The sequence below is a fragment of the Crotalus tigris genome, unplaced genomic scaffold (genome assembly GCF_016545835.1).
Source record: "Crotalus tigris isolate CLP2741 ecotype Arizona unplaced genomic scaffold, ASM1654583v1 scf7180000018016.4438896, whole genome shotgun sequence".
Lineage (NCBI taxonomy): Eukaryota > Metazoa > Chordata > Lepidosauria > Squamata > Viperidae > Crotalus > Crotalus tigris.
This window is the reverse complement of record NW_024096778.1, coordinates 4,320,859-4,392,947: the sequence shown is the minus strand read 5'-3', so window position 1 is coordinate 4,392,947 and position 72,089 is coordinate 4,320,859. Positions and strand designations below refer to the sequence as shown.

General features: G+C 39.1%; 2 protein-coding genes and 2 pseudogenes across 2 annotated transcripts; 3 read left to right on the top strand and 1 right to left on the bottom strand.

Annotated features, from left to right (window-relative positions):
- Window positions 1–29,473: 29,473 nt before the first annotated feature.
- Window positions 29,474–30,277, top strand: LOC120309424 (mas-related G-protein coupled receptor member H-like; the record flags this gene model as incomplete). The annotated part of the gene is made up of 1 exon (XM_039346607.1): window positions 29,474–30,277. A coding segment is annotated over one exon (804 nt), but the record flags the coding sequence as incomplete, so codon positions are not given.
- A 3,755-nt stretch (window positions 30,278–34,032) lies between these two features.
- On the bottom strand, window positions 34,033–41,991 carry LOC120309422 (annotated as a pseudogene).
- Window positions 41,992–47,046: 5,055 nt separating this feature from the next.
- LOC120309421 (mas-related G-protein coupled receptor member H-like) lies at window positions 47,047–47,925 on the top strand. Its single transcript, XM_039346606.1, has one exon. The coding sequence runs from the start codon at window positions 47,047–47,049 to the stop codon at window positions 47,923–47,925; it is 879 nt and encodes a 292-aa protein (XP_039202540.1).
- A 5,798-nt stretch (window positions 47,926–53,723) lies between these two features.
- Window positions 53,724–54,717, top strand: LOC120309420 (annotated as a pseudogene).
- The last annotated feature ends 17,372 nt before the right edge of the window (window positions 54,718–72,089 follow it).

The following is a 72,089-nucleotide window of genomic DNA, read 5'->3' as shown; positions in this document are numbered from 1 at the left end:
CAGTTTCCAACCATTATTTCTCGTCCTTCCCTCTGGAGCTCTGGTGAAAAACCTGACCCCCTCTATCTTGTGGCAGCCTCTCAGATATTGGAACACTGCTATCCTGTCTCCCCTATTTCTTTTTCTCTTTAGACTAGCCAACCCAAGTCCCGTAGCTGTTCTTCTTGATCATCTTAGTTGCTCTTCTCTCAATTTTTTTCCAAACTCTCAAGATCTTTTTGTGATATAGTGACCAAAATTGGCTGCAGTATTCTAGATGTGGTCTTACTAGGGCAGTGATGGCGAACCTTTTAGAGACTGAGTGCCCAAACTGCAACCCCAAACCCACTTATGCATTGCGAGTGCCGGGTGGGTATGGCCTATTGGCTGGGTGTGGCCAATTGAGTAGGCGTGGCCCATTGAGTGGGCATGGCTGCGGTGGTAACGGTAGACTGGGTGGGAATAAAAAGTTCAGTCAATCTACTTTGCAAGACTTTTTTTTCCCGCAAGAAGTTGAAATTGACCAATTGAAACTTTCTTTTCTTTTCTTTCTTTTTTTTTTTTTTTTTGCACATGGCGGCAGCAGCCTAAAGTGAAAAGGTTTTATAAAACCCAGCTGAAGGCCTAGGACTGGGGCAATGGCACACGTGCCCACAGAGAAGGCTCTGAGTGCCGCCTCTGGCACCCGTGCCACAGGTTCACCACCACTGTACTAGGGCTTTGTAAAGTGGTAATAATACTTTGTGTGATCTTGATACTATGCCTCTGTTTATAAACCAGAGGAATGGGGAAAATTGTTCTCCAGACCATATTTCTTTTCAGAAGCTATAATTAGATAGACCATTAGCCAATTAATGGAGGAGACCCAAGAGGAAAACTTCACTGACAGTTGGATTTCTCAGCTGATAAATGGGACTTTGACCACTGAGGAAGGGATCCAGCTGATCACAGTCATTCAACTGTGCAGTCTGTTCTTTTATTTTGATACTATTTTCCCTTTAAGGTTTATTTCCCCTCTTTGGTCATTAGAAATATAAGGATGGGGATGGTGAAGTTTAACCTCTCTCCCTGGGGATGCCTTTCTGGCCATGCTCCTTCAGAGCATGTAGCAAAGGGCTTGAGTTCAAATCCTGTTGTCAGAATCCTTCCACTGCCTTCCCATGGCCTGGTATAACAACACCCAGGGAATCATCAGAAGGTGCAAAGCCTCTGGAGCAATCATGGTTTAGCAATTCCTAAGCTGTGTGGTGTTGGGTCCCGTATCCCCTTCTTCCGAATTGTTTCTGACACAGAAGTTGGTGCAGAGGAAAGATCACCTGGTGTCGTTTGTTCTTTCTCCATTCTGTGACTATTATGTACAACTTCATACTAGTTTTCTTTATAATATTTTATTAAGTTTTTTCAGGATAGGGAAAGACAAGGATCGTTATGGGTGGTGGGAATCGGGATAGGGTTCAGGGAAGAGTTTGGGGTAGGGATGGATACAACAATAGGGTTACCCCCAATAACATTTCACGCTTTAGCAAGCAAACTATCTTCTGGATATAGGTATTCAAGCGGGCTAATATAATTTTCAGTAACTGTAGTCAACAAGAATAACAGAAATTATAAAACATATCAATTCATCAAAAGAAAAAAAAATCAATCATCTTAATAAATTTCAGTTTTGTTATCTCACTTTGCTAGCCATTGATAAATTTTTTCCCATGTTTTATAATAGACTGAGTCTTCTTTCTCTTGAATCTTTAAGATTAATCTATCCATTTCTGCAGATTCTAAGGTTTTCCTAATTATAACCTCGTCGGATGGTATATCTTCATTTTTCCAGTATTGGGCAAATACTATTCTCGCAGCTCTCAATATATGTAATATTAAATACTCATTCTCTTTTCCATAATTAGATCCTAATATTCCTAGCAGAAACAATTCTGGCTTAAATTCTATATGTATTTTAGTCATCTTTTCCAGCCATATATGAATTTTAACTTGTTAATTATGGTTTAATGCTGGAACAGAGGCCACTTCCCCTTGAGAAGAAAGAATCCTTTATTGTACTTCATTTCTATAACAAGAAATATAGCTATGCACTCATAAGAGATAACCAGCATTAAAGACAGCAGAAGTTTTACATTTACAGAGAGTTTGAAATTGTGTTTATAAACCTTTTTCAGATTTCAGGAGCTTCGTCTTCCCTGAAGACTCTTTGAAAAATGACCTTGATGCTCTCCCTAGAGCGAGCTTTTTTCTTTCTCCCAACCAGAAAATAGATCACTGGGTTAACGCTGCTGTTTAGAGGAGCACACAATTGGAGTAGAAATAGAATGAAATACTATTAATCAAATGCCACTTCTGAATAAAATAAAAAATGAATGCGTAGATATATAATGGGAGTGTAAGAATAAGAAAACAGAGAAGAGTAATTAAGATCATCACTAAGATTCTTTGACGTTTGAGCTCTTTTGATTTAAGACATATTTTGATGAATAGGATCACAGTAGAGGTTGTGATCAACGGAAGGCAAAGCACAGCAGTCACGTCCAAGTGGAGATCATAGGGGATATAAAAAAAAAAAAAAAATTATCAAGATTGAGGCTAATTCCAGTCAGGAGGAAAGATAAGATCCAGAGGAAGGTGCAGACAGCAGGGGACAAATATTTTGGCCGGGAACAGCGATGCCAGATTGGGAAAAGGACAGACACACATCAGTCAATGCTAATGGCTGTCAGAAGAAACAGACCATTGATATATGTAACATTGTAGAGAGACATGAAGATTTGCTGGGAAATTCCTGGCTGTATAAAACCTATAAAAATGTCAATAAAATATATAGTCATAAAGATGAGACACCCAAAGTCGGCAATAGCTAAATTAAGAATCAATACTGTGAAAGGGTTTCTCTTAATTTGGAAGCCAAGCAGCCAGATAACAATTCCATTTAAAGGGGCTCCAATACAGCAGATGATCAATGCGATAAACACCATGATATTTTTAAAATAGTTGGATATTATTTGGTCTTTACGGAAAATTCTGCTATAATCATAGTCCAAATAATCTGCTGTAGCATTCATGTTTGCTAGGCTGAAATTCATCAAGAGATGCTTTTTTAATGCTTCAGTAATCTCTTCCTTTAGAGTGGAAATCTCTGTTTGAAAAAAAAGAAGAGCAGATTAGATTAAATAATTCATTGTCACATCTTCATATCTAAACACTTTTTAAATTAAATTTTTATTGAGTAAACATTTAAAAACAGGTTGAACACAGTGTGACTTTTCTGGCTGTTATTTTGCCGTACATTCTATACCAGTGGTTCTCAACCTGTGGGTCGGGACCCCATTTGGGGTCGAATTACCATTTCACCGGGGTCGCAAAACCACACTGTCCGCCATTTTTTCCCTTTTCCCTAGCTGTCCTACTCCCTCTTATTGGTGGCCACACCCACTTGGGGGTCACCACAACATGGGGAACTGTATTATGGGGTCACGGCATTAGAAAGGTTGAGAACCACTATTCTATACCATATACCATATATCTCCCTAGTCATTGATTTTTTACACCATTTACATATTGCATTTTATACTATTTACATATTTATATATTTACATACATATTTACATCTATTTACAACATAACTTCCATTTCCATTCTTATTTCATATTCTTTCTGATCTCTAACTTACGCTGACTTTGAGGCTGGAAATCTACACTTTCTCTCTTCTAGACAAGCTTTCTTTGTTCTGACTTTTTCTCCTCAAGTCTAAGCAATAGTACAACTTATCCCAAACTTCATAATACTCTGTTTCATCCTTGTCTTTAATTTCTAGAGTTACTCTATCCATCTCTGCACATATCAAAAAAAAAAAAAAATTAATTAGTTCACTCTCCACCGGGGAATTTCCATTTTTCCAGTTCTGGGCATAGACCAACTTTGCTGCTATTATGATATGCAACACTAGATATGTCTCTCCATTGTTAAACTTCCCATCTATCATTCCCAGTAAAAATGATTCTGGTCTGAGATCTATCTTCAGTCCCAACATTTCCTCCAACAAAGTCTTTATTAGCCGCCAAAATTCTTTGGCTTTGGAACAAGCCAACCACATGTGATAATAAGTCCCTAACACTTTCTTGCACTTTCAATACTGTGGTGACATACAGGTGAAACTTGAAAAATTAGAAAATCATGCAAAAGTTCATTTATTTCAATAATGCAACTCAAAAGGTGAAACTAATATATGAGATAGACTCACTACATGCAAAGCAAGATAGTTCAAGCCGTGATGCGTCATCATTGAGATGATTATGGCTTACAGCTCATGAAAACCCCAAATCCACAATCTCAGAAAATTAGAATATTGTGTAAAGGTTCAATATTCTAGATTCAAAGTGTCCCACTCTAATAAGCTAATTAAGCCATAAAATCTGCAAAGGGTTCCTGTGCTTGATTGGCCAGCAAACTCGCCTGACCTGAACCCCATAGAGAATCTATGGGCATTGCCAAGAGAAATAAGAGAGATGAGACCGAACAATGCAGAAGAGCTGAAGGCTGCTATTGAAGCATCCAGGTCTTCCATAACACCTCAGCAGGGACACAGGATGATAGCTTCCATGCCACACCACATTGAGGCAGTAATTGCTGCAAAAGGGCCCAAACCAAGTAGTGAGTACATATTACATGCTTATACTTTTCAGATGTCCGATATTGTTCTATGTACAATCCTTGTATTATTGATTGCCATGTAATATTCTAATTTTCTGAGATTGTATTTTTCTCATCTTTGCCAGTCTAGTTGGGGAGAAGTACCACCTGTAAAACATTTTGTACAGATTCTCTTTATATGAGGTAGCCAAGGTTAACTTTCTATTTCTTTCCCATAACATTTGCCATTTGTCTAAATCGAATTTTTTTCTGAAATTTTGGGCCTATGTTATCATCACTTCTTTTACCTGCCAGTGTTATCATCACTTCTTTTACCTGCCAGTGTTATCATCACTTCTTTTACCTGTGTGCTTCTGCTGTTTACAGAAGCACACAGATTGAAGTAAAACTCTAATTGAATACTACCAATCAAATACCACTTCTGAATAAAATGAATAATGAACACATAGATATATAATGGGAATGTAAGAATAAGAAAACAGAGAAGAGTAATTAAGATCATCACTAAGATTCTTCGTTGTTTGAGCTGTTTTGATTTAATATACATTTTGATGAACAGGATCACAGTAGAGGTTGTGATCAACGGAAGGCAAAGCACAGCAGTCACAATCAAGTGGAGATTCTTGGTGGTATAAGAAAGAATTAAAATATTCAGATTGCTGCTAATTCCAGACAGGAGGAAAGAGAGGATCCAGAGGATGGCACAGACAGCAGGGGACAAATATTTTGGCCGGGAACAGCGATGCCAGATTGGGAAAAGGACAGACACGCATCGGTCTATACTGATGGCTGTCAGAAGAAACAGACCGTTGATATATATTACACTGAAGAGATAATAGAAGATTTGCTGGGGAATTCCTGACTGTATAAAACCTATAAAAATGTCAATAAAATATATAGTCATAAAGATGAGATGTCCAAAGTCGGCAATAGCTAAATTAAGAATCAATACTGTGAAAGGGTTTCTCTTAATTTGGAAGGCAAGCAGCCAGGTAACAATTCCATTTAATGGGGCTCCAATACAGCAGATGATCAATACAACCTCTTCATGGGAAATTCTGCTATAATTATAGTCCAAATAATCTGCTGTAGCATTCATGTTTGCCAGGCTGAAATTCATCAAGAGATGCTTTTGTAATGCTTCAATAATCTCTTCCTTTAGAGTGGAAATTTCTGTTTTGAAAAAAAGAAGATTGGATTAAATAATTCATCAATAATTGTCATATCTTCATATCTAAACACTTTTGTGTACAGGATGGGCCAAGCTTTTGACTTCTGCTAATGATAATAGCAATAGGTGCCTTACTGCAATTCCAAAATAACTGAAACACCACTTCAATGACATTGGCACTGACAAACTTGCAATCTCTCAATTGCAAAAAGCAGCTTGACTCAGAACAAGTTTTTCTTACAATGTCTAAAATTTGACATACCCCCGGGAGAACCCGCAAATGTGTTGTTGGACAATTCACAGGATTAAATATCTGAGTAGCAGGTGATCATAAGCAGACAAATATTCTTGCATTGGTCTAAGATCTACTAAATGTCTTACAAGACAATCACTAAAACCACTTCACAGGGACAGCCACTTGTCTGAAATGGTATAGAGTCTTCTGCTTGAGCAGGGGGTTAGACTAGAAGACCTCCAAGATCCCACCCTGCTCTATTCTGATTGACTCTGCAGTCCTGGATTTATGGAATTTGTGCAAAATTTCTAAATAGTTTGATGTGAAAAATCAAGAGCAGAAAATACTAGTTAAGCAGACAAATATTCTTGCATTGGTCTAAGATCTACCAAATGTCTTACCTTTCTGAAACAATTGGTCCAAGTTCTTCAGATCTGAAGAGAAGAAGATTACTATATCATGTAATTGACTGCTACAGGGACTGACAATGGCCAAAGCAGAATAAGATGTGGAGAAAATATGACAAGTTTTAAGTCTTGTTTGACATACGTCAAGGAGAACCTGTAAAATGTGTTGTTGAACAATTTACAGGATTAAATGTTGGACTATCAGACAGTTGTAAGCAGATCTTTCGAAGAAAATATACTTTCTGTTCTGGAACGATGAAGCAGATCTTGCTAAAAGTCTCACACAACCAGATATATTCTGTGTCTTGTCTAATCAGTGTGAACATCTAGTGATAAGAAGATTTGGTTCCTGCCTTTGCAGGATATTCACCAGCCATAGAAGGAGGGGACCGCCCAAAATGTAGGCAGCTCTTACAAAAAGGAAAAATCTAGTTTATTTCAATTGGATTGGTCTTCTCATCTGAGAAGATTTATCAGGGACCTCTGCTCCTAAATCTCTGATCTTCCTCCTAAAGGTTGAAAAAAGGTCTAAAACCAGAAAAAAAATCAGTTGAGACTTATGGGATTATCAGGATATAAATATGGAATATTTTCATATGAAATATCAAATAGGGAAATACATAGCTACTAAAAATGTTGGTTATATTTGCATTAAGTGTTCAAAATTATGACACATCGGAGAGTAATGGAACAAGCTCTTCAAAGTTGGAGAGGGGAAGATTATTGTCCTGATAATGAAGGTTGAATTGATTGGCAATGGCAGACCTGTAGAAAAAAATGTAATATAGTTTTATTTAGATGAAGTTCAGACAGTTCATTGACATGAAGGAAAGTCCACTCCCGGTCCACCAGAAGTCGCATGGATGTGCTTCCAGAGGGCCATTCTGGGCCTGGGAATTCTCTGTGACCCAGAATGGTCCACCAGAAGTGCATGGATGCACTTCCGGCAGTCCGTCTGAGCCTTGTGAAAAAGGGGTAAGGCATCAGTCAGTTCGCCAAAGTCAACAAAAAATTAGCTACCGGTTCTAGTGAACCGGTGTGAACCAGATGAATCCCACCACTGGCTGAAGTGATTGGCTATACCGAATCTGCCGAGAAAATGTGATACTTATTTAGATGAAGTTAAAACTGTTCCTTGTCAAGAAGGACGCTCATCATGAGTGACAATGTTCAAAGAATTGCCTGTAGAATTTGATACATGTGGAAGGAGAGACCGAACAGAAAACTTCAGAGGTATTTTTATAAAAGGAACAGGGTTCAGTGCTAGGATAGCAGGTGAGAATCAATCAAAATGTGGGACATTTTCTCTTCTGGCATGGAAAAGAAAGTCTAAAAACATGCAGAGTTGTGCTTTGCCTAATGAGGATGTAGCACTACGTGACACCAAGATGTGGTTATTGACTTCTTAAGAAAATCATGATTAATCAGATAATCAAGTTAAATCCCATCCATGTAACAGGTCCAATTATCTACAAAGCCTGATAATATAACCTCTGCAATCTCTGTTTTTTAATAGTTCAACAGTTCTTAAATTCCTGCAGAATAACATTTTGAGTGATGGGTATAGTTTCTCTGGGGCACAAGAAGCTAAAAATTCTTCCTGATATTCTGTGCAATGATGCTTTAAACTGTTTGTTGTATGATTATGATGATGATGATACTACTACTACTACTACTACTACTACTACTACTACTACTACTACTAATAATAATAATAATAATAGTAACAACAACAAGAACAAACCCGAACTTAACAATTGTCAATAAGAAAGACAAAAATGTCTGGATAGTGGATGTGGCAGTGCCTGGAGACAGCAGAATAGAAGAGAAAGAACTGGAAAAGATAACAAAATACAAAGACCTACAAACAGAAATAGTTTGGCAAAGGCAAGCAAGGGTAGTACCAATAGTAATAGGCGCCTTGGGTGCAATCCCAAACCAACTGGAGCACCACTTGAACACCATTGGCACTGACAAATTGCCATTAGTCAGTTGCAAAAGGCAGCCTTGCTAGGAACTGCTTCCATCCTGCAACTATATATATAATACCATCAGACATCCACATCTGCCTATCCCAAGTCCTTGGGAAGGATTTGATAGGTAGACAAAAATGCCAAATCCAATCTGAAAATCTGTCTGACTGTGCAGTGATCAATAATGATAATGATAATGATAGAGTTGGAAGGGACCTTGGAGGTCATCTAGTCCAACCTCTTGCTCAGGTAGGAAACCCTATACCATTTCAGACAAATGGCCATCCAGTTTCTTCTTAAAAACTTCTAGTGTTGGAGCATTCACAACTTCTGGAAGCAGGTTGTTCCACTGATTAATTGTTCTAACTGTCAGGAAATTTCTCCTTAGTTCTAGGTTGTTTCTCTTGTAGGTTTACATTTTTTTTCTCCCACATATTACTATCTGATTGGATTATATGGATTTCTTCCAATTTATCAAAAGGAAAAATTGCAATACATTGAATCTCTTCCTGCAACGGCTCAACTAACAGGAAACCAAACAGCTGTTACCAAACGGCTGCAGCATCGTCTACCAACAGCACCCATGAATCTGAATGAAACACTGTTGAATCAAGGTTGAATCAGAACATGTTTTGCACAAATGTATAGATAAAGATTAGCCACTTAATACGGTATATATAGAGTCACTTAATGCTAGGACAAGAAAATGGAAGGTCAAATCGGGAATAGTTCATTTTGAAGGCGTGCTGTGGGAATGCCATGTCTTCTTATAGAGAACTTAGAATAGAATAGAATAGAAAAGAAAATAATAGAATAGAATAGAATAGAATAGAATAGAATAGAATAGAATAGAATAGAATAGAATAGAATAGAATAGAATAGAATAGAATAGAATAGAACTTTGAATGGTCACTAAACAAATGTTATAAGTCAAGGACTAGCTGTATACACACACACACCCAGGGAAATATTTTATTATCAAATAGATTTCTCATTCAGCCCATTTGACTGAGCCCAAATAAGTAAAAAAAAAAAAAAATTCCTTGACAGCTCAAGGACTACAAAAACATTTTAAGAATAGAATAAAATAGAGGTGGAAGTGACCTTGGAGATCTTCTAATCCAGCCCCCTACTTGAGCAGGAGATCCTATGCCATCTCAGACAAGTGACTGGCCAGTCTCTTAAAAACCTCCAGTGATGCAGCGCACATGGTTTCTGAAGACAAGCTGTTCCACTGGTTGATTGTCCTCACTGTCAGGAAGTTTCTCCTTAATTCCAGGTTGCTTCTCTCCTTGACCAGTTTCCAGCCATTGTATCTCATCCTTCCCTCTGGTGCTCTGGTGAACAACCTGACCCCCTCTGTCTTGTGGAAACCTCTTAGATACTGGAACACTGCTATCCTGTCTCCCCTAATTCTTTTTTTCTTTAAACCAGCCAAACCCAAGTCCCATAGCCATTCTTCTTGACCATCTTAGTTGCTCTTCTCTGACTTTTTTCCAAACTCTCAAGATCTTGTTTGTGATATGGTGCCCAAAATTGGCTGCAGTATTCCAGATGTGGTCTTACTAGGGCTTTGTAAAGCCGTAATAAAACTTCACGTGATCTTGATTCTATGCCTCTGTTTATATAACAGAGGAACGGGGAAAATTGTTCTCAAGACCATATTTCTTTTCAGAAGCTATAATTAGATAGTCCATTAGCCAACTGATGGAGGAGACCCAAGAGGAAAACTTCAATGACAGTTGGATTTCTCAGCTGATAAATGGGACTTTGACCACTGAGGAAGGGATCCAGCTGATCACAATTATTCAAGTGTGCAGTCTGTTCTTTTATTTTGATACTATTTTCCCTTTAAGGTTTATTTCCCCTCTTTGGTCATTAGAAATATAAGGATGGGGATGGTGAAGTTTAACCTCTCTCCCTGGGGATGCCTTTCTGGCCATGCTCCTTCGGGTCACGCAGCAAAGGGTTTGAGTTCAAATCCTGTTGTCAGAATCTTTCCATTGACTTCCCATGGCCTGGTATATCAATACCCAGGGAATCGTCAGAAGGTGCAAAGCCTCTGGAGCAATTATGGTTTAGCAATTCCTAAGCTGTGTGGTGTTGGGTCGCTTATCCCCTTCTTCTGAATTGTTTCTGACATAAAAGTTGGTGCAGAGGAAAGATCACCTGGTGTCCTCCGTTCTTTTTCAATTCTGTGACTGTTATGTACAACTTCATACTAGTTTTCTTTATAATATTTTATTAAGTTTTTTCAGGGTAGGGAAAGACAAGGATTGTTATGGGTGGTGGGAATCGGGATAGGGTTCAGGGAAGAGTTTGGGGTAGGGATGGATACAACAATGGGGTTACCCCCAATAACATTTCATGCTTTAGCAAGCAAACTATCTTCTGGATATAGGTATTCAAGCGGGGTTAAAATAATTTTCAGTAACTGTAGTCAACAAGAATAACAGAAATTATAAAACATATCAATTAATCAAAAGAAAAAAATCAATCATCTTAATAAATTTCAGTTTCATTATCTCACTTTGCTAGCCATTGATAAAATTTTTCCCATGTTTATAATAGACTGAGTCTTCTTTCTCTTGAATCTTTAAGGTTAATCTATCCATTTCTGCAGATTCTAAGATTTTCCTAATTATAACCTCGTCGGATGGTATATCTTCCTTTTTCCAGTATTGGGCAAATACTATTCTCGCAGCTCTCAATATATGTAATATTAAATACTCATTCTCTTTCCCATAATTAGATCCTAATATTCCTAGCAGAAACAATTCTGGCTTAAATTCTACATGTATTTTAGTCATCTTTTCCAGCCATATATGAATCTTAACTTGTTAATTATGGTTTAAAGCTGGAACAGAGGCCACTTCCTCTGGAGAGGAAAGAATCCTTTATTATACTTCATTTCTATAACAAGAAATACAGCTATGCACTCATAAGAGATAACCAGCATTAAAGAACAGCAGAAGTTTTGCATTTACAGAGGGTTTGAAATTGTGTTTGTAAGCTTTTATCACATTTCAGGAGCCTCGTCTTCCCTGAAAACTCTTTGAAAAATGACCTTGACGCTCTCCCTAGAGCAAGCTTTTTTCTTTCTCCCAACCAGAAAATAGATCACTGGGTTAACGCTGCAATTTAGAGAAGCACACAGACTGAAGTAGAAAGGAAATTCATTACTATCAATCAAATACCAGTTCTGAATAAAATGAGTAATGAACACATAGATATATAATGGGAGTGTAAAAATAAGAAAACAGAGAAGAGTAATTAAGATCATCACTAAGATTCTTCGTTGTTTGAGCTGTTTTGATTTAAGACATATTTTGATGAACAGGATCACAGCAGAGGTTGTGATCAACGGAAGGCAAAGCACAGCAGTCACGACCAAGTGGAGATCAATGTAGATATAAGAAAGAATTAAATGATTAAGATTGAGGCTAATTCCAACCAGGAAGAAAGAGAAGATCCAGAGGATGGCAGGGGACAAATATTTTGGCCGGGAACAGCAATGCCAGATTGGGAAAAGGACAGCCACGCGCCGGTCCATGCTGATGGCTGTCAGAAGAAACAGACCGTTGATATATGTAATATTGTAGAGAGAATAGAAGATTTGCTGGAGAATTCCTGGCTGTATAAAACCTATAAAAAAGTTAATACACAATATAGTCATAAAGATGAGATGTCCAAAGTCGGCAATAGCTAAATTAAGAATCAATACTGTGAAAGGGTTTCTCTTAATTTGGAAGCCAAGTAGCCAGATAACAATTCCATTTAATGGGGCTCCAATACAGCAGATGATCAATATGATAAACACCATGATGTTCTCAAAATAGTCTTCATGGAAAATTCCGATAGTATTATTGTCCAAATAATCTGCTGTAGCATTCAGGTTTGCCAGGCTGAAATTCATCAAGAGATGCTTTTTTAATGCTTCAATAATCTCTTCCTTTAGAGTGGAAATTTCTGTTTGGAAAAAAAAGAAGATTGGATTAAATAATTCATCAATAATTGTCATATCTTCATATCTAAACACTTTTGTGTACAGGCTGAGCCAACCTTTTGACTTCTGCTAATGATAATAGTATAGGTGCCTTAGTGCAATTCCAAAATAACTGAAACACCACTTCAATGACATTGGCACTGACAAATTTGCAATCTCTCAATTGCAAAAGACAGCTTGACTCAGAACAACTTATATCCTACAATAATACCTTTAGCACCATCAAACGTCAACGTCTGCTATCCCAGGCCGTTGGAAAGGACTCGATTAATGGATTTTGGCTCTCTGTGACAAAACGTAGTAATAACATACCAGGAAGACTTACTGAATAGTGGAGAGACCAAACTGGCCCACAATAACAAATGAAGAACAGAAAAGAGGCAGGGCAATAAAAGCACTAAACGGTCAGTACATTTAAAGATAAAATAGTAGGCAAAGCAGATAACAACAAGACCAGGCAATGGCTAAGAGCAGGAAATTTGAGGAAAGTGATAGAAGGACTAATGCTGACTACATGAAATCAAGCCTTAGGAATAAATGCTTGCAAAGCCAGAATTGAGAAGACAATGACAAACAGCAAGTGCTATCTTTGCCATGGAAGCTGAAGGAACAGTGGTTCAATGTTTGAAGACAGCACAGACCCATTGCAATGGATGGACACCATCAGAGGTGACACCAGCAAGAGCATAGAAAAACCCAAAGAAGATGTGGAGAGACCCAGTCCATCGAATCGCCAAGACTCGGACACAAGTGAAGGGATAACATCATCCTCAATATTAGCCAGAGGCACTAATTCTGGCTGCACAAGGTCAAGCCATAAAAAGAAATGTCTGCATATCCAGAATTGAGAAGTCAGCAACAGACAGCAAGTGCTGCCTCTGCAAAGAAATTGAAGGAACCTTGGGTCACCAGGTTAGCTGCTGCAAAATGGTTGCACAAAGACCTGCAAACAAAAATTGAATGACTGTGGCAAAAGAAAGCAAAGGTAACATCAATAGCAATAGACACTTTGGGTTCAGTCCAAAAACTGGTGACAAGCTGACTATAGACCCTGGAGACGTTTCTCCGTCCCCAGGGTCCGGAATTCTTTCACTGGTGGGCCTATCTGGGCTGAATGCCACCTTGGAGGGGTGACCACCGAAGGGTGAACTTTTGAGGAAGGAGAGCCGGTGTTAGCCAGCTCTCTGAACTCAAAACCGCCCCTGGAACCGGCAAAAGAAGGGCAGAGTGCTTCTGCGATCACCGCCATCACCAGCTGATCATTGGAGTCAGAAGACAGCGGATTGAGAACAAGCAACTGCTCCGGGTGAGATAGCCTCAATATTTATGGCAAACTGGAGCTTTTGAAATTAATTGCCTACCTTTGAGCTGAAGCTGGAAGCTGAAGGGAGGGAGAAGGGGTTATTGATTCCCCCCTTCCCTAAAGTGGCGGTTTAAGCTTTATTATAAAATGTTTGAACTCTTTTTCAACGGAATTAAAGTAGAAGATCTTACTGTATTTGTTTACAAGAGACTCATATTAAGAGACAACACTCTAGAATTTTAGAACAGCCAAAACTAGGCAAACTTTATTTCTCCTTGGCGCTACAAAAGAAAAGAGGGATAGTGATGTATATAAAAGAAAAGTTGAATCCAAAAGAAATTTATTCTGATGAGGAAGGAAGAATAGTAATGGTAGAGATTTCATGGAATCAAAAACAAATATTGTTGGTGGGAATATATGCCCCCAATGAGAAGCAAGAGGAATTTTTTCAACATCTATACGACAAACTTGTGGATTTAAACTATCATAGTCTTTGTATTTTGGGAGACTTTAATGCAATTGTGCATGTAGTTCGAGACTACAAAAGCCATAAACAAGGGAAGAAAGGAAGTAATATTTTATCTAAATCTTGTTTAAAAATGAAAGACGAACTATGTTTGCAGGATATATGGCGAGAGATGAATCCAGGAAAGACACAATATATCTTTTACTACAACAGGCATAAATCTTGGTCAAGAATAGACATGATATGGATCTCCCATGACCTGAAGACTATGATACAGGAAGTTGAAATAGAACCAAATATTTGGGCAGACCATAACTCAATTAAAATGACATGGAAAGGATCTAAGAAAAGGTTGAGATGGTCTCTGAATAAATCTATTTTGAAGGAAAAAGAATTTTTACAATTAGCAACAAAAGAAATGGAATGTTTTTTAAGATTAATAAAAAGGAAGATACTTCTATTCAAAATGTTTGGGACATGGCAAAAGCATACTTTAGAGGCTTAGCTATAACCTATATTGCTAAAAAGAACAAAGAAAAGAGAATCACACAGTCCAAATTGAAAAAAACAGGTCGGTATATTGGAGCTGGAGTTACAAACTGACCCACAAAAGAAAAATTTGAAGATACAAATGGACTTAATAAAACATAAATTAAATCTACTTGGGACTATGGCACAACAGATTAAACAAGCCAAACAGAACTTTTTTGAAAATGCTAATAAACCTGGTAGATGGCTTGCATACAGACCAAAATGGCTTTCTTCCTAAAAGACAGATAAAGAACAACTTAAGTATTATTTTAAATATTTTGGAATATTATGAAAATCATCCAGGGAACCAGATGGCGCTCATATTTCTTGATACACAAAAAGCATTTGATAATTTAAATTGGCAATTTATGTTTCAACAACTACAGGAAATGGACTTTGGTGAAAACTTTATTAAAGTAATCCAAGTGATCTACAAGAAACAATCAGCAAGGATACTTATAAATGGAGATTATACAGAGAGCTTTGATATTAAAAAGGGTACAAGACAGGGATGTCCACTCTCACTCCTGTTATTTATTTTTACTCTGGAGGTATTGACTAGAAACATCAGGCAAGACATAGAAATTAAAGGTCTTGAGATTAAAGACCAGAAATATAAATCACAAGCTTTCGCGGATGATCTGATCTTTATCTTAGAGGAGCCCTTGGAAACATCCCCTAAACTTTTGCAGAAAATTGAGAAATTTGGAGATTTGGCTGGATTGAAAATAAATAGGGAAAAAAAAAATTAAAGTGTAAACAAAAAATTTAACTGATAAACAGAAAACTCAAGTCGCCAAAAAGACAAATCTTAACTAAATAGTTAAAAAAGTTAAATATTTAGGTATCTATCTTACAGCGAAATATTCATTACTAAAAGAAGATAACTGTGAGAGACTATTAAAACAAATAAAATCGACCTGGAAAAATAGGAAAATCTCCAACTATCATTGTTAGGAAGAATAGCGACTGTTAAAATGAACATTTTGCCAAAGCTATTTTTTTTTTTTTATTTCAAACAGTTCCTGTAAAACTGGGTAAGAAATTTTTTGATGATTTAAACGCAATAATATTAAGATTTATATAGCAAAAAAAGAAAGAAAGAATTAAATGTAAACTTCTACAAGACTCGAAATATAGAGGGGGTTTTGGACTTCCGGATTGGAGACTTTATTATCAAGCAGCTATTTTGCTTTGGCTTAAAGAATGGATTACTTTGAGAAATAAGTGAACTCTCTATTTAGAGGGATATAACCTTCAAATAGGTTGGCATGCCTATGGTATGAGAAAGCTAAAATACATAAGTACTTTCAAAACCATGCTATAAGAAATGTTTTACTCTCTGAATGGGAGAAAGTTAGACACAAAATGTATATGAAAAGTCCTGAGTGGCTTTCAACAATGGAAGCATTTGCTTATTCAAATTTGATTAATTATGATAAACTTGTTAGTTATAAAGACATTTTGGACAAGGACGGAACACTCAAAGACAGGCAAGCCCTTCAACAACAAGGTATTTACTTACCATGGTGGTCCTATTTGCAAATTCAAACAAGATATGAAAAAGACATAAAAATAATGGGATTTTACAAAAGCTGACTCCACTTGATAAAATACTTTTAAAAAGAGATGAACATTGGATTAAGAAGCTTTATAAATACTTATTAAATTGGAAGATGGAAGAAGAACAAGTAAAAGAGACAATGGTAGTATGGGTGAAGAATTTTGGATATTCTATAGAATTAGAAGACTGGCAAAAACTGTGGGATAAAAATATCAAACTTACTAAAGCAGTAACATGCAAAGAAAACTTATATAAAATGTTTTATAGATGGCATATGACACCAGTTCGCTTAGCGAAAATGTTTAAAAATTTATCGGATACATATTGGAAATGTAAACAAAAACCAGGTACTTATTATCATGCCTGGTGGACATGTTCAATTGCAAAAAAATATTGGTCTAAGATTCATAGATGGTTAGAAAAGATGATGAAAATACAGATAGAATTCAAACTGGAACTGTTCCTGCTAGGTAGATTAAGACCTAACTATGGCAAAGCAAATGATTATTTAAAATTACATGTATTAAGAGCTGCAAGAATAGTATTTGCCAAATTTTGGAAAAATGAAAACCTACCATCAGATCTGATTATAATTTTGAAAATCCGAGATTGTGCAGAAATTGACAGATTAACATTAGAAATGAAGGAGAAAGAAGATTCAATCTTTTATAAAACCTGGGGAAAATTTTATCTTTGGGTTGAAACTCGTTAGAATAAGAAGAGGTTTTAGAGCTTTATTATATTAAGTATTAAGGTTGATGATTGGAAATAGTTGTTATGCTATAAGCTATGTTAATTATTTAAAAGAATATTAGTGTTTTACTAAATGTCAGTTGTAATTATACCAATTTCTTCTTATAAATGTCTAGTATTAAATAAACAATAATACTCAATATGAAAACCCGGACGACAACTTGTTCGCTGAATTATGCATTTACTGTAGTTATCCACACCCTGTCCCCTTTATCCCGATTTTCCTGTACCCGCACCGACTCCATCTTTTCCCTACCCATATAAAATCTAATAATATATATATATATTTTAAAAAAAGAGACAGCAAGTGCCGTCTTTGCTAAGGAGGCTGAAGGAACAGTGGATCAATGTTTGAAGATAGCACAGACTGGTTGCAATGGATGGACGCCATCAAAGCTGACACCAGCCAGAGCATAGAAAAACCCAAAGACGTAGTGGAGAGACCCGGCCCATCGAATCGCCAAGACTCGGACACAAGTGAAGGGATAACATCATCCTCAAACTTTGGCTAAAATATAGGAAAACTTTGGCTTAAATATAAAGTACAGAAAAAATACAGAAAGCAAGTGCTATCAAATACAGTAACTCTAAGAACACTTTATAGGAATAAAATAATTTTGAATAAGAAGATGCTACACTTGATGTTATTATCCCTGATGGAAATGAATATTTCCTTCTGATCTTCCCTGAGAAAGTCTTTGGGGTTCTACCAGCCCATACCTCAAAGTTTAGACACAGAATGTCTTACCTTCTTCCATTCTCACTTATGGTCCACCAATTTGTGTTGGACCTTAATAACGTCTTATTCTGGAATGGTTATATATTCGCCTTTTGCTATCATGAAGCCAAGTGCTTTGCCAGAAAGTTCGAATGAGATGCCTTTATATACATTTTGAGAACGGGTGGGGTACCTTAATGGATTAAAGAAATCCATTATTCTTTGCCGAGAATTAAGAACACAGTGCTGATTTTTTCCCATGGGTGTTTCAGAACTCTTAAATGTGGGATAAAATGGTTTCCATAACCCTGAAAGAGAAATGCATTAGGCAGATGTCTCTAAGGGAAGTTCTAGATCATGTGTACTTTGTAAATCAAATCGTTCTACAGCAGTGATTCTCAACCTTTCTAATGCCGTGACCCCATAATACAGTTCCCCATGTTGTGGTGACCCCCAAGTGGGTGTGGCCATCAATAAGAGGGAGTAGGACAGCTAGGGAAAAGGGAAAAAAATGGCGGACAGCATGGTTTGGCGACCCCCGTGAAATGGTCATTCGACCCCAAATGGGGTCCCGACCCACAGGTTGAGAACCACTGTTCTACAGTATCTACATACGACTAAAATTCTCATTCCTGTAACCTTTAACTGGCTGAAATGGTGTCTGCTAGGCCAATATTTTTTGCACTAAAGTACCTCAAATGGGCGATCTTACGGAATGAGTCCAAATCTGGGACCCATAATTTCAGGGAACTGAAATTTGGAAAATTATATAAATAAATCTTTTGCTGCTGTTTGACTGCACGACTGTAGAGTCCAACCTGGTCCATTTTCAAGGTAGACACGTCTAAAAATGTACATTCAGTGTTTCCAGGGAATGCAAGATGTTGGAAGACCTCTCCCTGTGGAAGACATTGAAGGATCTGGTAGGGATTCCTGGTGAGGAGTGGCTTTTTCTGCACCTTTTATACATACATACATACATACATACATACATACATACATACATACATACGAATGTTACTTATCTTTTCATGTTGTAGTTGTATAAGTTTCATTTGTATCTCCTGGCAAGATGGGCAGCAGACAAATTTGATAAACAAACAAACAAACAAACAAATAAATAAATAGAATCCTCGATAGAAAATTATTGGGGTGGGGGGAAAAGCGGAAATCTGATAAATATCTCTGAAATGATGATCCAACCGGTCATGAGCTCTCTAGTATATTCCTGAAACTCTTCATCCTGTAACCCACATCTCCAAAATTATGTATACTATAGGACCAATTCTTCCTAGTATGAAAAAGTTATACTTTTCAAATGTTTAAATTACCCTTAATGGGCAATTAAATTGCAGAAGGAAGAGAAGAAAAAAGGGAAAAATTGGATCTCTCTTTTTCGTTTCTTCTCTGGGGATGGCAGACACTAGAGACCAAGAGTTCATAAAAGAAGCCATCATTTTCTATATAGCTCAGGAAACAAAAACCCTCTAAAAGTTCTATTAAAATGTTTTGATTAAGTTCTCTTCTGATGAAACAAAATCAGAAGGCATTGAGGGAGCTGCCACTATTAGTCCTTGAAGTTTCTCTAGACCAGGAAACACCCCTTTCAGATACTGGTCATAAAACCAGTCTCAATAAAGTTCCAGTCTTCTTCTTCATCCCCCTCTTCTCGTATCCCCTGAGACTTTTTCTATTTCCTTTCCCAGGGCTCAGGGAAGGCAACTGTCCTTTTTGTTTTTGTAACAGATTCTGAATGTGTCTCTCAAGGCCATATGAAACCCTACAAAGAAGCTTCATACTCCTGGGAGCACAAAAGATGGACTAAGTAAAGTGGGATGCTAATAGTCCACACTGAAGAACATTCTGAGATCAGAGCACTGAGCACGTCCATTCCAGCTTCAGAATTGTTTTAGCTTTAGGTAAAGATCAAGGTTTTCCCTGACCTGTCATGCTCAACTCTAGGGAGACGTTCAATGTCCAAAGGTGCTTTTTCAGGAGGCAACTGGACTTTCTTATTCTTCTTTGAAGACATTTCACTTCTCATCCAAGAAGCTTTCTCAGCTCTGACTGGATGGTGGGGAATGGAAGGACTTATACTCCTTGCAGACAGTTGGTCATTTGTATTATTTTAGAGAGTCGTTGAGGCCACCTGGAGGTTTGTCTGTGTCCTCAGGGTTACCTGAGCAATGCAAATGGGTGTGGAGCCTTCTTGGAACTGCTGAAAGGACTGTGTTGTAGACTGGAAATAGAGGATGCCATATCCCTCCCCCTCTGTTGAGAGAGAAGGCAAGTTGTTCCACTCATTAATTGCACTAACTGTCAGGGAATTTCTCCTTAGTTCCAAGTTGGATCACTCCTTAATATGTTTCCATCCATTACGTCTTGTTCTGCCCTAAGGTGCCTTGGACAATAGGTGGACCTCTTCTTCTAGAAGCTATGGCAATATTGGTACCAATAAAACATCATCAGGGCTAGCACTGTGCTGGTACTAGCACTGATGATGTTACCTAATTTGAGTAATGAAAAGTCTGCAAGAAAACAAGTAAGCTCAGAGAGCACCAAGTGGCCCCAATATTGATGTTATTTCGGAGACAGGAATGACTGAATCCACTCTTCTTTCTTTTCTTCTAATAGGAGCTTCTACTCCAAAAGATAATCAGATGATTACAAAAGCTTAATGATGAATTCCAGCCTGGGAGATCTGGATGCTACAGAGAATTATTATGGATATAATAATGCCAGTGAACACACAGAACAACTCACCCTTTCTGATTTAGGAGGTATTCTTTGGAAAGGCATTAGTTTAACAGTCTGCTGTATTGGATTTGTGGGCAATGGCTACATCATCTGGCTACTTGGCTTCCAGATGAAGAGAAACTGTTTCACCACATTCATCCTTAACTTGGCCATTGCAGACTTTGGGTTCCTCACATGTGTAGTTATGACTTTTATTTGTGCATTTACCAACTTGGTAAGAAACATTCTCAACTACATCTGTTCTTCTTTCACTCAAATAATGTACATCAATGCTCACTTTCTTATGACGGCCATCAGCATTGACCGGTGTATGGCTGTTCTCTTCCCAATCTGGCATCGCTGTTCCCGGCCAAAATATTTGTCCCCTGCTGTCTGTGTCATCCTCTGGACCTCCTCTTTCCTCCTTGCTGGAATTGTGAATATTATGGTGTTCACAGAAGTCATTGTGAATGAGAGACTATTCACTCTTCATCTCCTTGTGACTACTATAGTTTGCCTTCCATTGATCACTCTCTCTACTATGGCCCTTTTCATCAAAATGTGTATTAAATCAAATCAGAAGAATCAGGGTCGGCTTTTACTGATGATTTTAATCACTCGTCTCTGTTTCCTCATTCTTGCTTTTCCATTACTTGTCTTTGCAGTGATTCTTAGTTTTACTAGATTTGGAGATGAGAAAGAACTGAGATATTTGACTATACCGACTGTAATGCTTTCTTGTCTAAACAGCAGCATTAATCCAGTGATCTATTTTCTAGTTGGGAGGAAAAAAGGAGCTCGGTCCAAGGAGAGCATGAAGGTCCTTTTGCAAAACGTCTTCAAAGAAGGTGAAGTTACCAGAGGTAGATAGAAGAGGTCAAATCCTCTCACAAGGCCTTTGTGCTTCTTTCTCTGTAGCAATGAATAAGTTGCACTTGAGGATGGAATCTTATAAGTGGGGACAAATCTCTTTCCACACATTGACTCTTTCATCTGACATACAGAGAACTGCATTTCAAGAGATGCCTACATCAGACCCCAACTAATGCTGTGCAGGAAATGAACTGCATGACATTTATAAAATACTCAGCTTACTTTGCTTTCTAGAAATGAGATTTTTATTTCTAGATAAGCACCAACCATGCCTGCTGCTTCCAGATGTCACTTAAAAGAAACTAATTCGTGAAATGAAGCAACAGTGAGGAAAATTAAACTAGAACCAATTAGAAACCAATTGAAATTCAATAATTAGTTTTGAGGCTTCAGTCTCTTACTAAAAAGGGAAAGAGCAAGAGAGGCAGTTTTCAAGTATATTCCGTTCCATTTCTTGGGAGTAACAGAATACAAATGGGGGCCACAGGAAAAAATCACAAATCCCCAGGCTATTACATCAGTGAATGTTATGTCTGAAATGTGTGAGGATCAAAACTGTCATATTTTATTTCAGAAAATGTATCCTGTACATATTTTTTTCTGCTCTTTCCTTTTATTATGTATACAAATTAGCGAAGCTGTATATTCTTCTATCAAGTGCTTTAGGGAGAAAACCTTTGCAATTATATAGGAAATAAACATACATAAAATGAGAAAAGTTAATTTTTTTAAAAAAAAACATGCATTAATAGGAGTTGTTATGATATAAAGAAGAATTGTATAAAGAAGAATTGTATGACGTCAGACATATCATTTCATTTTATGAAATAAAGAATTACATGAAGTGAGGCGTAATTCTATGTGATGAAATAAAAAAGATATACAAACATTTCTCTTTGAAAATTAGGTTGTCCACCTTCAAGGATGTTCTGGGCTGACTCTTTCCCCTCTGATGCTGCTCTTGAGAGTAGCATTTCCTATTCCAGTTGTCAAGAGGACAGGATGAGGGAAACTGAAATAATAAATGATATATGAGGCATACGTTGGGAGAGAAAAAAGGAGGAAGAAGAGGAGAGCCAGCAAGATGGTGCTGAGGAGCTTCCTTTGATTGCATTGCGATTTAGACCTCATGTGAATCCAGAGGCTCACAGTAGACAAAACCAGTAGGAGGCGTACAAAGTAAGCCATTCACAATAAGCTGGTAAAGCAAAGGTGAACTTCCAGAGCTTCTGGTCTGGTGAAGAATGAAGTGCACTACAGAGAGCAAGAAGGAGAAGATCCAGATGGGCCACAAACAAGAGTGGAGAAATATGGTGGATGATGGCAGTGATGCCAGAGTGGGAAGAGGACAGACACACACCTGTCCAGGCTGATGGCCGTCAGCAGAAACTGGCTAACAGAATAGGTGAAGGAAAAGAGATCAAAAAACAAGAAGAAAAAGGTTTGGACTATGTAAATTCCTTTATAAAAAGTTGACAACCCCACAAATATAGCTGCCATAATGAGGGATGCGAGGACCCCAAAATCAGCAATGGAGAGTTTCAGGATTTAAATGGGGAAAGAATTCCTCTTAATGGAAAAGGCCAGGAGATAAATGGTCTTTCCATATTCTACCAGGCCCAAAATGTAAATAAGAGCAATGAAGCCATTGATGAGATTTTGTGTTAAATTAGCAACCAGCTGATTATCTAGAGAAAAAGTTTCTGGTATTTTAGAAGTATTCAGAGCAGTTCCCATATTTTCGATAATACGGAAAGAAATGTTGACGTTTTCTGGATCACTCCTTGAAAGTTCAGGAGTATCCAAAATAGTTTGGGGATGCACCCTACTTAAAAAAAAAGAAAAGAGAATTACTTCACTTATACACAGACACACCAGACACACAGACACACACACACAAACTTATTTTTCACTTACAGATATCATATCAACACATAGGTATTTTTTTCATCATCTGATGGAAATTACATCCCTAAAATCAATGCTACTTATGAGGCTGGAGAATTGCTGTACTTAGTAGAGACCCAAAATCTTCAAGATGCATTTCAGTAAAATTGCCACCAATTCCTATTATTAGAGTTATCAGGTATCAAGCATTTGTTTAACAACTGTCACAAAACAGGTAGTAAAATTGGGCCACTTCATGTTATGACCTATTCCAAAGATGCTTTTTCATGAGGCAATTGGACTTTCTTATTTTTTTTTCTTTGAAGATGTTTCGCTTCTTGTTCAAGAAGCTTCTTCAGCTCTGACCTGTTATGTTACGACCTACTTAATGAGCAGTATGACACTCAAATGAATAGTACCTGCCACAATTCAGCATAGATTTGATATAAAAGTACTTTGAAAAGAGTCAACTGGAAAAGGAAAGATTGCAGTGTTATTTTTTGCTCTTTCTGTTAGCTGTTCTAGCAAGTGTGATCCCTGTAGTAGACAGGACATTCCTTAATCGCTCACAACTTCTGCCTCTAGAACTGTTCACGAGTCTGACAAGGGGTTGAACTAATTATTTGTAATAAATAAATAGGTTGCTGGAATTGGGTTTATCTAGTTTAATGAAAAGAAGGATGAGGGGGGACATGATAGCAGTCTTCCAATATCTCAGGGGTTGCCACAAAGAAGAGGGAGTCAAGCTATTCCCCAAAGCGCCTGAAGGCAGGACAAGAAGCAACAGATGGAAACTAACCAAGGAGAGAAGCAACCTAGAACTAAGAAGAAATTTCCTGACAGTCAGAACAAATAACCAGTGGAACAACTTATCTCCATAATTTGTGAATGTTCCAACACTGGAAGTTTTTAAGAAGAGATTGGACAACCATTTGTCTGAAATCATATAGGGTTTCCTGCCTGAGTAGGGGCTTCGGTTAGAAAACCTCCAAGGTCCCTTAAACTCTGTTATTCTACTCTACTCTACTCTACTCTACTCTACTCTACTCTACTCTACTCTACTCTACTCTACTCTACTCTACTCTATTCTATTCTATTCTATTCTATTCTATTCTATTCTATTCATTCTTAGATGCTTCTAGAATTTTCTTAGGTTTTTGTGCCCAGATCATGAGCAATTCTTCTTTGTCTTCCTCCCATGAAGAAAAACTATTCAGATAAAAGACGTTCAACCAAAGTCAGACACACCAGTCAACAAGTCAGAGATGAGAAGATTGCTGTCACACTATCCAGAGGAAAAACTTGCTGTTAAAATGAGTTCTAATATTGGCTAGAGGATCCTGAGGGATTAGCTGATCTCATACTTATGGTCACTAAGTCTTATCTTAAACTCAAAAAGGAGTATTTTGTAAATAACAATTACCATAACAAAAATTCTGCCTTTGCTGTAGACCAGGGGTAGGCAACCTTGGCTCCTTTATGACTTGTGCACTTCAACTCCCAGAATTCCTGAGCCAGTCTTCCAATTTTTTGATTAGTGGGAGTAAAGGCTTGAATAGGAATGTCAAGACTCTCCCTGTAGAATCACTTTCAAGGAGTCTTCTCACAGTCCAATTCTATCCCAAAGCAAGCCAGGAGAAGAAACTCTTCTAATGAAGCTTTCTCAGCCTAAGAAGAATGGACAGCTCAGGATACTGCCCTGTGACCAAAAGAAACATAATGGAAAAGAATCATTCCATCATTGCCAACATTAGCTGAGGCTGAAAAGCACCACCATGAGAAGGTGTGGAATGGGTGAGTGAGTGAGCGAGTGAATGAATGAATGAATGAATGAATGAATGAATGAATGAATGACAGAATGACAGAATAACAGAGTTGGAAGGAACCTTGGAGGTCCTCTAGAGCAGTGGTTCTCAACCTGTGGGTCGGGACCCCATTTGGGGTCGAATGACCATTTCACGGGGGTCGCCAAACCACGCTGTCCGCCATTTTTTTACCCTTTTCCCTAGCTGTCCTACTCCCTCTTATTGGTGGCCACACCCACTTGGGGGTCACCACAACATGGGGAACTGTATTATGGGGTCACGGCATTAGAAAGGTTGAGAACCACTGCTCTAGAGTCTAGTCCAACCCCCTGCTCAGGTAGGATGTCCTTTACCATTACAGATAAATGGTTGTTCAATCTCTTCTTAAAAACCTCCAGTGATGAAGCCATTGCACTGATTCATTGTTCTAACCATCAGGAAGTTTCTCCTTAATTCTAGTTTGGCTCCATTGCTTCTTGTTCTGCCTTCAGAGGACTGACTGACTAACTGACTGACTGACTGACTGACTGACTGACTGACTGACTGACTGGCCAAATATATAAATAAATATTCTTAGCATGAGGCAGAAAAGCAAAAAAAAGAAAAGAAAAAAGAGGGCAAATTTCAAAGACTGTCTTCATTTTCAGAAATAAGAGACTCGAAAGCTATTCGGGTGTTTGATTCCAGAGTGAAATCCAAAATTCAGAAGCTCTTTGAACATAAGGGAATTGGCTAGTCAAGCTCTGTAACATGATTGAACATTTTGAAACATATTTCAAGGGTTCACAGAGACCATCTGGGGGCCACCTGACACTTTCTTCCCAAACAAACAAACTTTAATTTCAGCACTATACATGATTCATTCTCCACCTTTTCTGTACCTGAGTTCATACATTACACTAAACCAGAATGTCTCTATGTTTTGTATACAAACCATGTTTAATGACTTAGTATATTTAATAAACCAAGACAACTGGGATTAATGCCATCAACTGTGCTTTAGCAGTGGATGTAAACTTTTTTGAGATTGTTTTAGATACAGCAAAATCTGTGGTTAATGTTGTTCCAAACTATGGGGATTGTTGCTTGGCATCAATAAAGCACATCTAGGGTGGCGATAAATCAGAATTTTTTTATCAATACCACTAAAAGGGAAAAACAAGAAAACCAAGAAAAAAATCAGCTTGGTTGTACAAAGAACTCTCTGACCAACTGAAAGAAAAAAAAATAAGTACAAACCATGGAAAGACTGTGTTGCAGACTGAAGATAGAGGATATAGGGGAATAAACCCATCAGGATTCAGCAGTTCATCTGCATTAAAAAGACAAAGGCCACTCTTGAAGACAGCAAAGTCCACATTTTGGACAGAAAGAACCACTGGTGTGAAAGAGGGGTCAAAGACGCCATCTGTGTCAAAACCGAACATCCCTCTCTCAACAGACGGCGAGGGATATGGCTTCCTCTATTTCCAGTCTACAACACAGTCCTTTCAGCAGTTCCAAGAAGGCTCCACACCCATTTGCATTGCTCAGGTAACCCTGAGGACACAGACAAACCTCCAGGTGGCCTCAATGACTCTCTAAAATAATGCAAATGACCAACTATCTGCAAGGAGTATAAGTTCTTCCATTCCCCGCCATCCAGTCAGAGCTGAGAAAGCTTCTTGGATGAGAAGTGAAATGTCTTCAAAGAAGAATAAGAAAGCCCAGTTGCCTCCTAAAAAAGCACCATTGGACATTGAACGTCTCCCTAGAGTTGAGCATGACAGGTCAGGGGAAACCTTCATCTTTACCTAAAGCTAAAACAATTCTGAAGCTGGAATGGACGTGCTCAGTGCTCTGATCTCAGAATGTTCTTCAGTGTGGACTGTTAGCATCCCACTTTACTTAGTCCATCTTTTGTGCTCCCAGGAGCAAGAAGCTTCTTTGTAGGGTTTCATATGGCCTTGAGAGACACATTCAGAATCTGTTACAAAAACAAAAAGGACAGTAGCCTTCCCTGAGCCCTGGGAAAGGAAATAGAAAAAGTCTCAGGGGATACGAGAAGAGGGGGATGAAAAAGAAGACTGGAACTTTATTGAGACTGGTTTTATGACCAGTATCTGAAAGGAGTGTTTCCTGGTCTAGAGAAACTTCAAGGACTAATAGTGGCAGCTTCCTCAATGCCTTCTGATTTTGTTTCATCAGAAGAGAACTTAATCAAAACATTTTAATGGAACATTTAGAGTGTTTTTGTTTCCTGAGCTATATAGAAAATGATGGGTTCTTTTATGAACTCTTAGTCTCTAGTGTCTGCCATCCCCAGAGAAGAAATGAAAAAGAGAGATCCAATTTTTCCCTTTCTTGCTTCTCTTCCTTCTGCAATTTAATTGCCCATTAATGGTAATTTAAACATTTGAAAAGTATAACTTTTTCATACTAGGAAGAATTGGTCCTATAGTAGACATAGTTTTGGAGATGTAGGTTACAGGATGAAGAGTTTCAGGAATATTCTAGAGGGCTCATGACCGGTTGGATCATCATTTCAGAGGTATTTATCAGATTTCTACTTTTCCCCCCACCCCAATAATTTTCTATCGAGGATTCTATTTGTTTGTTTGTTTGTTTGTTTGTTTATCAAATTTGTCTGCTGCCCATCTTGCCAGGAGATACAAGTGAAACGTACACAACTACAATGTGAAAAGATAAGTAACATTTATACATACATACATACATACATACATATATACACACACACACACACACACACACACACACACACACACACACATATACATATGGTGAAGAAATAAAATGAACACCAGGGTAATAAAAACTATAAAAGTTTTTAATTAATTAAAACTATAAAAGTTTAATTAAAAGCGCCAAGCTTTCGCCGTCACCTGCCGGCATCTTCAGGGCTAGCGCGCCAGAGGATGAGGAAGTCCTTTATAGGCGTGTCAAGGTTTGCGCCCGGCTCCTTGACCTTGTTATCGGGCCTGATTGATTCAATTGCGTACGGTTAACCTGTTTTTCCTTTCTCTTTTTGGTTGCATTTCTATCTTCATCCATCCTTATTTCTCTCAACCTCGGGGTGGTTGGGTGGCAACTCCAGTTGTTTCGGTTGTCTTTGCAACTCCCTATCCCCGCTGTTTAGTTTAAATTTCCCTCCAGAAAATCTGTGAATTTATAGCCGAGTAACTCAGTCCCTTTTTTTGATGGATGCAAACCATCTCTTTTGTACATCTTTTGATTGGACCAGCTACTGACATCGTGACTAATATATCCAAAGCCTCCCATTCCTTTAGCCACATATTGAATTGTGCTATGCGCTGGCCTTTTCCGTTTTGCTCCTTATTCAAAATTATTTTATTCCTATAAAGTGTTCTTAGAGTTACTGTATTTGATAGCACTTACTTTCTGGATTTTTTATGTACTTTATATTTAAGACAAAGTTTTCCTATATTTAAGCCAAAGTTTGAGGATGATGTTATCCCTTCACTTGTGTCCGAGTCTTGGCGATTCGATGGGCTGGGTCTCTCCACTATGTCTTTGGGTTTTCTATGCTCTGGCTGGTGTCAGCTTTGATGGCGTCCATCCATTGCAACCGGTCTGTGTGTCTTCAAACATTGATCCACTGTTCCTTCAGCTTCCATGGCAAAGATAGCATTTGCTGTCTGTCATTGTCTTCTCGATTCTGGTTTTGCGAGCATTTATTCCTAAGGCTTGATTTCATGCAGCCAGAATTAGTCCTTCTATCACTTTCCTCAAATTTCCTGCTCTTAGCCATTGCCTGGCTTTGTTATTATCTGCTTTGCCTACTATTTTTTTTTTTAAATGTACTGACCATTTAGTGCTTTTATTGCCCTGCCTCTTTTCTTTTCTTCATTTCTTATTGTGGGCCAGTTTGGTCTCTCCACTATTCAGTAAGTCTTCCTGGTATGTTATTACTATGTTTTGTCACACAGAGCCAAAATCCATTTATTGAGTCCTTTCCAAGGACCTGGGATAGCAGATGTTGATGTTTGATGGTGCTAAAGATATTGTCATAGGATATAACCTGTTGTGAGTCAAGCTGCGTTTTGCAATTAAGAGACTGCGAATTTTTCTGTGCCAATGTCATTGAAGTGGTGTTCCAGTTATTTTGGAATTGCACTAAGGCACCTATTGCTATTATCATTAGCAGAAGTCAAAAGGTTGGCCCAGCCTGTACACAAAAATCTTTAGATATTAAGATATGACAATTATTGATGAATTATTTAATCCAATCTTCTTTTTTTTCCAAACAGAAATTTCCACTCTAAAGGAAGAGATTATTGAAGCATTAAAAAAACATCTCTTGATGAATTTCAGCCTGGCAAACCTGAATGCTACAGCAGATTATTTGGACAATAATACTATATCCATCTATTTTGAAAACATCATGTTGTTTATCGCATTGATCATCTGCGTATTGGAGCCCCATTAAATGGAATTGTTATCTGGCTACTTGGCTTCCAAATTAAGAGAAACCCTTTCACAGTATTGATTCTTAATTTAGCTATTGCCGACTTTGGACATCTCATCTTTATGACTATATCTTGTATTAACATTTTTATAGGTTTTATACAGCCAGGAATTCCCCAGAAAATCTTCTATTTTCTCTTCAATGTTACATATATCAACGGTCTGTTTCTTCTGACAGCCATCAGCATTGACCGATGTGTGTCTGTCCTTTTCCCAATCTGGCATCAATGTTCCCGGCCAAAATATTTGTCCCCTGCTGTCTGTGCCATCCTCTGGATCTTCTCTTTCCTCCTGAATGGAATTAGCCTCAATCTTAATCATTTAAGTCTTTCTTATATGTACATTGATCTCCCCTTGGTCATGACTGTTGTGCTTTGCCTTCCGTTGATCACAACCTCTACTGTGATCCTGTTCATCAAAATATGTCTTAAATCAAAACAGCTCAAACGTCGAAGAATCTTAGTGATGATCTTAATTACTCTTCTCTGTTTTCTTATTCTTACATTCCCATTATATATCTATGTGTTCATTACTCATTTTATTAAGAATTGGAATTTGATTGATATTAATGAATTATATTTCTACTACTGTCTGTGTGCTTCTCTAAATTGCAGTGTTAACCCGGTGATCTATTTTTTGGTTGGGAGAAAGAAAAAAGCTCGTTCTAGGGAGAACATCAAGGTCATTTTTCAAAGAATCTTCAGGGAAGACGAAGCTCCTGAAATCTGATAAAGGTTTATGAACACAATTTCAGACCTTCTGTAGATGCAAAACTTCTGCTGTACTTTAATGCTGGTTATCGCTTATGAGTGTATAGCTATATTTCTTGTTATAGAAATGAAATATAATAAAGGATTCTTTCCTCTCCAGGGGAAGTGGCCTCTGTTCCAGCTTTAAACCATAATTAACAAGTTAAGATTCATATATGGCTGGAAAAGATGACTAAAATACATATAGAATTTAAGCCAGAATTGTTTCTGCTAGGAATATTAGGATCTAATTATGGGAAAGAGAATGAGTATTTAATATTACATATATTGAGAGCTGCGAGAATAGTATTTGCCCAATACTGGAAAAAGGAAGATATACCATCCGACGAGGTTATAATTAGGAAAATCTTAGAATCTGCAGAAATGGATAGATTAACCTTAAAGATTCAAGAGAAAGAAGACTCAGTCTATTATAAAACATGGGAAAAATTTTATCAATGGCTAGCAAAGTGAGATAATGAAACTTAAATTTATTAAGATGATTGATTTTTTTTCTTTTGATTAATTGAGATGTTTTATAATTTCTGTTATTCTTGTTGACTACAGTTACTGAAAATTATATTAGCCCGCTTGAATACCTATATCCGGAAGATAGTTTGCTTGCTAAAGCATGAAATGTTATTGGGGGTAACCCCATTGTTGTATCCATCCCTACCCCAAACTCTTCCCTGAACCCTATCTCGATTCCCACCACCCATAACAATCCTTGTCTTTCCCTACCCTGAAAAAACTTAATAAAATATTATAAAGAAAACTAGTATGAAGTTGTACATAACAGTCACAGAATTGAAAAAGAACGGAGGACACCAGGTGATCTTTCCTCTGCACCAACTTCTATGTCAGAAACAATTCAGAAGAAGGGGATAAGCGACCCAACAACACACAGCTTAGGAATTGCTAAACCATAATTGCTCCAGAGGCTTTGCACCTTCTGACGATTCCCTAGGTATTGATATACCAGGCCATGGGAAGTCAATGGAAAGATTCTTACAACAGGATTTGAACTCAAGCCCTTTGCTACGTGCTCTGAAGGAGCATGGCCAGAAAGGCATTCCCAGGGAGAGAGGTTAAGCTTCACCATCCCCATCCTTATATTTCTAATGACCAAATAGGGGAAATAAATCTTTAAGAGAAAATAGTATCAAAATAAAAGAACAGACTGCACACATGAATGACTGTGATCAGCTGGATCCCTTCCTCAGTGGTCAAAGTCCCATTTATCAGCTGAGAAATCCAACTGTCATTGAAGTTTTCCTCTTGGGTCTCCTCCATCAATTGGCTAATGGTCTACCTAATTATAGCTTCTGAAAAGAAATATGGTCTGGAGAACAATTTTCCCCGTTCCTCTGTTATAGAAACAGAGTAAGACCACACCTGGAATACTGCAGCCAATTTTGGTCACCATATCACAAACAAGATCTTGAGAGTTTGGAAAAAAATCAGAGAGGAGCAACTAAGATGGTCAAAAAGAATGGCTACGGGACTTGGGTTTGGCTAGTCTAAAGAAACAAAGAAATAGGGGAGACAGGATAGCAGTGTTCCAGTATCTGAGGGGCTGCCACAAGACAGAGGGGGTCAGGTTGTTCACCAGAGCAGCAGAGGGAAGGATGAGAAACAATGGTTGGAAACTGATCAAGGAGAGAAGCAACCTGGAATTAAGGAGAAACTTCCTGACAGTGAGGACAATCAACTGGTGGAACAGAAGTTCTCTTCAGAAACCGTGGGCGCTCCATCACTGGAGATTTTTAAGGAGAGACTAGACAATCATCTGTCTTAGATTATATAGGATCTCCTGCTCGAGCAGGTGCTGGACTAGAAGACCTCCAAGATCCCTTCCAGCTCTATTTTATTCTATTCTTAAAATCTTTTTGTAGTCCTTGAGCTGTCAAGGAAACTTTTTAATTTACTTGTTTGGGCTCATTCAAATGGGCTGAATGAGAAATCTATTTGATAATAAAATATTTGCCTGTATGTTTGTAAACACAGCTAGTCCTTGACGTATAAGCATTCATTTAGTGACCATTCAAAGTTCTATTCTATTTGACTTTTCTTGCCATAGCATTAAGTGACTCCATATATACTGTATTAAGTGGCTAATTTTCATCTATAGATTTGTGCAAAACCTTTTCTGAGTCAACCTTGATTCAACAGTATTTCATTCAGATTCATGGGTGCTGTTGGTAGATGGTGCTGCAGTTGTTTAGTAACAGTTGTTTGGTTTCCTGTTAGTTGAGCCTTTGCATGAAGAGATTCAATGTATTGGAATTTTTCCTTTTGATAGATTGGAAGAAATCCATCCCTGGCTCAGAATGGACTTCCAACAGTGGCATCCATGCATTTCCGGTGGGCTGTTCTGGGCCTGGGAGACCTGCCCACCTCAGAATGGACTTCTGGAAGGGTCACCCATGCACTTTCAGCAGTCCGTCTGAGCCTTGTGAAAAGGGGATAAGGCATCAGCCAGTTCGCCAAAGTCAACAAAAAATTAGCTACCGGTTCTACTGAATCAGTGCGAACTGGCTGAATCCCACCTACCAAATCTGCCGAAAAAATGTGATACTTATTTAGATGAACTTCAGACTGTTCATTGACAAGAAGGAAAGCCCACTCACCCATCACGAGTGACAATGTTCAAAGAGTTGCCTGTAGAATTTGATAGACATGGAAGTTATAGACCGAACAGAAAAATTCAGAATTGCCCACCAGAAGTGCATGGATGTCATTTTTGGAAGTCCTTTCTGAGCCAGGGAGGCCTCCAAGGTCCAGAATGGCCCTCTGGAGGTGCATCCATGCCATTTCTGGTGGACCGGAAGTGGTCTTTCTTTCTTGTCAATGAACTGTCTGAACTTCATCTAAATAAAACTTTATCGTATTTTTTCTACAGGTCTGCCATTGCCAATCAATTCAACCTTCAATATCAGGATAATAATCTTCCACTCTCCAACTTTGAAGAGCTTGGTTGATTACTTTCCAATGTGTCATAATTTTGGAAGAATTAATCTGTCCCAGGGAAATGCAAGTATAATAACAAATGTTATTTTAGTAGCTATGTATTTCTGTATTTGATATTTCATATTAAAATATTCCATATTTATATCCTGATAATCCCATAAGTCTCAATTGATTTTTTTTCTGTTTTAGTCCTTTTTTCAACCTTTAGGACAACGATCAGAGACAAATCCCCAGGCTATAATATCAGTGAATTCTATGTCTGAAATGTGTGAGGATCAAAACTGTCATATTTTATTTTAGAAAATGTATCCTGTACATATTTATTTTTCTGCTCTTTCCTTTTATTATGTATACAAATTTGCATTTTTTTAGCGAAGCTGTATATTCTTCTATCAAGTGCTTTAGGGACAAAATCTTTGCAATTATATAGGAAATAAACATACATAAAATGAGAAAATTTAAATTTAAAAAAAAACATGCATTAATGTTATGATATAAAGAAGAATTGTATGACGTCAGACATATCATTTGATGTTATGAAATAACGAATTACATGAAGTGAGATGTAATCTCATGTGATGAAATAAAAAGATTTATGAAGTCAGACTCTTTCTGTACAAACATTTCACTTTGAAAATTATGAATATGGCAATATTTCCTTTTTATATTGTTTGGCGTTAGCTACTTTGTTTGATAAATTTATTTTTTATCGAACGCACATATTATTTATGGCTATCAAACGTGAATTACAGTGATAGTAAGATTTCACAAAAGTTCTCCCTTTGCAGCTTGCTGTTCTTCCAGGCTGCCCTGCTGCTCATTGTTGAAGACTCTTTGAAGAGCCACCTTCAAGGGTGTTCTGGGCTGACTCTTTCCCCTCTGCTTCCTCCCCACTAAGAAATAAAGGAGTGGGTTGATGCTGCTCTTGAGAGTAGCACTTCCTATTCCAATTGTCAAGAGGACAGGATGAGGGAAACTGAAATAATAAATGACATATGAGGCATACCTTGGGAGAGAAAAAAGGAGGAAGAAGAGGAGAGCCAGCAAGATGGTGGTGAAGAGCTTCCTTTGATTGCGTTGCGATTTAGACCTCATGTGAATCCAGAGGGTCACAGTAGACAAAACCATGAGAAGTGTACAAAATAAACCATTCACAATCAGCTGATAAAGGAAAGGTGATCTTCCAGAGCTTCTGGTCTGGTGGAGAATGAAGTTCACTGCAGAAGGTAAGAAGGAGAGGATCCAGATGGGGCCACAAACAAGAGTGGAGAGATATGGAGGATGATAGCAGTGATGCCAGAGTGGGAAGAGGACAGACACACACCTGTCCAGGCTGATGGCCATCAGCAGAAACTGGCTAGCAGAATAGGTGAAGGAAAAGAGCTCAAAAAAACAAGAAGAAAAAGGTTTGGACTATGTAAGTTCCTTTATAAAAAGTTGACACCCCCACAAATATAGCTGCCATAATGAGGGATGTGAGGAACCCAAAATCAGCCATGGAGAGATTCAGGATTTAAATGGGGAAAGAATTCCTCTTAATGGAAAAGGCCAGGAGATAAATGGTCTTTCCATATACTACCAGGCCCAAAATGCAAATAAGAGCAATGAAGCCATAGATAAGATTTCGTGTTAAATTATCAACCAGCTGATTATCTAGAGAAGACGTTTCTGGTATTTTAGAAGTATTCAGAGCAGTTTCCACATTTTCGATCATACGGAAAATAATGTTGACCTTTTCTGGAACACTCCTTGAAAGTTCAGGAGTATCCAAAATAGTTTGGGGATGCACCCTGCTTAAAAAAAAAAAAGAAAAGAGAATCAGCTCTCTTACACACATAGTCTCACACACACACACACACAGACACACACACAAACTTATTTTTCACTACCACATATCATATGAACACATATGTATTTTTTTCATCATCTGATGGAAATTAAATCCCTAAAATCAATGCTACTTAAGAGGCTGGAGAATTGCTGTACTTAGTAGAGACCCAAAATCTTCAAGATGCATTTCAGTAAAATTGCCAGCAATTCCTATTATTAGAATTATCAGGTATCAGGCATTTGTTTAACAACCGTCACAAAGCAGATAGTAAAATTAGGCCACTTCATGTTATGACCTATCCCAAAGATGCTTTTTCATGAGGCAACTGGACTTTCTTGGTTTTTTTTTCTTTGAAGATGTTTCGCTTCTCATTCAAGAAGCTTCTTCAGCTCTGACCTGTTATGTTATGACCTATTTAATGAGCAGTGTGACGCTCAAATGAATAGTACCTGCAACAATTCAGCATAGATTTGATGTAAAAGTACTTTGAAAAGAGTCAACTGGAAAAGGAAAGATTGCAGTGTTATTTTTTGCTCTTTCTGTTAGCTGTTCTAGCAAGGGTGATCCCTGTAGTAGACAGGACATTCCTTAATCGCTCACAACTTGTGCCTCTAGAACTGTTCATGAGTCTGAGAAGGGGTTGAACTAAATTATTTGTAATAAATAAACAGGTTGCCCCTACTGGGTTGTAGTCAGGGATCAGATCATATAGACTGGAAGCTAAAACATATAAAGAGCAGTTGCTGGAATTAGGTTTCTCTAGTTTAATGAAAAGAAGGACTAGGGGTGACATGATAGCAGACTTCCAATATCTCAGCAGCTGTCACAAAGAAGAGGGAGTCAAGCTATTCTCCAAAGCACCTGAAGGCAGGACAAGAAGCAACAGATGGAAAGTAACCAAGGAGAGAAGCAATCTAGAACTAAGAAGAAATTTCCTGACAGTGAGAAAAAATAACCAGTGGAACAACTTATCTCCACAATTTGTGAATGCTCCAACAGTGTAAGTTTTTAAGAAGAGATTGGACAACTATTTCTATGAAATCATATAGGGTTTCCTGCCTGAGCAGGGGCTTCGGTTAGAAAACCTCCAAGGTCCCTTAAACTCTCTTATTCTGTTCTGCTCTACTCTACTCTACTCTACTCTACTCTACTCTACTCTACTCTACTCTACTCTACTCTACTCTACTCTACTCTACTCTATTCTATTCTATTCTATTCTATTCTATCCATTCTTAGATGCTTCTACGATTTTCTTGGGTTTTTATGCCCAGATGTTGAGCAATTCTTCTTTGTCTTCCTCCCATGAAGAAAAAGTACTCAGATAAAAGACATTCAACCAAAGTCAGACACACCAGTCAACAAGTCAGAGATGGGAAGATTGCTGTCACACTATCCAGAGGAAAAATCTGCTGTTAAAACGAGTTCTAATATTGGCTAGAGAATTCTGAGGGATTAGCTGATCTCATACTAATGGTCTCTAAGTCTTATCTTAAACTCAAAAAGGAGTATTTTGTAAATAACAATTACCACAACAAAAATTCTGCCTTTGCTGTAGACCAGGGGTAGGCAACCTTGGCTCTTTTATGACTCGTGGACTTCAACTCCAAGAATTCCTGAGCAAGCAGGCTGGCTCAGGAATTCTTGGAGTTGAAGTCCACGAGTCATAAAAGAGCCAAGGTTGCCTACCCCTGGTCTATAGCAGTATGCTGTAGACATACCTGGTGATGAATCTCCAAAGGGAATACCTGGTCTCTTTCAGGATCTAAGCATGAAGGTTATTTTTTTAAAATGAATCCCCTTAGCCTGCACTTGATGTAAGTGCAGTTGAGAAAGAAAATGGAGCTTCACCAAGCTTTCTCAGAAAAAATAAAAAGAACTTGCACAATATTCTTCTGAATTTGGCAACTTTAAGTGTTATGCACACAAGGAAGTTCTTGAAAACATGATCGTATCTTGAAACCTGTAACAACCAAAAGATTTCTGATAGAGAAGCAATCCAATCTAGATGTCAAAAATCTGGAATCAAGGCCCATTAAAGGAGTAATGTCTTCTGGTAGCAGTTATTAAGTGTGACAGCAACTTCCTTGTTTTCTCAGTGAATCTAAGAATACGTGCAAGTGTCCACCACCTTGCCCATCTTGTCCTATTTGCAAGTGTTGCAGTTAGTGCACATTTGTAGAAGTAAATATAGTTTTTGTTCTGAATTGATTCAAGCAAAGACAAACACATTTCTCATTTAATCTGAAGAAGAAGAAAAATATAAGGAACGGTTGCTAGAATTGGGTATGTCTAGTTTAACGAAGAGAAGGACAAGAGGGGACATGATAGCAGTATTCCAATATCTCAGGGGCTGCCATAAAGAAGAGGGAATTAAGCTATTTTCCAAAGCACCTGAAGGCAGGACAAGAAGCAACGGGTGGAAACTATTCAAGGAGAGAAGCAACCTAGAACTAAGGAGAAACTTCCTGAAAGTGAGAACAATTAATTAGTGGAACAGCCTGTCTCCAGAAGCAGTAAATGCTTCCAACACTGGACAGAAATTGGACAGCAATTTGTCCGAAATGGTATAAGGTTTCCTGCCTGAGCAGGGGGTTGGACTAGATGACCTCCAAGGTCCCTTCCAACTTTACTACTATTACTGTTACTATTTTTGTCCATTTTTGTCTAAAGGGAAGAGAATTTTGGTGAACTTGTATTGAGTAGAACCTGGAGGTTTTCCAATTTCTTTATTAGTGGGAGAAAAGGCCTGAATAGGAATGTCCAGACTCTCCCTGTAGAATCACTTTCAAGGAGTCTTCTCACAGTCCAATTCAATCCCAAAGCAAGCCAGGAGAAGAAACTCTTCTAATGAAGTTTTCTCAGCCTAAGAAGAATGGACAGCTCAGGATACTGCCCTGTGACCAAAAGAAACATAATGGAAAAGAATCCTTCCATCATCACCACATTAGCTGAGGCTGAAAAGCACCACCATGAGAAGGTGTGGAGTGAGTGAGTGAGTGAGTGAGTGAGTGAGTGAGTGAGTGAATGAATGAGTGATGAATGAATGAATGAATGAATGACAGAATAACAGAGTTGGAATGAATCTTTTAGGTCCCCCTGATCAGGTAGGATTTCCTTTACCATTACAGACAAATGGTTGTCCAATCTCTCTTAAAAACCTCCAGTGATGAAGCCATTCCACTGATTCATTGTTCTAACTGTCAGGAAGTTTCTCCTTAATTCTAGTTTGGCTCTCTCCTTAATTAGTTTACATCCATTGCTTCTTGTTCTGCCTTCAGATGACTAACTGACTGACTGATTGAGTGACTGACTGACTGACTGACTGACTGACTGACTGAATGAATGAATGAATGAATGAATGAATGAATGAATGAATGAACAAATACATAAATAGATATTCTTAGCATGTGGCAGAAAAGCAAAAAAAAGGCAAATTTCAAAGACTTTCTTTATTTTTAGAAATAAGAGACTCGAAAGCTATTCGGATGTTTGATTCCAGAGTGAAATCCAAAACTCAGAAGCTCTTTGAATATAAGGGAATTGGCTAGTCAAGCTCTGTAACATGATTGAACATTTTGAAACATATTTCAAGGGTTCACAGAGACCATCTAGAGGCCACCAGACACTTCCTTCCCAAACAAAGAAACTTTACTTTCTGCACTATACATGATTCATTCTCCTCCTTTTCTGCCCCTGAGTTCATACATTACACTAAACCAGAATGTCTCTATGTTTTGTATACAAACCATGTTTAATGACAGCATATTCAATGAACCAAGACAACTGGGATTAATGCCATCAACTCTGCTTTAGCAGTGGATGTAAACTGTTTTGAGATTGTTTTAGATACAGCAAAATCTGTGGTTAATGTTGTTTCAAACTATGGGGATTGTTGCCTGGCATCAATAAAGGACATCAAGGGTGGCGATAAATCAGAATTTTTTATCAACACCACTAAAAGGGAAAAACAAGAAAACCAAGAAAAAAATCTGCTTGGTTGCACAAAGAACTCTTTGACCAACTGAAAGAAAAAAAAATAAGTACAAACAATGGAAAGACTGTGTTGCAGACTGAAGATGGAGGATATAGGGGAATAAACCCATCTGGATTCAGCAGTTCATCTGCATTAAAAAGAGAAAGGCCACTCTTGAAGACAGCAAAGTCCACATTTTGGAGAAAGAGGACCATTGGTTTGAAAGAGGGGTCAAAGAGGTCATCTGTGTCAAAACTGAACATCCCTCTCTGAACAGAGGGGGAGGGATATGGCATCCTCTATTTCCAGTCTACAACACAGTCCTTTCAGCAGTTCCAAGAAGGCTCCGCACCCATTTGCATTGCTCAGGTAACCCTGAGGACACAGACTAACCTCCAGGTGGCCTCAATGACTCTCTAAAATAATACAAATGACCAACTGTCTGCAAGGAGTATAAGTTCTTCCATTCCCCGCCATCCAGTCAGAGCTGAGAAAGCTTCTTGGATGAGAAGTGAAATGTCTTCAAAGAAGAATAAGGAACTCCAGTTGCTTCCTGAAAAAGCACCTTTGGACATTGAACGTCTCCCTAGAGTTGAGCATGACAGATCAGGGGAAACCTTTATCTTTACCTAAAGCTAAAACAATTCTGAAGCTGGAATGGACGTGCTCAGTGCTCTGATCTCAGAATGTTCTTCAGTGTGGACTATTAGCATCCCACTATACTTAGCCCATCTTTTGTGCTCCCAGGAGCAAGAAGCTTCTTTGTAGGGTTTCATATGGCCTTGAGGGACACATTCAGAATCTGTTACAAAAACAAAAAGGACAGTCGCCTTCCCTGAGCCCTGGGAAAGGAAATAGAAAAAGTCTCAGGGGATACGAGAAGAGGGGGATGAAAAAGAAGACTGAAACTTTATTGAGACTGGTTTTATGACCAGTATCTGAAAGGTGTGTTTCCTGGTCTAGAGAAACTTCAAGGACTAATAGTGGAAGCTCCCTCAATGCCTTCTGATTTTGTTTCATCAGAAGAGAACTTAATCAAAACATTTTAATAGAACTTTTAGAGGGTTTTTGTTTCCTGAGCTATATAGAAAAAGATGGGTTCTTTTATGAACTCTTGGTCTCTAGTGTCTGCCATCCCCAGAGAAGAAATGAAAAAGAGAGATCCAATTTTTCCCTTTCTCGCTTCTCTTCCTTCTGCAATTTAATTGCCCATTAATGGTAATTTAAACATTTGAAAAGTATAACTTTTTCATACTAGGAAGAATTGGTCCTATAGTATACATAATTTTGGAGATGTGGGTTACAGGATGAAGAGTTCCAGGAATATACTAGAGAGCTCATGACCGGTTGGATCATCATTTCAGAGGTATTTATCAGATTTCCGCTTTTCCCCCCACCCCAATAATTTTCTATCGAGGATTCTATTTATTTGTTTGTTTGTTTGTTTGTTTGTTTATCAAATTTGTCTGCTGCCCATCTTGCCAGGAGATACAAATGAAACTTATACAACTACAACATGAAAAGATAAGTAACATTCATATGTATGTATGTATGTATGTATGTATGTATGTATGTATGTATGTATAAAAGGTGCAGAAAAAGCCACTCCTCACCAGGAATCCCTACCAGATCCTTCAATGTCTTCCACAGGGAGAGGTCTTCCAACATCTTGCAGTCCCTGGAAACACTGAATGTACATTTTTAGACGTGTCTACCTTGAAAATGGACCAGGTTGGACTCTACAGTCGTGCAGTCAAACAGCAGCAAAAGATTTATTTATATAATTTTCCAAATTTCAGTTCCCTGAAATTATGGGTCCCAGATTTGGACTCATTCCGTAAGATCGCCCATTTGAGGTACTTTAGTGCAAAAAATATTGGCCTAGCAGACACCATTTCACCCAGTTAAAGGTTACGGGAATGAGAATTTTAGTCGTATGTAGATACTGTAGAAGAGTGGTTCTTAACCTGTGGGTCGGGACCCCATTTGGGGTCGAATGACCATTTCACGGGGGTCGCCAAACTATGCTGTCCGCCATTTTTTTCCCTTTTCCCTACCTGTCCTACTCCCTCTTATTGATGGCCACGCCCACTTGGGGGTCACCACAACATGGGGAACTGTATTATGGGGTCACGGCATTAGAAAGGTTGAGAATCACTGCTGTAGAACGATTTGATTTACAAAGTACACATGATCTAGAACTTCCCTTAGAGACATCTGCCTAATGCATTTCTCTTTCAGGGTTATGGAAACCATTTTATCCCACATTTAAGAGTTCTGAAACACCCATGGGAAAAAATCAGCACTGTGTTCTTAATTCTCGGCAAAGAATAATGGATTTCTTTAATCCATTAAGGTACCCCACCCGTTCTCAAAATGTATATAAAGGCATCTCATTCGAACTTTCTGGCAAAGCACTTGGCTTCATGATAGCAAAAGGCGAATATATAACCATTCCAGAAGAAGACGGTATTAAGGTCCAACAGGCATTGGTGGAGCATAAGTGAGACTGGAAGAAGGTAAGACATTCTGTGTCTAAACTTTGAGGTATGGGATGGTAGAACCCCAAAGACTTTCTCAGGGAAGATCAGAAGGAAATATTAATTTCCATCAGGGATAATAACATCAAGTGCAGCATCTTCTTATTCAAAATTATTTTATTCCTGTAAAGTGTTCTTGGAGTTACTGTATTTGATAGCACTTGCTTTCTGGATTTTTTATGTACCCTCTATTTAAGCCAAAGTTTTCCTATATTTTAGCCAAAGTTTGAGGATGATGTTATCCCTTCACTTGTGTACGAGTCTTGGCGATTCGATGGGCCGGGTCTCTCCACTACGTCTTTCGGTTTTTCTATGCTCTGGCTGGTGTCAGCTTTGATGGCGTCCATCCATTGCAACCAGTCTGTGCTATCTTCTAACATTGATCCAATGTTCCTTCCGCCTCCTTGGCAAAGGTGGCACTTGCTGTCCCTTTTTTAAAAAAATATATATTTTATTAGATTTTATATGGGTAGGGAAAAGATGGAGTCGGTGCGGGTACAGGAAAATCGGGATAAAGGGAACAGGGTGTGGATAACTACAGTAAATGTATAATTCAGCGAACAAGCTGTCATCCGGGTCTTCATATTGAGTACTGTTTATATAATACTAGACATTTATAAGAAGAAATTGGTATAATTACAACTGACATTTAGTAAAACACTAATATTAAGGTGACCAACTTTTTTACAACAAAAAGGAGGACATGAATAAATTGAAGAAAAAAATATCGTAAATAAAAGAAAAATTGTATTTATTGCAACAATAATACAGAATGCACTATAATATGATAAATGCATAATAAAAAACATTTATAACAATAACATTTTATATTGTAATTATGCTTACATGCCTATTAATTATTTAAATGAGTACTTTTCCATTGAATGAATATTTTTTGTCAATGTATCATCAACTAAGAATATATTGGAAATATCTGAACAAGAAATATCCTTCATATTGAATTTTACGGCAAATGCTGCAGCTAGAGTATCAACATTCAATCTCGATTTCTCACTTGTCCAAAAATCTACACGGCTGGACTGCGTGGGGGTGGGCGGCGGAGGCAGGTGTTGTGAGCCAGGTGCTCCAGGATGGCCACGTAGGTGCACAGGGTGAGGTGGTGGCAGCACAGGTCAGCACTGCATAGACCACCAGCTGGCGTGGCCCATGGAAGGTCAACTGCCCGGCTTGCCCCCACCCACAGCTACCCCGCCAGCACCACTGCCCTGCTGTGGAGAGCCGACCCCGCAACTTGCAAAGCACCAGCCGAGCCAGCTCCAGCCCTGCAGCCGTCCCCCAGCACCACCGCCCACCCTGTGCATCCCCATAGAGCTGGCCCCATGGCTCTCAAAGGCAAAGCACCAGCCGCACTGTCTCCGGCCCTGCAGCTGTCCCCCCAGCACCACTGCCCACCCTGCGCATCCCCATAGAGCCAGCCCCGTGGCTCGCAAAGCACCAGCTGTGCCAGCTCCAGCCCTGCAGCCGCCCCCCCCGCTGCCCCCTCAGCACCACCACCTACCCTGTGCATCCCTGTGTAGAACCAAACAGGGAAGATCAAGAGAAACTTACTGCTCCAGTCTCCTCCAGCTACCTGCGGAACTAAGTAAGAGATGGTGTAGTTGGGTAGCAGTGAGGGGTGCAAAGTTCCTGCAACTTGCATGTGCAAAATTTGCCACCTGGGTGTTTTGGCACGCTCAGCAGCAATTCCTATTGGCTTTCAAAAGCCAATAGGGGAAGTAGCACAGCTCAGGCAAAAGTTTGAAAAAACCATCAAAAAAAGGGCTCGGAATGCCTTCTGAGCACTCTATGAGGGAAAAAAAGCCCTGCAGAGAAGTCTTCAAATATAGAAAAAGAGGACATTTAGGAGGACATTTTCGAGGGAGGACAGAACTCACAAAAGGAGGACTGTCCTCCCAAAAGGAGGACGGTATATGGAAAAGGAGGACATTTAGGAGGACACTTTTTGAGCGAGGACAGAACTCAAAAAAGGAGGACTGTCCTCCCAAAAGGAGGTCGGTTGGTCACCTTACTAATATTGCTTTAAATAATTCACATAGCTGATAGCATAACAACTATTTCCAATCATCAACCTTAATACTTAATATAATAAAGCTCTAAAACCTCTTCTTATTCTAACATGTTTCAACCCACTGATAAAATTTTCCCCAGGTTTTATAAAAGATTGAATCTTCTTTCTCCTTCATCTCTAACGTTAATCTGTCCATTTCTGCAGGATTTTCAAAATTATAATCTGGTGTGATGGTAGGTTTTCATTTTTCCAAAATTGGGCAAATGCTATTCTTGCAGCTCTTAATACATGTAATTTTAAATAATCATTTGCTTTGCCATAGTTAGGTCTTAATCTACCTAACAGGAACAGTTCCAGTTTGAATTCTATCTGTATTTTCATCATCTTTTCTAACCATCTATGAATCTTAGACCAATATTTTTTTGCAATAGAACATGTCCACCAGGCATGATAATAAGTACCTGGTTTTTGTTTACATTTCCAACATGTATCCGATAAATTTTTAAACATTTTCGCTAAGTGAACTGGTGTCATATGCCATCTATAAAACATTTTATATAAGTTTTCTTTGTATGTTACTGTTTTAGTAAGTTTGATATTTTTATTCCACAGTTTTTGCCAGTCTTCTAATTCTATAGAATATCCAAAATTCTTCCCCCATACTACCATTGCCTCTTTTACTTGTTCTTCTTCCATCTTCCAATTTAATAAGTATTTATAAAGCTTCTTAATCCAATGTTCATCTGTTTTTAAAAGTATTTTATCAAGTGGAGTCAGCTTTTGTAAAATCCCATTATTTTTATGTCTTTTTCATATCTTGTTTGAATTTGCAAATAGGACCACCATGGTAAGTAAATACCTTGTTGTTGAAGGGCTTGCCTGTCTTTGAGTGTTCCGTCCTTGTCCAAAATGTCTTTATAACTAACAAGTTTATCATAATTAATCAAATTTGAATAAGCAAATGCTTCCATTGTTGAAAGCCACTCAGGACCTTTCATATACATTTTGTGTCTAACTTTCTCCCATTCAGAGAGTAAAACATTTCTTATAGCATGGTTTTGAAAGTACTTATGTATTTTAGCTTTCTCATACCATAGGCATGCCAACCTATTTGAAGGTCATATCCCTCTAAATAGAGAATTCACTTATTTCTCAAAGTAATCCATTCTTTAAGCCAAAGCAAAATAGCTGCTTGATAATAAAGTCTCCAATCCGGAAGTCCAAAACCCCCTCTATCTTTCGAGTCTTGTAGAAGTTTACATTTAATTCTTTCTTTCTTTTTTTGCCATATAAATCTTAATATTATTGCGTTTAAATCATCAAAAAAATTCTTACCCAGTTTTACAGGAACTGTTTGAAATAAAAAAAAAATAGCTTTGGCAAAATGTTCATTTTAACAGTCGCTATTCTTCCTAACAAAGATAGTTGGAGATTTTCCTATTTTTCCAGGTCGATTTTATTTGTTTTAATAGTCTCTCACAGTTATCTTCTTTTAGTAATGAATATTTCGCCGTAAGATAGATTCCTAAATATTTAACTTTTTTAACTATTTAGTTAAGACTTGTCTTTTTGGTGAGTTGAGTTTTCTGTTTATCAGTTAAATTTTTTGTTAACACTTTAGTTTTTTTTTCCCTATTTATTTTCAATCCAGCCAAATCTCCAAATTTCTCAATTTTCTGCAAAAATTTAGGGGCTGTTTCCAAAGGCTCCTCTAAGATAAAGACCACATCGTCCACAAAAGCTTGTAATTTATATTTCTGGTCTTTAATCTCAAGACCTTTAATTTCTATGTCTTGCCTGATGTTTCTAGTCAATACCTCCAGAGTAAAAATAAATAACAGGGGTGAGAGTGGACATCCCTGTCTTGTACCCTTTTTAATATCAAAGCTCTCTGTATAATCTCCATTTATAAGTATCCTTGCTGATTGTTTCTTGTAGATCACTTGAATTGCTTTAATAAAGTTTTCGCCAAAGTCCATTTCCTGTAGTTGTTGAGACATAAATTGCCAATTTAAATTATCAAATGCTTTTTGTGCGTCAAGAAATATGAGCGCCATCTGGTTCCCTGGATGATTTTCATAATATTCCAAAATATTTAAAATAATACTTAACTTGTTCTTTATCTGTCTTTTAGGAAGAAAGCCATTTTGGTCTGTATGCAAGCCATCTACCAGGTTTATTAGCATTTTTGGAGCAGCTAACCTGGTGACCCATGGTTCCTTCAGCTTCTTTGCAGAGGCGGCACTTGCTCTCTGTTGCTGACTTCTCAATTCTGGATTTGCAGACATTTCTTTTTATGGCTTGATCTTGTGCAGCCAGAATTGGTGCCTCTGGCTAATATTGAGGATGATGTTATCCCTTCACTTGTGTCCGAGTCTTGGCGATTCGATGGACTGGGTCTCTCCACATCTTCTTTGGGTTTTTCTATGCTCTGGCTGGTGTCAGCTTTGATGGTGTCCATTGCAACGGGTCTGTGCTGTCTTCAAACATTGAACCACTGTTCCTTCAGCTTCCATGGCAAAGATAGCACTTGCTGTCTGTCGTTGTCTTCTCAATTCTGGCTTTGCGAGCATTTGTTCCTAAGGCTTGATTTCATGCAGCCAGAATTAGTCCTTCTATCACTTTCCTCAAATTTCCTGCTCTTAGCCATTGCCTGGCCTTGTTATTATCTGCTTTGCCTACTATTTTATTTTTAAATGTACTGACCATTTAGTGCTTTTATTGCCCTGCCTCTTTTCTGTTCTTCATTTATTATTGTGGGCCAGTTTGGTCTCTCCACTACTCAGTAAGTCTTCCTGGTATGTTATTACTACGTTTTGTCACAGAGAGCCAAAATCCATTAATCGAGTCCTTTCCAACGACCTGGGATAGCAGACGTTGATGTTTGATGGTGCTAAAAATATTATTGTAGGATATAAGCTGTTCTGAGTCAAGCTGCCTTTTGCAATTGAGAGATTGCAAATTTGTCAGTGCCAATGTCATTGAAGTGGTGTTCCAGTTATTTTGGAATTGCACTATAGCACCTATACTATTATCATTAGCAGAAGTCAAAAGGCTGGCCAAGCCTGTACACAAAACTGTTTAGATATGAAGATATGACAATTATTGATGAATTATTTAATCCAATCTTCTTTTTTTTCCAAACAGAAATTTCCACTCTAAAGAAAGAGATTACTGAAGCATTAAAAAAGCATCTCTTGATGAATTTCAGCCTGGCAAACCTGAATGCTACAGCAGATTATTTGGACAATAATACTATCGGAATTTTCTATGAAGACCAAACTATATCCATCTATTTTGAAAACATCATGGTGTTTATCGCATTAATCATCTGCTGTATTGGAGCCCCATTATTTTAATACATTTTATACAAAAGCATCTCTTGATGAATTTCAGCCTGGCAAACATGAATGCTACAGCAGATTATTTGGACTATAATTATAGCAGAATTTCCCATGAAGACGAAACTATCATTTTCTCTGTTGTATTGATCATCTGCTGTATTGGAGCCCCATTAAATGGAATTGTTATCTGGCTGCTTGGCTTCCAAATTAAGAGAAACCCTTTCACAGTATTGATTCTTAATTTAGCTATTGCCGACTTTGGGTCTCTCATCTTTATGACTATATCTTGTATTAACATCTTTATAGGTTTTATACAGTCAGAAATTCTCCAGCAAATCTTCACGTCTCTCTTCAATGTTACATATATCAACGGTCTGTTTCTTCTGACAGCCATCAGTATAGACCGATGCGTGTCTGTCCTTTTCCCAATCTGGCATCGCTGTTCCCGGCCAAAATATTTGTCCCCTGCTGTCTGTGCCATCCTCTGGAGCTTCTCTTTATTCCTGAATGGAATTAGCCTCAATCTTGATAGTTTACGTTTTTCTTATACCCTCCATGATCTCCACTTGATTGTGACTGCTGTGCTTTGCCTTCCGTTGATCATAACCTCTATTGTGATCCTGTTCATCAAAATATGTCTTAAATCAAAACAGCTCAAACGTGGAAGAATCCTAGTGATGGTCTTAATTAATCTTCTCTGTTTTCTTATTTTTACACTCCCATTATATATCTATGTGTTCATTACTCATTTTATTCAGAAGTGGGATTTGATTGATAGTAATGAATTAAAGTTCTACTACCGTCTGTGTGCTTCTCTAAATTGCAGCATTAACCCAGTGATCTATTTTCTGGTTGGGAGAAAGAAAAAAGCTCGCTCGAGGGAGAGCATCAAGGTCATTTTTCAAAGAGTTTTCAGGGAAGACGAAGCTCCTGAAATCTGATAAAAGTTTATAAGCACAATTTCAAACCCTCTGTAAAAGTAAAACTTTCCTCTCCAGGGGAAGTGGCCTCTGTTCCAGCTTTAAACCATAATTAACAAGTTAAGATTCATATATGGCTGGAAAAGATGACTAAAATACATATAGAATTTAAGACAAAATTGTTTCTGCTATGAATATTAGGATCTAGTTATGGAAAAGAGAAAGAGTATTTAATATTACATATATTGAGAACTGCGAGAATAGTATTTGCCCAATACTGGAAAAATGAAGATATACCACCCGATGAGATTATAATTAGGAAAATCTTAGAATCTGCAGAAATGAATAGATTAACCTTAAAGATTCAAGAGAAAGAAGACTCGGTCTATTATAAAACATGGGAAAATTTTTATCAATGGCTAGCAAAGTGAGATAACAAAACTGAAATTTATTAAGATGATTGATTTTTTTTTCTTTTGACGAATTGATATTTTTTATAATTTCTGTTATTCTTGTTGACTACAGTTACTGATTATTCTATTAGCCTGCTTGAATACCTATATCCGGAAGATAGTTTGCTTGCTAAAGCGTGAAATGTTATTGGGGGTAACCCCATTGTTGTATCCATCCCTACCCCAAACTCTTCCCTGAACCCTATCCCGATTCCCACCACCCATAATGATCCTTGTCTTTCCCTACCCTGAAAAAACTTAATAAAATATTATAAAGAAAACTAGTATGAAGTTGTACATAATAGTCACAGAATGGAGAAAGAACAAATGACACCAGGTGATCTTTCCTCTGCACCAACTTCTATGTCAGAAACAATTCGGAAGAAGGGGATAAGTGACCTAACACCACACAGCTTAGGAATTGCTAAACCTTGATTGCTCCAGAGGCTTTGCACCTTCTGATGATTCCATCAGTGTTGATATACCAGACCATGGGAAGGCAGTGGAAAGATTCTTACAACAGGATTTGAACTCAAGCCCTTTGCTACGTGTTCTGAAGGAGCATGGCCAGAAAGGTATCTCCAGGGAGAGAGGTTAATTCACCATCCCCATCCTTATATTTCTAATGACCAAAGAGGGGAAATAAACCTTAAAGGGAAAATAGTATCAAAATAAAAGAACAGACTGCACAGTTGAATAATTATGATCAGCTGGATCCCTTCCTCAGTGGTCAAAGTCCCATTTATCAGCTGAGAAATCCAACTGTCATTGAAGTTTTCCTCTTGGGTCTCCTCCATCCGTTGGCTAATGGTCTATTTAATTATAGCTTCTGAAAAGAAATATGGTCTGGAGAACAATTTTCCCCATTCCTCTGTTATATAAACAAAGGCATAGAATCAAGATCACGTGAAGTATTATTACCGCTTTACAAAGCCTTAGTAAGACCACACCTGGAATATTGTAGCCAATTTTGGTCACCATATCACAAACAAGATGTTGAGAGTTTGGAAAAAAAATCAGAGAAGAGCAACTAAGATGGTCAAGAAGAACGACTACGGGACTTGGTTTTGGCTGGTCTAAAGAAAAAAAGAAATAGGGGAGACAGGATAGCATAGTTCCAGTATCTAAGGGGCTGCCCAAGACAGAGGGGGTCAGGTTGTTCACCAGAGCAGCAGAGGGAAGGATGAGAAACAATGGTTGGAAACTGATCAAAGAGAGAAGCAACCTGGAATTAAGGAGAAACTTCCTGACAGTGAGGACAATCACCCAGTGGAACAGAAGTTGTCTTCAGAAACCATGGGCACTGCATCACTCGAGATTTTTAAGAGACTGGCCAGTCACTTGTCTGAGATGGCATAGGATCTCCCGCTCAAGTAGGGGGCTGGACTAGAAGATCTCCAAGGTCACTTCCACCTCTATTTTATTCTATTCTTAAAATGTTTTTGTAGTCCTTGAGCTGTCAAGGAAATTTTTTTATTACTTATTCGGGCTCAGTCAAATGGGCTGAATGAGAAATCTATTTGATAATAAAATTTTTCCCTGGCTGTGTGTATATACAGTTAGTCCTTGACTTATAACCATTTGTTTAGCAATCATTCAAAGTTCTATTCTATTCTATTCTATTCTATTCTATTCTGTTCTGTTCTGTTCTGTTCTGTTCTGTTCTATTCTATTCTAATTTCTTTATAAGAAGACATGGCATTCCCAGAGCACGCCTTCAAAATGAACTATTCCCGATTTGACCTTCCATTTTCTTGTCCTAGCATTAAGTGACTCCATATATACTGTATTAAGTGGCTAATCTTTATCTATACATTTGTGCAAAGCATGTTCTGATTCAACCTTGATTCAACAGTGTTTCATTCAGATTCATGGGTGCTGTTGGTAGACGATGCTGCAGCCATTTGGTAACAGTGTTTGGTTTCCTGTTAGTTGAGCCGTTGCAGGAAGAGATTCAATGTATTGGAATTTTTTCTTTTGATAGATTGGAAGAAATCCATATAATCCAATCAGATAGTAATATGTGGGAGAGAAAAAATATAAACCTACAAGAGAAGCAACCTAGAACTAAGGAGAATTTTCCTGACAGTTAGATCAATTAATCAGTGGAACACCCTGCTTCCAGAAGTTGTGAATGCTCCAACACTAGAAGTTTTTAAGAAGAAACTGGATGGTCATTTGTCTGAAATGGTATAGGGTTTCCTGCCTGAGCAAGAGGTTGAACTAGATGACCTCCAAGGTCCCTTCCAACTCTATCATTATCATTATCATTATTGATCACTGCACAGTCAGCCAGATGTTCAGATTGGATTTGGCATTTTTGTCTACCTATCTAATCCTTCCCAAGGACATGGGATAGGCAGATGTGGATGTCTGATGGTATTATATATATCGTCGCAAGATGGAAGCAGTTCCTAGTTCCAAGGCTGCCTTTTGCAATTGACTAATGGCAATTTGTCAAAGCCAATGGTGTTCAAGTGGTGCTCCAGTTGGTTTGGGATTGCACCCAAGGCGCCTATTACTATTGGTACTACCCTTGCTTGCCTTTGCCAAACTCTTTCTATTTCTGTTTGTAGGTCTTTGTATTTTGTTATCTTTTCCAGTTCTTTCTCTTCTATTCTGCTGTCTCCAGGCACTGCCACATCCACTATCCAGACATTTTTGTCTTTCTTATTGACAATTGTTAAGTCCGGGATGTTGTTGTTGTTGTTGTTGTTGTTATTATTATTATTATTATTATTATTATTATTATTATTAGTAGTAGTAGTAGTAGTAGTAGTAGTAGTAGTAGTAGTATCATCATCATCATTATTATCATCATCATCATCATCATCATCATCCAACAGTTTAAAGCAGTGGTTCTCAACCTGTGTGTCGGGACCCCATTTGGGGTCGAACGACCATTTCACAGGGGTCGCCAAATAACGCAGTCAGCCATTTTTTCCCCTTTTCCTTAGCTGTGCTACTCCCTTTTATTCTATTGGCTTTTGAAAGCCCTCTTGAATAGAGTCTAATTCTACTGGCTTTCAAAAGCCAATAGGAATTGTCCAGGCTGTCTCTGCACTGCTGAGCCCGCCAAAAGTCCCATTCTGCAAATGGTGCTGCACCAGTTGAGTAGTCCTCGACTTACAACCGGTTTAGTAGTCCTCAACTTATGAACGGTTGGGGGTCACGGCATTAAAAAGGTTGAGAACCACTGGTTTAAAGCATCATTGCACAGAATATCAGGAAGAATTTTTAGCTTGTTGTGCCCGAGAGAAACTATATTCATCACTCAAAATGTTATTCTGCAGGAATTTAAGAACTGTTGAACAATTAAAAAACAGACATTGCAGAGGTTATATTATCAGGCTTTGTAGATAATTGGACCTGTTACATGGATGGGATTTATCTTGATTATCTGATTAATCATGATTTTCTTAAGAAGTCAATAACCACACCTTGGTGTCACGTAGTGCTACATCCTGATTAGGCAAAGCACAACTCTGTGTGTTTTTAGACTTTCTTTTCCATGCCAGAAGAGAAAATGTGCCACATTTTGATTGATTCTCACCTGCTATGCTAGCACTGAACCCTGTTTCTTTTATAAAAACACCTCTGAAGTTTTCTGTTCGGTCTCTCCTTCCACATGTATCAAATTCTACAGGCAATTCTTTGAACATTGTCACTCGTGATGGGTGAGCGTCCTTCTTGACAGTGAACAGTTTGAACTTCATCTAAATAAGTATCATATTTTCTCGGCAGATTTGGTATAGCCAATCACTTCAGCCAGTGGTGGGATTCAGCCGGTTCGCACCGGTTCACTAGAACCGGTAGCTAATTTTTTGTTGACTTTGGCGCACTGGCTGATGTCTTACCCCCTTTTCACAAGGCTCAGATGGACTGCCGGAAGTGCATGGATGCCACTTCCGGAAATCCGTTCTGAGCTGGGGAGGTCTCCCAGGCCCAGAACAACCCACCAGAATGGCCCTCTGGAAGTGCATCCATGCCACTTCTGGTGGACTGGGAGTGGACTTTCCTTCTGGTCAATGAACTGTCTGAACTTCATCTAAATAAAACTATATTACATTTTTTCTACAGGTCTGCCATTGCCAATCAATTCAACCTTCATTATCAGGACAATAATCTTCCCCTCTCCAACTTTGAAGAGCTTGTTCCATTACTTTCCAATGTGTCACAATTTTGAACACTTCATGCAAATATAATAAATAACATTTTTTTTAGTAGCTATATATTTCTCTATTTGATATTTCATATGAAAATATTCCATATTTATATCCTGATAATGCCATAAGTCTCAATTGATTTTTTTTCTGGTTTTAGACCTTTTTTCAACCTTTAGGAGGAAGATCAGAGATTTAGGAGCAGAGGTCCCTGATAAATCTTCTCAGATGAGAAGACCAATCCAATTGAAATAAACAAGATTTTTCCTTTTTGTAAGAGCTGCCTACATTTTGAGCGGTCCCCTCCTTCTATGGCTGGTGAATATCCTGCAAAAACAGGAACCAAATCTTCTTATCACTAGATGTTCACACTGATTAGACAAGACACAGAATATATCTAGTTGTGTGAGACTTTTAGCAAGATCTGCTTCATCGTTCCAGAACAGAAAGTATATTTTCTGCTTACAACTGTCTGATAGTCCAACATTTAATCCTGTAAATTGTTCAACAACACATTTTACAGGTTCTCCTTGACGTATGTCAAACAAGACTTAAAACTTGTCATATTTTCTCTACCTCTTATTCTGCTTTGGCGTTGTCAGTCCCTGTAGCAGTCAATTACATGATATAGTAATCTTCTTCTCTTCAGATCTGAAGAACTTGGACCAATTGTTTCAGAAAGGTAAGACATTTAGTAGATCTTAGACCAATGCAATAATATTTGTCTGCTTATGATCACCTGCTACTCAGATATTTAATCCTGTGAATTGTCCAACAACACATTTGCAGGTTCTCCCGGGGTATGTCAAATTTTAGACATTGTAAGAAAAACTTGTTCTTAGTCAAGCTGCTTTTTGCAATTGAGAGATTGCAAATTTGTCAGTGCCAATGTCATTGAAGTGGTGTTTCAGTTATTTTGGAATTGCACTAAGGCACCTATTGCTATTATCATTAGCAGAAGTCAAAAGCTTGGCCCAGCCTATATACAAACGTGTTTAGATATGAAGAATGACAATGATTGATGAATTATTTAATCCAATCTTCTTCTTTTTTTCCAAACAGAAATTTCCACTCTAAAGGAAGAGATTATTGAAGCATTACAAAAGCATCTCTTGATGAATTTCAGCCTGGCAAACATGAATGCTACAGCAGATTATTTGGACAATAATACTATATCCATCTATTTTGAAAACATCATGTTGTTTATCGCATTGATCATCTGCGTATTGGAGCCCCATTAAATGGAATTGTTATCTGGCTACTTGGCTTCCAAATTAAGAGAAACCCTTTCACAGTATTGATTCTTAATTTAGCTATTGCCGACTTTGGACATCTCATCTTTATGACTATATCTTGTATTGACATTTTTATAGGTTTTATACAGCCAGGAATTCCCCAGCAAATCTTCTATTATCTCTTCAGTGTAATATATATCAACGGTCTGTTTCTTCTGACAGCCATCAGTATTGACCGATGCGTGTCTGTCTTTTTCCCAATCTGGCATCGCTGTTCCCGGCCAAAATATTTGTCCCCTGCTGTCTGTGCCATCCTCTGGATCTTCTCTTTCCTCCTGAATGGAATTAGCAGCAATCTGAATATTTTAATTCTTTCTTATAGCACCAATGATCTCCACTTGATTGTGACTGCTGTGCTTTGCCTTCCGTTGATCACAACCTCTACTGTGATCCTGTTCATCAAAATGTATCTTAAATCAAAACAGCTCAAACTGTCGAAGAATCTTAGTGATGATCTTAATTAGTCTTCTCTGTTTTCTTATTCTTACACTCCCATTATATATCTACGTGTTCGTTATTCATTTTATTCAGAAGTGGTATTTGATTGATAATATTTCATTCGAGTTCTACTCCAATCTGTGTGCTCCTCTAAACTGCAGTATTAACCCAGTGATCTATTTTCTGGTTGGGAGAAAGAAAAAAGCTCGCTCTAAGGAGAGCATCAAGGTCATTTTTCAAAGAGTTTTCAGGGAAGACGAAGCTCCTGAAATCTGATAAAGGTTTATAAATACAATTTCAAACCCTCTGTAAATGTAAAACTTCTGCTGTTCTTTAATGCTTGTTATCTCTTATGAGTGCATAGCTGTATTTCTTGTTATAGAAATGAAGTATAATAAAGGATTCTTTCGTCTCCAGGGGAGGTGGCCTCTGTTCCAGCTTTAAACCATAATTAACAAGTTAAGATTCATATATGGCTGGAAAAGATGACTAAAATACATATAGAATTTAAGCCAGAATTGTTTCTGCTAGGAATATTAGGATCTAATTATGGGAAAGAGAATGAGTATTTAATATTACATATATTGATAGCTGCGAGAATAGTATTTGCCCAATACTGGAAAAATGAAGATATACCATCTGACGAGGTTATAATTAGGAAAATCTTAGAATCTGCAGAAATGGATAGATTAACCTTAAAGATTCAAGAGAAAGAAGACTCGGTCTGTTATAAAACATGGGAAAATTTTTATCAATGGCTAGCAAAGTGAGATAACGAAACTGAAATTTATTAAGATGATTGATTTTTTTTTCTTGAGAGAGAGATGTTCAGTTTTGACACAGATGACCTCTTTGACCCCTCTTTCAAACCAATGGTCCTCTTTCTCCAAAATGTGGACTTTGCTGTCTTCAAGAGTGGCCTTTCTCTTTTTAATGCAGATGAACTGCTGAATCCAGATGGGTTTATTCCCCTATATCCTCCATCTTCAGTCTGCAACACAGTCTTTCCATTGTTTGTACTTATTTTTTTTCTTTCAGTTGGTCAGAGAGTTCTTTGTGCAACCAAGCTGATTTTTTTTCTTGGTTTTGTTGTTTTTCCTTTTTAGTGGTATTGATAAAAAAATTCTGATTTATTGCCATCCTATATGTGCTTTATTGATGCCAGGCAACAATCCCCATAGTTTGGAACATCATTAACCACAGATTTTGCTGTATCTAAAACAATCTCAAAAAAGTTTACATCCACTGCTAAAGCAGAGTTGATGGCATTAATCCAAGAAGTCTTGGTTCATCGAATATGCTAAGTCATTAAACATGGTTTGTATAGAAAACATAGGTACATTCTGGTTTAGTGTAATGTATAACTCAGGACAGGAAGACCTGGAGGAACATTGTCCATGGGGTCGCGATGGGTCGGACACGACTTCGCAATTAACAACAACAACTACAACATAACTCAGCTGCAGAAAAGGCAGAGAATGAATCATGTGTAGTGCTGAAAGTAAAGTTTCTTTGTTTGGGAAGGAAGTGTCAGGTGGCCCCCAGATGGTCTCTGTGAACCCTTGAAATATGTTTCAAAATGTTCAACCATGTTACAGAGCTTGACTAGCCAATTCCCTTATATTCAAAGAGATTCTGAGTTTTGGATTTCACTCTGGAATCAAACACCCGAATAGCTTTCGAGTCTCTTATTTCTAAAAATAAAGAAAGTCTTTGAAATTTGCCTTTTTTTTTTTTTTTGCTTTTCTGCCTCACGCTAAGAATATTTATTTATGTATTTGTTCATTCATTCATTCATTCAGTCAGTCAGTCAGTCAGTCAGTCAGTCAGTCAGTCAGACAGACAGTCATCTGAAGGCAGAACAAGAAGCAATGGATGGAAACTAATTAAGGAGAGAGCCAAACTAGAATTAAGGTGAAACTTCCTGACTGTTAGAACAATGAATCAGTGGAATGGCTTCATCACTGGAGGTTTTTAAAAGAGATTGGACAACCATTTGTCTGTAATGGTAAAGGACATCCTACGTGATCAGGGGGACCTAAAAGATTCCTTCCAACTCTGTCATTCATTCATTCATTCATTCATTCATTCATTCATTCATTCACGCACTCATTCACTCACTCACTCACTCACTCATTTCACACCTTCTCATGGTGGTGCTTTTCAGCCTCAGCTAATGTTGGCGATGATGGAAAGATTCTTTTCCATTATGTTTCTTTTGGTCACAGGGCATTATCCTGAGCTATCCATTCTTCTTAGGCTGAGAAAGCTTCATTAGAAGAGTTTCTTCTCCTGGCTTGCTTTGGGATTGAATTGGACTGTGAGAAGACTCCTTGAAAGAGATTCTACAGGGAGAGTCTGGACATTCCTATTCAGGCCTTTTCTCCCACTAATCAAGAAATTGGAAGATCTCCAAGTTCTACTCATGACAAGTTCACCAAAATTCTCTTCCCTTTGGACTATTTTTCTTCTTCTTCAGAATAAATGAGAAATTTATTTGGAAGGAAGTACAGAATTTTTTGACTTTGCTTGAACCAATTCGGAACAAAAACTGCATTTGCTTAAAAAGTGTACACTAACCGCAATGTTTGCAAACAGGACAAAATGGGCAAGATGGTGGACACTTGCACATATTCTTGGATTCATTGGGAAAACAAGGAAGTTGCTGTCACATTTAATCATTGCTGCCATAAGACATTACTCCTTTAATGGGCCTTGATTCAAGGAATTTGACACCCAGATTAGATTGCTTCTCTATCAAATATCTTTAGGTTGTTACAGGTTTCAAGATACGATCATGTTTTCAAGAACTTCCTTGTGTGCGATAACACTTAAAGTCGCCAAATTCAGAAGAATATTGTGCAAGTTCTTTTTATTTTTTTCTGAGAAAGCTTGGTGAAGTTCCATTCTCTTTCTCAACTGCACTTACATCAAGTGCAGGCTAAGGGGATTCACTGAAAAAAAACACTCATACTTAGATCCTGAAAGAGACCAATTATTCCCATTGGAGATTCATCACCAGGTATATCTGCAACAGGGATAGGCAACCTTGGCTCTTTCATGAGTCATGGACTTCAACTCCAAGAATTCCTGAGCCAGCCTGCTGGCTCAGGAATTCTTGGAGTTGAAGTCCACGAGTCCTAAAAGAGCCAAGGTTGCCTACTCCTGGTCTACAGCAAAGGCAGAATTTTTGTTGTGATAATTGTTATTTACAAAATACTACTTTTTGAGTTTAAGATAAGACTTAGAGACCATTAGTATGAGATCAGCTAATCTCTCAGGATCCTCTAGCCAATATTAGAACTTGTTTTAACAGCCAAGTTTTTCCTCTGGATAGTGTGACAGCAATCTTCCCATCTCTGAACTGTTGACTCGTGTGTCTGACTTTGATTGAATGTCTTTTATCTGAGTACTTTTTCTTCATGGGAGGAAGATAAAGAGGAATTGCTCATAATCTGGGCACAAAAACCCAAGAAAATCGTTGAAGCATCTAAGAATGGATAGAATAGAATAGAATAGAATAGAATAGAATAGAATAGAATAGAATAGAATAGAGTAGAGTAGAGTAGAGTAGAGTAGAGTAGAGTAGAGTAGAGTAGAGTAGAGTAGAGTAGAGTAGAGTAGAATAGAACAGAGTAGAGCAGAACAGAATAGAGTTTAAGGGACCTTGGAGGTTTTCTAACCGAAGCCCCTGCTCAGGCAGGAAACCCTATATGACTTCAGACAAATGGTTGTCCAATCTCTTCTTAAAAACTTCCAGTGTTGGAGCATTCACAAATTATGGAGATAAGTTGTTCCACCACTTATTTGTTCTGACTATCAGGAAATTTCTTGTTAGTTCTAGGTTGCTTCTCTCCTTGGTTAGTTAGATATTGGAAGACTGCTATCATGTCACCCCTAGTCCCTCTTTTCATTAAAAGAGATAAACCCAATTCCAGCAACCACTCTTTATATGTTTTAGCTTCCAGTCTATATGATCTGGTCCCTGACTACAAGTCAGTAGGGGCAACCTGTTTATTTATTACAAATAATTAGTTCAACCCCTTGTCAGACTCATGAACAATTCTAGAGGCAGAAGTTGTGAGCGATTAAGGAATGTCCTGTCTACTACAGGGATCACCCTTGCTAGAACAGCTAACAGAAAGAGCAAAAAATAACTGTTGAGTCCTTGGCGGGAAGCAGACACGAGAAGCAGTTGTAGTTCTCAGTTTTCTTTATTCTGTGTTCAGCTCACAAATAGATGGCTTCTGCAGCTCCCAAAACCTCCCAGCTTCTTATATAGGCATTTCCCGGGTCAATGCGATACTTTTCCCGCGCCAGCACCCGCGCATGCGCACGGCGCTGGCGACAGCCTGTCTGGTCCCGGCCAGCTTTGCACCTGCCCGGGACTGCCTGCAAACGCCCCGAGCCGTTTGCAAGGTTCGGGACATAACACCCCTTTCCCCCGGGCTAAAACTACTACCAACATATAATCATTATTTTATGCAGTGTTCTGCTTCTCAGTGCTCCTGCCGTTACCTGGCTTTTGTTTAGCCAGCAATGTTATGTAATCTTCTAAGTATTTAGGAGATTTCCTTGCTCTCTGTGACCTTCTCAGTTCTGGGTTTCTGACAGGTGTTCCCTGACTGAGGGGTGACAAGAGCCTGTTCCCCTTATCATGCCTTGGCGCCTTCCAAGGACTTTGCCCCAATGCCTGGCCTGCTTGCTCGCCCACCGGGCTCGTCAGGCCAGGGCTTCTGTCACTTTGTGACCTGGTTGACCTGCCTAGCTGTAGGCCCTCGGGCCCCTTGAAGTGATAGCCACTGCTGGGCGTCTCTATAGAACCTCCTAGGTCCGTCCAAGACCTGTCAGGAGGCTGTCCAATCCCTAAGCCCCGTTCTGTGTCCGGGCTCGTGTGGGTCTCTGTACCTTCCCAAAACTCAGTTACTCCTTGATTTGGGCTAGAGGTGTTATGCTCGGGACTTGGTTCCTCGACCACCTCCCTGTAAGTTTGACCCCCTGTAGGATTAGGGGTAAGGTCAGGCCAACTCTGGGGATTGTGTGCCAGCTCTTTTGCGGGGAATGATTTGTTGGGATGCTCCCGGGTATCCTCCGTGACTGGAGTGCTGTGTGATGTGTGTGGAAAGTGAGTATGCCCCCGGGGTGGCTCCCTGGCTGGAGTAGGCGTAAGTGCCTGTTGTGTGGGTAAGCTCCATGAATTCCTTTTCGGAGCACTTGCAGAAGCTTGAAATGGGCCGTCAGTGGCTCCATCAGTGGAGATGGGCAGCAACTCGTGCCCTTCCCTTTGCTCCAAAGGGTCCCCCTCCCCCCCTGGAAAAGACCCAGGAGTCTCATCTGAAAGGTCCCGCCTAGGGCGAAGTTGGTCGATGTGCCAACGCAGGACACGACCGTTGTCTAGGGCTACCTCGTAGGAGAGAGGACCTGTGACCTTGGAAATAGAAGCGGGGACCCATGTATGACCAGGCCCGTAATTGCGAGCCCAAACCGGGGCACCCACAAGTAGTTGTCTAGGTGCCCTAGGATGTGAGGTAGATGAAGGCAGTCTGTGCGGATGCAACCGGTCAAGTTTAGTAGTAAGTTGACGCCCCCAACGAAGTTCAGCTGGGCTTCTCCCTGTAGAAGTGGACGGTGTGGTGTGATAAGAAAGGAGAAAGTCAACCAACCTGTGATGCCAGTCCCCGTAGGTGAGTCTTTTCAAGGCGTCCTTCGTGATGCGCACCATATGTTCAGCCATACCGTTGGTGGACGGGTGGAAGGGTGCAGACGTGGCATGACGAATCATGTTAGCCTGTAAGAAAGCTTGGAATTCGGAGGAAGTGAATTGAGGGCCGTTGTCAGACACAATGACATCTGGAAGCCCGTGTGCAGCAAAAATCCCCCTCAGTACCTGAATAGTCTTTGCAGTGGTGGTGGATGAGACAGGTACAACCTCAAGCCATTTGGAATGGCTGTCAACAAGGACCAAGAAGAACTGGCCCTGAAAGGGCCCAGCGTAGTCAATGTGCACCCTAGACCATGGGGACTGTGTTTCCTCCCATCTATGCACAGGAGCTTGGGGCATCTCTGGGCGAGATCGTTGGCACAGGTGGCATGCATGCACCTTAGCCTCAATATCTTTATCTAAACCAGGCCACCACAAGTGGCTGCGCGCAAGAGCCTTCATACGAACAATGCCAGGATGACCCTCGTGGAGGGATTCTAAGACCCTAGTCCTCATTGAGGTGGGAATGACAACTCTGTTTCCCCAAAGCAGACAACCCTGAGAAAGGGACAGCTCGTTCCTTTTGGACCAGAAACTCTGAAACTCAGGACTAGGGCAGTGCTCAGGCCAACCAGACAAAACCCAGGAACGGACACGTGAAAGTGTGTGATCTGTACCTGTTTCAGCGGCAACATCCCTGGCACAAAGAGGGAGCTCGGGCAAGGCTTGGATTGATATAATGTTGACAGCTGGCGCAGGGTCAGCTTCTACTACTGGCAGAGGCAATCTACTGAGGCCATCAGCATGGCCCATTTCTTTCCCAGGCTTGTGGAGTAAAGAAAAATCATATGCAGACAAAAAAATAGACCACCGAAGCATTCTGGGGGAAATGATCTGGGGAGTCTGCTTACGTGTGGTAAACAGTCCCAGCAGAGGCTTATGGTCAGTGAAGACCGTGAAATGCCTGCCATATAGAAAATCATGGAATTTTTTAATTCCAGCAACAACAGCCAGAGCCTCCCGGTCTATCTGAGCGTAGTTGCGCTCAGCAGAAGACAATGTTCTGGAGTAATATGCAACAGGAACCTGAGTTCCATCAGACCTGAGGTGGCTCAGGACAGCTCCTACCCCGTAAGGGGACGCATCACAAGCGATGCACATAGGAAGGGACTCGTTGAAATGTGCAAGTACACTTTAGAAGTGAGCAAGGCCTTGACTTTGTTAAAACAAGCCTCATGTGTTTGTGACCAGTGCCACACTGCTTGCTTGTCTAGTAGCCTGTGAAGAGGCTCAGCCACACTGGCTTTATGTGGAAGGAAGGAATTGTAGAAATTCAGGAGGCCCAGGAAGGCCTGGAGTTCGACCTTAGACTTTGGCCTAGGTGCTTCTAAAATAGCAGTTAGTTTGGATTCAGCAGGGTGAATCCCAGCAGCGTCAATTTTGAACCCCAGAAATTCAGTAGAAGGCACCCCAATCTTGCATTTGTCTTTTTTGAGCTTGAGGCCTGTTTTCCTGAATCTTAACAGAACAGCCCTTAGCCTTTCAGCTAGAATGTGTGTGGAGTCTCCTGCAATTAAGACATCATCAAAGTAGGGGCAAACCCCCGGTATACCCCGTAGTGTGTTTTCCATTACGCTTTGGAAAATCCCAGGAGCGACATTCACTCCAAACTGTAGCCTTTTTACCTTAAAGGCTCCCCTGTGGGTCACAATAGTCTGAGCTATAGCAGCAGCATCATCAACAGGCAGCTGTTGATACGCTTGAGCTAGGTCAAGCTTTGCAAAAATGCGCCCCCCCTTGAGGGAGGCCAGAATATGACTGACCACAGGAACAGGATAGGCATGTTGCTGCAATGCCTTATTCAGAGTGCATTTGTAGTCAGCACAAATGCGAATGTCCCCATTTGCCTTTAGAGGCGTGACAATGGGGGTCTCCCAAGGACTGGAATCAACAGGTTCTAGGATTCCCTGTTGGATCAGTTTGTCTAACTCAGTGTCAATTTTACTCTTTAAAGCAAAAGGGGCCCTTCTTGCTTTAATTCTAATGGGAGTGACAGTGGGGTCTAGCTTTAAGGACACAGGGGGTCCTTTGAATGTGCCCAGCTGGGGGCTGAAAACATCTGCAAATTCTTTGCAGACTTCCTGTAGGTTGAGTGTCTGTAAGCTGTTGAGTCCTGTGACGTGTATCCCCAGGGCCTCAAACCAATCGAGTCCTATGAGACTCATTCGTTCACCCCCTACTACTAATAAGTCTAGTGGACCTTCAAAACTCTTGTATTGTACGTTAAGGGTGGCCTCCCCCTTAACACACACTCGTGAATTTTGAAAATCTGTTAACACAATGTCAGAAGGCCTTAACTTGGCCTGAGTTCTACTACCGGAACAAATCTTCCTAAATGTATGCAAGGAGATGATTGAAAGGGCAGACCCTGTGTCTAGTTCCATAGTTAATGGAACCCCTTGTAGCTTCACTTGAGTGACAGCTTTTTCTTAATGGGCTTGTGTGTGCCTGACCTAAGGATGCTTCTTCGCGAAGCGCAAAACCCTACCCTATTCTGGCTGGGGACCCTGGTACCTTTCAGGCGCAGTTCTTCCTGAGGTTGTACCTTTCGTCGGCCCAGACACACAGCTGCAATGTGTCCTTGTTTGCCGCATGCCCGGCAGGTAGCGGAGCGGAACTTGCAGTCGGTTCTCCTGTGGCGACCTCCACAGCCGATGCACTTGAGTGGAGCTGAAGAGCTTCCCTTCTGATTTCCTTCCTTCGTGGGGTGGAGACGGTCGACTTCCTCATCCGGATCCTCCTCGGAGTTTCCTTGGACGTCTTCCTGGTGCACGGATGCAACCTCTGGACTGTTTCTGATCGGCCGCATGTTCTTGACGGAGCCGCCTGCTGCTTCTTCTGCGGTGACTTCTCTTAAGGCATCTTGGAAGGACAGTTCTTCTTTGGCGAAAAGTCTCTGTTGTAGATCTCGATGCCTTAAGCCACACACGAATCGGTCCCTCAGTCGTTCTTCGAGGTCCTTGAACTCGCAGCGCTTGGCGGCCTTCCTCAATGCGGCGATGTATTCTTTGGCCGACTCTCCGGATCGTTGATCCCTCTGCTCGAAGGTGTGGCGCCATGCGATGACGGACATCTTAGGCTGGAAGTGCTCCTTCAGTAGCTTCTTTAGCTCTGCGTAGCTAACAGACTCTACTGGAACAGGTGCTGCAAGGTTTTCTGCAATTTTGAAAGCGTCTTGACCGCAAACACAAAGCAGGGTGGCAGCCTTCAAGCTCTCTTCCCTCACTTGGTTTGCCTTGAAGTAGTTCTCCACCCTGGCTACGTAGGACTCCCACCGCTCTGGATTTGAGACGTCGAACTCCGAAAGCCTTCCAACCTTTGCCATCTTCAGGAGACGGGTCTATCAGCCAGCCTACCCCCGAATGCGCACTGGATTGGCGAGTAGCTGCCGAGTCAACGCCGTTCCGCCGCTCAGGACTCACTTGGGTAAGCTTACACCTCTTCCTTTCCAGGTGATGTAAGGCATCCCACCTTCGTCGCCAGTGTTGAGTCCTTGGTGGGAAGCAGACACGAGAAGCAGTTGTAGTTCTCAGTTTTCTTTATTCTGTGTTCAGCTCACAAATAGATGGCTTCTGCAGCTCCCAAAACCTCCCAGCTTCTTATATAGGCATTTCCCGGGTCAATGCGATACTTTTCCCGCGCCAGCACCCGCGCATGCGCACGGCGCTGGCGACAGCCTGTCTGGTCCCGGGCAGCTTTGCACCTGCCCGGGACTGCCTGCAAACACCCCGAGCCGTTTGCAAGGCTCGGGACATAACAATAACAGTGCAATATTTCCTTAAGTAGGTCATAACATAACAGGTCAGAGCTGAAGAAGCTTCTTGAATGAGAAGCAAAACATCTTCAAAGAAAAAAAACAGGAAAGTCCAGTTGCCTCATGAAAAAGGATCTTTGGGATAGGTCATAACATGAAGTGGCCCAATTTTACTACCTGTTTTGTGATGGTTGTTAAACAAATGCCTGATACCTGATAACTGTAGTGTGCCCTCAGCCAGAACGTCTAATAATGTGTGTGTGTGTGTGTGTGTGTGTGTGTGTGAGAGAGAGAGAGAGAGAGAGAGAGAGAGAGAGAGAGAGAAAGACTATGTGTGTAAGAGAACTGATTCTCTCCTTTTTTTAAGCAGGGTGCATCCCCAAACTATTTTGGATACGCCTGAACTTTCAAGGAATGATCCAGAAAAGGTCAACATTTCTTTCCGTATTATCGAAAATATGGAAACTGCTCTGAATACTTCTGAAATACCAGAAACGTCTTCTCTAGATAATCAGTTGGTTGATAATTTAACACGAAATGGCTTTATTGCCCTTATCTGCATTTTGGGCCTGGTAGAATATGGAAAGACCATTTATCTCCTGGCCTTTTCCATTAAGAGGAATTCTTTCCCCATTTAAATCCTGAATCTCTCCATTGCTGATTTTGGGGTCCTCGCATCCCTCATTATGACAGCTATATTTGTGGGGGTGTCAACTGTTTATAAAGGAACTTACATAGTCCAAACCTTTTGCTTCTTGTTTTTTGAGCTCTTTTTCTTCACCTATTCTGCTAGCCAGTTTCTGATGACGGCCGTCAGTCTGGACAGATTTGTGGCTGTCCTCTTCCCACTCTGGCATTACTGCCATTGTCCGCCATATCTCTCCACTCTTGTTTGTGGCCTCATCTGGATCCTCTCCTTCTTGCTGTCTGCAGTGCACTTCATTCTCCAGCAGACCAGAAACAAAAGAAGTTCACTTTTGCTTTACTAGCTTATTGTGAATGGCTTATTTTGTATGTCTCTCATGGTTTTGTCTACTGTGACCCTCTGGATTCACATGAGGTCTAAACTGCAACACAATCAAAGGAAGCTCCTCACCACCATCTTGCTGGCTCTCCTCTTCTTCCTCCTTTTTTCTCTCCCAAATTATGCCTCATATGTCATTTATTATTTCAGTTTCCCTCATCCCATCCTCTTGACAATTGGAATAGGAAGTTCTACTCTCAAGAGCAGCATCAGAGGGGAAAGAGTCATCTCAGAACATCCTTGAAGATGGCTCTTCAAAGTTTCTTCAAGGTTGAGCAGAAGGGCAGCCTGGAGGAACAGCAAGATGGAAAGGAAGAACTTTTGTGAAGTCTTGCTATCACTGTAATTCATGTTTATTAGCCATAAATAATATGTGCATTCAATAAAAAACAAATTTATCAAACAAAGTAGCTAACACCAAACAATATAAAAAGGAAATATTGCCGTATTTGTAATTTTCAAAGTGAAATGTTTGTACAGAAAGTGTCTGATTTCATATATCTTTTTTATTTCATCACATGAAATTACATCTCACTTCATGTAATTCTTTATTTCATAACATCAAATGATATGTCTGACGTCATACAATTCTTCTTTATATCATAACAACTCCTATTACTGAATGTTTTTTTAAAAATGTATATTATTATATATATATATATATATATATATATATATATATATATATATATATATATTATATTATATTATATTATAGCCTGGGGATTTGTGATTTTGCCTGTGGCCCCCATTTGTATTCTGTTGCTCCCAAGAAATGGGATATACTTGAAAACTCTCTCTCTTGCTCTTTCTCTTTTAAGTAAGAGGCTTAAGCCTTGCCATTAATTACTGAATTCCAACTGGTTTCTAATTTAATTTAATTTTCCTCACTGTTGCTTCATTTCACAAATTCGTTGCCTTTAAGTGACACCTATAAGATTCCAGCCTCAAGTGCAACTTATTCATTGCTACTCAGAAGGAAGCACAAAGGCCTTGTGAGAGGATTTGATCTCTTCTATCTCCCTCCGGTAGCTTCACCTTCTTTGAAGACATTTTGCAAACGGACCTTCATGCTCTCCTTGGACTGAGCTCCTTTTTTCCTCCCAACTAGAAAATAGATCACTGGATTAATGCTGCTATTTAGGCAGGAAAACAATAAAATCAAATGTACCAGTTTAGTTTCAGCTTCAATACTAAAAAAACTATGAATCACTGCAAAGACAGATAATGGAAAAGAAAGGATGAGGAAACAAGAGAAGAGTGATTAAAATCATCAGTAAAAGCCGACCCTGATTCTTCTGATTCAATTTAAGACACACTTTGATGAAAAGGACCACAGTAGAGAGAGTGATCAGTGGAAGGCAAACCATAGCAGTCACAAGGAAATAAAGACTGGAGAGTTTGTCATTTACAATGACTTTTGTGACCATCATAATGTTCACAGTTCCAACAAGGAGGAAAGAGGCGATCCAGAAAAAGACACACCCAGCAGGGGACAAATGTTTTGGCCGGGAACAGCGATGCCAGATTGGGAAGAGGACAGCCACACACCGGTCAATGCTGATGGCCGTCATAAGAAAGTGAGTATTGATGTACGTCATGTGGGACAAAGAAGAACAGATGAAGCCGAGAATGCCTTCTAGAATGTTGGTAAATACATAGATAAAAAATATAACTATAGATGTGAGGAACCCAAAGTCTGCAATGGCCAAGTTAAGGATGAATGTAGTGAAACAGTTTCTCTTCATCTGGAAGCCAAGTAGCCAGATGATGTAGCCATTGCCCACAAATCCAACACAGCAGACTGTTAAAGTAATTCCTGTCCAAACAATCTCTTCTACAGAAAGGGTGAGCTGTTCTGTGATCTCACTGGAATCATTATATCCATAATAATTCTCTGTAGCATCCAGATCTCCCAGGCTGGAATTCATCATTAAGCTTTTGTAATCCTCTGATTATCTTTTGGAGTGGAAGCTCCTATTAGAAGAAAAGAAAGAAGAATGGATTCAGTCATTCCTGTCTCCATCAATATTGGGGCCACTTGGTGCTCTCTGAGCTTACTTGTTTTCTTGCAGACTTTTCATTACTCAAACTAGGTAACATCATCAGTGCTAGTCCCAGCACAGTGCTAGCCTTGATGATGTTACCTAGTTTGGTAAAGTGATGGCTTAAAAAGCAAACTCAAAGAGTACCAAGGACCCCTCATTTCAACTCTAAGCTACAAATATTCTCCTTTATTGGTACCAATATTGCCATAGCTTCTAGGGGTCCACCTATTCTCCAAAGCACCTTAGGGCAGAAAAAGATGTAATGGATGGAAACATATTAAGGAGTAATCCAACTTGGAACTAAGGAGAAATTCCCTGACAGTTAGTGCAATTAATCAGTGGAACAACTTGCCTTCAGAAGCTGGGGATGCTTCAACAGTGGAGGTTTTTAAGAAGAGATTGGACCACCATTTGTCTGAAATGGTGTCTCTTCTTAAAAAGCTCCAGTGATGGAGCACCCCCAGCTTCTGAAGGCAAGCTGTTCCATTAATTAATTCTGATTCTGATCTCTCCTTGATTAGTTAAATATAGAACATTTGCAGTGTGTGTGTGTGTGTAAATTGTCTGTGATTAACTGGAACTTTCCAAGTTGAGGCACAAAAATGAGATGGGTTTTCATACAGAACTGAAAAGCCAAAACTGATGATAAAGAATTAAGGATAAGCTAAAGAAACATTTTATTTCCTTGATCTTGGTGTTATGGTTCCGGCTAACGAAACACTTCAAAGAACTTCCAGGCTTTGATTTCCCTAAAAGACTTTTATTGCTTCAAAATGTCGGCACAGGGATAATGGAAGGTTTATGCTAAGATCTAAGTTCTCTTCCTCTGAGCAGTTAAATTATCAGCATGTTCCCTCCCTAAATTAGTTGTCATATATCACATTATCCAATTAGTGTGAAGGTCAAAGGTTTCCTTCCTCTTTCTTTCCTGGGCTTTACCCCCCCCCTTCTGCTCTGTATTAACCCCAAAAATACCAGACAGTTCTGCATATTGTCAAAGCAAGAATATACAGTATTTGCAGCATTGACACTTGGGTTTCAGACAGTTTATTTGCTTCTGACATACTTGTATTATCATATTGGCTAAAAATTGGTTGGAAAATGAGTAAAAAACCAGGAAACATTAACAGTCGACATATAAATATCAAGTATACAAACATCTATCTATCTATCTATCTATCTATCTATCTAGCCATCTAGCTATCTAGCTACCTAGGTATCTAACTATCATCTATCTATCTATCTATGTACAGTATCTATCTATCTATCTATCTATCTATCTATCTATCTATCTATCTATCTATCTATCTATCTATCTATCTATCTAAGGAGGTAACTAGCTAACTAGCTAAGTAGCTATCTATCTACTTACCTATATGATTTTAGGTCCTTTTCTATTCCCCTCTAGAAAGGAATAGTATCTCTTGAGTCTAGCAGTGTTGAGGGGCATCACAGGGTTCCTTGGAGTAAAACAGGAAAGTGTTAAAAAGAGGCTGACCTGGCCAGGTAAGGGTTCATAGGATCCTCAGCTATGCAAAAAAAATGCATACCAAATAGGCCGGCATTTGATAGCATCACTCCATGGCAGTGTCATGACAGCATTAAGCTTCTTTTAGAAGACCCCCCACCACCTTCTGCTCCAATACACCCAGGCCCTTGATTTAACTCTTAGTCTACATGAGACAAAGTATAGGAAGGCTATAAACAAGAGGCAATTTCTGTCGTGTTTTGCATGAAGGCGAGAAATCTACAATCAGAAGTTCACCATAAAACTTCTCAGATGAGAGGTCCAATTCAACTGAAATAAAAGAAGAATATCTCTCTCCTTGACAGTTGCCAAGGCTCATGGCAACCTCCTCATTGTACAGTTGGTGATTATCTTGCAAATAACAGGAACCAGACTGTCTTATCACTTGATGCTCACATTTGATTGTGCAAGACAAAAAATATATCTCGGCGTCTGAGGCTTTTAACAAGATCTGCTTACCCATCCCAGAACAGAAATACTTCTTTTCTTCAGAAGATCTGCTTACCATCACCTTACAATGACATATTTTGGACATTGTAAGCAAAGCCTAGTATGGATAGAACCTACTATTTTTCTTCAGTGGAACTACAATTAACCTGAACGGGACTTAAAACCCATTATTTTTCCTCTGGAACTTGTTCTGCTTTGGCCATCGTCGGTTACTCTAGCCATCAATAACATCACATAGTAATCTTCTCCCAACTTTGAAGATTTTGGACCAATATTTTCAAATAACACATTTGGAAGATCTTAGACATAAGTAAATGCAGTAATATCCATCCACTTGGCTACTAGTTTCTGCCCCTGATTTTTCATATCAATAATGTACTTTTAATACTAATATGTGGATAGTCACCTAAATCACCATTGACTTTTTTCTGGACTGCTTTTCAAATGTAATGGTAGCCATCCAAACAGAACAGTGAAAATATCTGCTAAGAAATTGAAATATCTGACACTAATGAGTTTAAGGTGCAAAGATGAGACCTGTTTCAAGAATTCTCTCTTTGATGACCCAACATTATTTTTCAACTATTTTACTACTTGATTTCCATGATAAAGTTCTCCCTTTGTGCTCGTGTATGAAGATTTGCACTCATGTTTCAGGAATTTTGCATCCACTCCTTACATCCTGGACTGCACGGGAATCTCAAAACTGCCTTTTTCTGTCCCTTCATCTCCCTCTCCCTGCATAAGAGAGAGAAGAAGAATACAGGCAAGAATTTTTTTAAGATTAAATTTAAGCAGTTAAGTATATTTTGTCCTATTTCTGGTTTGGGACTGGATCTCTCTGATCAACAAAACTTATTTCTCCTTCATTTCAGGTTTCTGTGAGACCACAATAAAACCAACATTTTTCCTTGGAATATCTGTAGCTTGATAAGTATGCCAGCTGTGCATTTTCATGTGGGCGGGAATTTTTCTCTCCTAATTCTCGGCCTCCAGTCTGGAATTACTCTCTCATCTTCCCGTAGAGTTGTCTTTTTTCATAGAAATTCTCTGGGTGCAATTACCTGTCTAATGGGAGATACTTTTTTAATTGAACATATAATAGTTTCTTTGAGGTTTTATCATTGGGTGCTGCCCAGAGTCTTTGAGCGTTGGATAATGTAGCCATTTCAAGAAATTATAGATAGTCACACAGTCAGCCAGATGTTCTGGTTTTGCCACTCTTTTCCTGGGATAGCCATGGCTATCTGAGAGCGATCACAGGATCTAGGAATTTCCAAGTAAAGCTGCCTTTTGCAATTAACTGCTGGTGGTTTTGTCAATGCCATGGTGTTCAGGTAGAGCTCGAGATGTAATGAGAGGGCTCCCAAGTTATTGTTACTACTGATAGTAATAGGTATATTTTCTGCTTATATCCAATCTTTGTATATTGGCGAACAATAAAATAACTATTCTTTCAGTAGTCCTGCAACTGCTGGTTTTTAGTTGGTTAGCTGACAGTTCTAAATTCTCTAGTCCACTTGGCACCAGAAGCCAGAATCTGTAGCACTTACTCGGATAAAAACTGATCCAGGACGAGTCTTACTTTATCATTTATATGAGAGGCAATCTTCATCTCTTATTGTTATCACGATGGTGAGTTGCACAACCAGCAGGCTGTTTTGACTGGGTTTTTCATAATATTAGCAATATTAGCATATTATTGCTGTAAGTTATATACCAAGAACCATACTAGAAAATTTTCAAAATGATGGTACTATAGATAAAACTGTTTGGCAACAGTTCACAATCTTTCCAGAGAAAAGACAGAAATGAAGACTTGATGATTTTTGAGCAATTACTGAATCCACTCTTCTTTCTTTCCTTCCAATAGAAACTTCCACTCTCAAAGAAGAGATTTTTGGAGCATTTCAAAGGTCTCTTGATGGATTTCAGTTTGGAAAACATCAACGATTCAGCAGAGTATTCTGAATATAAAACTACCAATGATATTGATGACTACGAAAATAGATAACTCACAACAATGAAGAATAAATATCACAAGGGAGATAATTGCTCCCACTATCCACAAAAGGGTTTTTTTTTTAATGACTAATTTCACTGTCCCAAAGATGCTTTTTCACGAGGCAACTGGACTTTCTTGTTTTTCTTTCAAGACGTTCTGCTTCTCATCCGACCTAGAAGCTTCTCTGAGAGCTGAAGAAGCTTCTTGGAGGAGAAGCGGAACATCTTTGAAGAAAAAAAAGACAGTCCAGTTGCCTCTTGAAAAACCACCTTTGGGACAACGATGACCTGGATGGCTGAAAATCTCCATAGATGACTAATTTCACTCTTCAGAAAAAAAGAAGCTGGAAACTTTTAGTGGCTGGAGGGAATCTTTCTTTGTGGGAAAAATATTGTTATTGTTATTACTGTTGTCGATGATGGGAGAAACCCGATAAATGCAAGAAACATCATAAAAATAGTTTCTTCCTTTATTCATTGAGTGTCTACCATTCCTTTCTCATGCTAATTGTGACCCATCTCTTCCAGGAGTTATCCAGCTCTACAACAGAAAGGAAAGCTTTGGTTTAAATATAGGGTACATAAAAAACAAGAAAGCAAGTGCTATCAAATACAGTAATTCCAAGAACACTTTACAGGAATAAAATAATGTTGAATAAGAAGATGCTGCACTTGATGTTATTATCCCTGACTGGAAATGAATATTTCCTTCTGATCTTCCCTGAGAAAGTCTTGGGGGTTCTACCAGCCCATACCTCAAAGTTCAGACACAGAATGTCTTACCTTCTTCCAGTCTCACTTATGCTCCACCAATGCCTGTTGGACCTCAATAACGTCTTCTTCTGGAATGGTTATAAATTCTTCTTCCGTTATCATGAAGCCTGAGTGCTTTGCCAGAAAGTTCGAATGAGATGCCTTTATATACATTTTGATAATGTGTGGGGTATCTTAATGGATTAAAGAAATCCATTATTCCTTGCTGAGAATTAAGAACACAGTGCTGATTTTTTTCCCATGGGTGTTTCAGAACTATTAAATGTGGGATAAAATGGTTTCCATAACCCTGAAAGAGAAATGCATTAGGCAGATGTCTCTAAGGGAAGTTCTAGATCATGTTTACTTTGTAAATCAAATCGTTCTACAGTATCTACACAAGACTAAAACTCTCATTACCGTAACCTTTAACTTGATGAAATGGTCTATGGTAGGCCAATATTTTTTTGCACTAAAGTACTTCAAATGGGCTATCTTATAGAATGAGTCCAAAT

Excerpts from the sequence above, each read along its gene's own strand:
- LOC120309421 (XM_039346606.1), top strand. The coding sequence starts at position 47,047 with ATGAATGCTACAGCAGATTATTTGGACTATAATTATAGCAGAATTTCC.